At 44.5% G+C, this 72,089-nt stretch overlaps 2 protein-coding genes across 2 annotated transcripts in view; both read right to left on the bottom strand.

Moving 5' to 3' along the window:
* Window positions 1–35,283: 35,283 nt before the first annotated feature.
* Window positions 35,284–43,649, bottom strand: AQP8 (aquaporin 8; the record flags this gene model as incomplete). The annotated part of the gene is made up of 5 exons (XM_080703920.1): window positions 35,284–35,431; window positions 36,843–36,977; window positions 38,153–38,367; window positions 40,176–40,302; window positions 43,408–43,649. 5 exons carry the CDS (start codon window positions 43,647–43,649, stop codon window positions 35,383–35,385), a joined length of 768 nt encoding a protein of 255 aa, XP_080560046.1. The 3' UTR covers window positions 35,284–35,382.
* A 21,668-nt stretch (window positions 43,650–65,317) lies between these two features.
* LCMT1 (leucine carboxyl methyltransferase 1) overlaps window positions 65,318–72,089 on the bottom strand; it is a gene marked incomplete at both ends in the record, with an annotated part of 49,488 nt that continues 42,716 nt past the window's right edge. Inside the window, 3 exons of the mRNA XM_080703921.1 lie at window positions 65,318–65,472; window positions 68,606–68,703; window positions 72,022–72,089. The exon at window positions 72,022–72,089 is cut by the window's right edge and continues 24 nt beyond it. Of these exons, the coding sequence (XP_080560047.1) occupies window positions 65,318–65,472; window positions 68,606–68,703; window positions 72,022–72,089 (321 nt within the window). The remainder of the gene's footprint in view (window positions 65,473–68,605; window positions 68,704–72,021) is intronic.

Below are 72,089 nucleotides of genomic sequence, written 5' to 3' on the forward strand. Positions count from 1 at the left end.
TCTTTACTCTTGACTTTTCCTTTGGTGTATACCCAACCATCTGACACTCATATATCTAGTAGGGATGCCAAAACTATTGTGTTTAAAACAAAACTAAGCTGGGTGTGGTGGTGCACGCTTGTAATACCAGCATTCAGGAGACTGAGACCAGAGGATCACAGTTCACAGACAGCCTCAGCTACTTAGTGAGGCCCTCCGCAACTTTGTGAGATCCTGTTCCAAAATAAAAAATAAAAATAATAGGGCAGGGTGTGTAGCTTGGAGGTCAAATGCCCCTGGGTTCCATCCCCAGACCTGCAAAAATAAATAAATAAATAAGTAAATAAATAAATAAATATTAATGATTTTCCCCACCACCAATCCACTCCAACTTCACAAACAGGCCCCTACCAGTTCTCCTTGAATCAAAACTGTGGTGCCATTGATCCAGCTGCTCAAATGGAAATCTAGGACTGATTCCTAATTTCTCCCTTTTTCTTATGCCCCTTCACCAAAACTGCACAAGTCCTAACAGTTCTATATCAAAACATACAGAATACATCCATTCCTCTCCAATTCTACATCCAAGCTGTCGTGTCTGGCTCTAAAATTCACTCTGCTCCATCTCTCCCCCAGCCCACTATGCTCCAGCTATGATGTTCTTTCAGTCTGTAGAACACTTCACATTGTTTCCCAATTTGAGACATTTGTGGACACTTGTTTTTTTCCCTCCCAGAAATGCTCTTCCATAAACTCTGCGTCTATAGAGACTCCTTCAGAGTCCAGCTCAAATATCAAACCTTAGGAAAAAAATTTCCTGATCACATTTCCCTGCCCAGTTTCTAAATCTATCATCAGCCTGTTTATTTTCTTAGCATTTACAGCGCGCGCGCGTGTGTGTGTGTGTGTGTTACTGGGGGTGGAACCCAGGGGCCTTCTACCTCTAGGCTATACTCCCAGACCTATTTTATATTTTATTTGAAAACAGTGTCTCACTAAGTTGCTTAGAGCCTAAGTAGCTGAGGCTGGCTTCAAACTCGTGCATTCCTCCTGTTTCAGCCTCCCAAGTACTGGGATTACAAGCATGAACCACTACTCCCAGCTAGCATTTACAATTTTAATTTATCCTGTTTACATGAGAGTATGTTTTGTATATTATTGGCCTCCTTCTCCAGTCTTTACTAGAGTGTAAGTTTTTAAGGGAAGGAATATGACCTGTCTCACCACTATGTCTACAGAACTCAATACTTTAACTGAAACATAATAAGCATTTATATATGTGTAGAAAGGGTGAATGAGTGAAAAATCAATAGAACCTAGAAACCATCTTACTTAGATTACCACATTCATTCTAATACATGACAATTCTAATTTTCCTCCATTTTACTGGTAATTCTTTTGAGTAAGTTATGTGTCATGTATCTACGTATCCCAATAGTGACTAGCATGGTACTTTATTATTATATTTATTTGTTTATTTATTTTGGTACCAGAAATTGTACTTGGGGGCAGTCTACCTCAAAGGTACACATCCAGCCCTTTTTTTATTTTGAAACAGGGCTTTACTAAGCAGCTGAGGTTGACATTGAACCTGCAATCCTCCTGTCTCAGCCTCCCAAGTACCAGGATTACAGGCATCCAACATAACACTTGGCTAGTATGGTGCCTTATGAAGAGGTATATGGCAAAAATCACTGGGTTCTATGTAGACATACTGAGAAATAATTGAGGGTTGGGGATACAGTTCAATGGTGCTGGGGATGGAACCCAGGTGCATTCTACTTTCAGGCTACACTCTTGCCCTATTATTTTTTATTTGAAACAGGGTCTCACTGAGTTGCTGAAAGCCTTGCAAAGTTACAGACGCTGGCTTTGAACCTGCAATCCTCCTGTCTCAGCTTCCCAAGTACCATGCACCACCATGCCCAGCCCATTTTTCATTCTTAATGAAATGGATTGAATTTTCAGGATATAAAAGAAATAAGAAAAAACTAGTATTACTAGAAATTTTTCCAGCTTTTCTTTAACTTAAAAAGATATGAATAGCACCTCTCGAAAATACTTGATGCATATTTAATGTTCACGTTTAATTTTTATTGTAACCGTACATGATAGTGAGATTAATACTAATACATTCACTATGCATCTAACATTAGTTAATCTTCATTTTTAAGGTAACTCGACATTAAATTCCACTGGCCAACACCAAGTTATAGTTCTTTGGGTTTCGTCACGGCGAAATGGCTGGCATGTCAGCACCATGGACAGAGGAACATGGGCAGTTGTAACTCAAAGGCTGCTGGTAAAATGATAGCTGTGACAACAGATATTTTACCAAGGAAACATTAGTATGAGTGCTCTTCTTGGATCGTGGGAAGAGAGTGCCTCTGGGTTTCAATCAACTCAGAGGAGAGAGGTCTTGAGAAAAATAACCACTCCCCTAAGATGTCTCTGAGTAGTATAACCTGCTTCATTTATTGACCTATATTGATTCACTCCTTTTTCAACAATCTGCTCTTCTGTTCCCAAGGCACAATGTTCATGCTGAACTAAATGTAAACATCTAATTAGCAAATGTGGAGGACATCTGTTCTTTTTACCTGCCCAGCATCTATGAACCTTTTTTCTTTGCAAACCACCCTTCAAACAAATAAGGTGCATTTTTAGGCAGGTGTGGTGGCACACAATTGTTAATCCCAGCATTTGGGAGGCTGAGACAGGAGGATCGTGGTTCACGGACAGCCTCAGCTACTACTTAGTGAAGCCCTTTGCAACTCAGTGAGACCCTGTTTCAAAGTAAAGAATTAAAAATAGGGCTGGGGGTGTCACTCAGAAGTAGAATGCCCCTGGGTTCCATCTCCAGTACCACAAAAATAAATAAATAAATAAATAAATAAATAAATAAATAAATATATAAATAAATAAATAAGGTGTTTTTGTAAATAGCCTTAAGGAGCAGGGCATGGTTGTACAATTGTAATTGAAGTACTTGGGAGGCTGAGACAAGAGGATAATCAAGGATAGCCTCAGCAATGTAGTGAGACCCTCAGCAACCTAATGAGACTGTTTCAAATTATTTGACAAAAACGGGGGGGGGGGGGAGGCTGAGGGTGTAGCTTGGAGGTAAAATTCCCCTTGGTCCAATCCCTAGTACATCAATCAATCAATCAATCAATGGCACTAAGAGGTTACTGATGCAATTGTAAAGGGTTTGTGGCATTGAAGTTATATTTAAGAAGTAATTTCCTAGCCTGATGTGGTGGCGTATGCTTGTAATCTCAGTACTTGAGAGGCTGAGATAGGATGATTATAAGTTCATGGTCAGACTCAGCAATTTAGCGAGTCTGCAACTTAGCACAACCTTATTTCAATATAAAAAAATAAAATAGGGCTGGGAATGTAACTCAGAAGTAGAACAGCCCAGGGTTCAATCTCCAGCACCTAAAAAAAAAAAAAAAAAAAAAAAAAAAATGATGGGGGGGGATTCCTGTCCTTTGGCAGTAGAGTCTGATAGTTACGAGTAAAATAGATGTTTCAGGATTTGTTTTAAAGTAATTCAGTTTTAGGGGAGGAGGTGGAGGTTTAGGGACAAGACTATGATTTGCTAAGTGTTAAACCTGGAGGACAGGAACAAGAATTAGCTCCACTTTTTAAATGCTTGAAATTTCCCAGTAAAAATATACTTAGACATGAGTGTGTGCTACTGAGAGGCCACCAAAACATAACAATAATTTCTGAAGCCCTAACCTAGTCTTTCTGGAGCAAGATAGTTCAGGAAACCAGAAGGGTTATGATAGCAGGTTCAAAGCCAGCCTCTTGAGCCGGGCGTGGTGGCGCACGCTGGTAATCCCCGCGCTCGGGAGGCTGAGACAGGAAGATCACACAGGTTCAAAGCCAGCCTCAGCTACTTAGTGAGGCTCTCAGCAACTTAGTGAGACCCTGTTTCCAAATAAAATATGAAATAGGTCTGGGAGTATAGCCTGGAGGTAGAAAGCCTCTGGGTTCCACCCCCAGTACCACCAAAAAAAAAAAAAAAAAAAAAAAAAAAAACAAAGCCAGCCTCTCACAACTTAGTGAGACCCTGTTTCAAAATAATAAATATAATATGATTGGAGGTGTAGCTCAGAGGTAAAATGCCCCTCAGTTCAACTCCGTGTGTGTGTATGTGTGTATATGTATATGAATATAATATACATGTATATATATTATAATACATATAAAGAGATAGAAGTAGAAGGACTCAAGATACAATGTGAAGCACACTGTGATAAAGAGGAACTAAAATATAAAAGGGTGAAAAGGTATAACAGGAAGACACGCTTAAGTTTTCTTTGGGGGATCCTCCTAGGGGCTTTTCATCCAACGGCCATGCTGGAAGCAAATAAGTAGACAGTGGAGAGACTAGTGGAAAAAAAATAACTGAATGTAAAAGTGCTTTCAAAACTGAAACTGCTGGGCGTGGTGGCGCACACTTGTAATTCCAGCATTCTGGAGGCTAAGACCAGAGGATCGGGGTTCGCAGACAGCCTCAGCTACTTAGTGAGGCCCTCTTCAAGTTAGTGAGACCCTGTTTCCAAAATAAAAGAATAAAAAATAAGGCAGAGGGTGTAGCTTGGAGATTGAATGCCTCTGGGTTCCATCCTCAGACCCGAAAAAAAAAAAAAAAAAAAAAAAAAAAAAAAAAACCTGAAACTGAAGCTAGGCGTGTTGGCACACACTTGTAATCCCAGTACTTGGGAGGCTGAGACAGGAGGATTGCAGGTTCGCAGCCAGCCTCAGCTTCTTAGTGAGGCCCTTTGCAACTCAGTAAGAACCTGTTTCAAAATAAAGAATAAAAAAATAGGGCTGGGGGTATAGCTCAAAGGTAGAATATCCCTGGGTTCTATCCCTAATACCACACACACACACACACACAAAAAAAAAAAAAAAAACCTGAAACTGTATGGCTGGGAAGAAAGGCTCAGCAGAGAAGGCTGGTTAAGTGCCTGCTAAGTGTAAGGCACAGTTCTAAGCTCCTGGCACAGGAGCTTAAAAAAAAATTAATATTCTAACCAGGTGTGGTGGTTCTCACATGTAATCCCAATACTTAGGAGGCTGAGACAAGGATCCAAGGTTCAAAGCCAAATTCAGCAACTTCAGCCCTCAGCAGCAATAGGGCTGGGGACATAGCTCAGAGGTAAAACACCCTTTGGTTCAATCCCCAGTAACTAACACACACATACATACATACACACACACACACACACACACACACACACACACACACACACCATGAATATTCTAGTGAGGCAAACAGATAAATGCATTTTCCTGTCATTTAAAACACTGCCTGTTTCTTTCAAAGTCAGAAGATGTGACAAGGCTTGGTCAGTATTCTCACATAGGAGCAAGAAGTTGGAACTAATGGCTGCTTCCTTCAGTCAGGAAAGGAGAACTCCTCCACCCCCCACCCCCACCCCCACCCCCACCCTTCGCAACAATCCGCATCATTTCTTACTGTCTTGCACTCTGCCTACCTCACTCAGTTCATGTTACCTGCCTGAGCCAGGCAGGTTTCTGAGTCTGTGGTCCTTGTCCCTTAATGTCCTTGAGCTGCTATGATACTCCCTCTCCTAAAACCACCAAATGACCTAAAGAACATAAAAACAAAAAAAGATCCTGTTCTTACTGAAACCTAAATCCTTGGCTACCACTTAACCCGAAGTACCCCTGGGCTGTTATATCACCTTGCTGAGGTCTCACTACCCCCAACTCTCAAGATAGAAGGGATTGCATCTATTCTCTTGGATTTCTGTGGGGACTAGGCTTTGCCTAATTAGCTCTTTGGATCTCATCCCTAGCAATACCTCAAGGAAACGTCTCCAGACCTTCTGACTAGACCAAACCCCTCTGTGTTTCTCTTCTTAGTAGTATCCACCACAGTTAACACTGCACATCAGTTTGTGGTTTGGTTAATTAGCCTGTCTCTTCCATCAATCAGAAAACTTAATAATGGCAGGGAATCCGGTTTTGCTTACCAACTAGCACCAATGTCAGGCACAAAGTAAGTGCTCAATAAATATTATTGAAAAAAGACACAAGAATGAAGTAGAAGCTGTACAATGACTCTGAAACAACCCCTGATACAACTAGGTGCCCAACTAGGATTCTCTGACCCTGTATCTGTTATGTAAATGGAACTCAGCCTTCGGGCTGATAGAAGTTACACATCAAATCCTAACTACAACTTTCTCAGCAATAAAGGTCACTAAGTTGTTTTCTAACAGGCTACCTACCCCCTAGTACTGTTTTGCCCACTGCTACATGCCAAAGGCCTAAAACACTACCTGGAATATAGTAGGTGCTTAGTAAACAAGGACAGAAGGAAGAACAGAAATGGTTCTTCCGAAAGTGGACTACTGGTGTTAAGTACACACCTATGCCCTTGAAGCACCGGGGAAAGGGAAACTGAGGCCTGGTCCTATGGACTTTGTCCCAGAGATCCCTTCTAGTGCGCACACCTGTAACCCCAGTACTTGGATGAGGCAGGAGGATCACGGGTTAGTGAGACCCTGTTTCAAAACAATAAAAATTAAAACGGCTGGAGGTATAGCTCAAAGGTTGAATGCCCCTAGCTTCAGTCCCAAATACCATCAAAAATATAAAAATTATCTTTTGATCTTGCCCAGCCAGGCTGACTTCTCCAATGGCCGGGCAATAGGAATGCCCCGGGCAATAGGAATGCCCCAAAATGAAAGGAGACGCCTCACTCGGCCACAGAGATGGACAGGGGGGCTCAGTCCTTCCAAAGAGAAGCCTCTGTGCCGCCCTGCACCCCATGGGCAGGGAAGGTCCTGCACTGACTCCCTGGCTCCGTGCCCGGTGGCCAATGACCACGCAGGAGGCGGAGAACACAGGCCCGCCATCTCTCAGCAAGACAAAGGAGTCCCCGCTCCCCGCGGCCTCCCGCTGAGCAAGGGACTTTACGAGGCCTTCGCTGTCCTGCCCCTCCGCCTGGGGGCTGTCCCCGCTGCCCAGATCTGCACCCGGGGCAGGACTCTCACTCCCCTTCCCCTCCCTGTTTCACGGCCTCTGAGTAATGACGGCCCGGGCTCCCCACTGTGTCCCTCCGCGGCCGCCTGAGCATCCCTCTCACTGCCCGAGCCCCTCGCGGCGAGTCACCGCGCGGCGCGCTCTCGCGAGACTCGCGCGCGGGTCCCCCCCCACCCCGCCCAGCCCCGCGCCCGCGAGGAAGCCTCGGCGCGGCCCCCAGCGGCGCATGCGCGGCCGCGACTCCCAGCGCCCCCCGCGCTCTCCGCGGGCCGAGCGGACGCGCCCGAGGGCCGAGCGGCGGTCGCAGCGCCCGGGAGGCCTTAGTTCATCCAGCGGCTTTTCTGTTCCTCCGGGGCGGAGCCGCCTTTGGGCTTTTTCTCGTCTGCGGACGTTGTCCAAGAACAGCCGGGCCGGAAGAGCCTGGCGCTGCCCTCGGGCACGGCCGGTCGCGACCACTGGCCACCTGCAGCGGCCTGGGCTCGCCGCGGGGACCCGAGCCCCGAACCTGGGGCCGGGCGGGGCCCGCAGGCCGGCCCCACCCGCGCGGGCCTCGCCTGCCTGCCGAGGAGCCCGAGCCAGGCGGAGGTGGCTGACACACCCCCTCCAGGCCCGCCGCCCGCTCCTGCCCGTGCCTTTCCCCAGTCCGCTCGGCTTCCTACTACCCTCCAGTCTCGCCCCCGTTTCCGACATTGCACTAAACGGGATGCACCCTGGAAACCCACATTGCGGGACACATCTCGCTTGGCGAAGAGGCCGGGTTTTTGGACTTTGGGGTACACATTTACCTTTTCAAGGGCCTGGCGACGATTTGATTAATCAACCTGGCGTCCCCAGTTCCTGCTGACACTGCCGTTTTTGGTGGTTTTTTTTTTTTTTTTTTTTAACCTTCCCACACTTCTAAGAGCATTAAGCGGGGAGCTCTTGGGGGCCGCTTGGGGCCCCCTCTTAGAGCTAGACGTGAGGTTGATTCCCAGGGCGGAGGAGCATGGCTGCAGTCCTGGATGCTCAGATCGGCATGCCCCTGGAGGTGGAGGGGTGCCTAATAATGAAGGTAGAAAAGGACCCCGAGTGGGCATCGGAGCCCATTCTGGAAGGATCGGAGAGCACTGAGTGTGAGACCTTTCGCAAATGCTTCAGGCAGTTCTCTTATGAGGATGTGACTGGACCCCATGAAGCTTTCAGTAAACTCTGGGAACTTTGCTGCCGGTGGTTGAAGCCAGAAATACGTTCCAAGGAGCGGATCCTTGAGCTACTGGTGATTGAGCAGTTTTTCACCATTTTACCCGAGAAGATTCGGGTTTGGGCACAGAAGCAGTATCCGGAAAGCGGAGAGGAGGCGGTGGCCCTGGTAGCACATTTGGAGAAAGAGACTGGCAGACTGAGACAGCAGGTGAGAAAGGGTTTTCCAAAAATTTTGGTAGTTTAGGAAGAAGGGGTTGGGAAAGGTAGGTGGTCAAGGAGAATTGCTTTGCCGGAAGAAGTGCTTATAGAAAGATAATTGATACCAGTAATGAGACCCTTAAAATGTTTCCATTTAAGTGGGGATCCGAATTTTATACTAAATAAAAAGATAAATTTGGGGTTGGAATCCCCTTGCACATGAAAGTAAACATTGCACATAAATGTTTGTTTTAATCTTTAGCATAATATTTCTGGCAAAATTACACAAGAGAACAATACAGTTACGTTTCTCAGGGTTTGACTTTTGGCAGCTTGATCCTAAAGAGTAATTTTTATGCAAAAAAAGTTCATTGATTATCCTCAAGTCTTCCCTAATCCTTTAATATTGCAGGCACTGTCTATTCAAAAGTGCCCTCAGTGCCAGGATCCTGTCGGTCTTTTTTAAACTGCCAGATCTTCATTTCTCATGGCTTTGCTTGCTCTTCTAGTTTTTCTTTTTCAACACCATCTCATTAACCCAGTAATCGTACCAGCAATAAGACCCTTAACGTGATTCCACTTTAAATCCTGCAGTATCTGCCAGGTGTGCAGTTTCATCTTGCACAGAATCTGTGCTGTGTAAATATCTGTCAGCAAGTTGCTCTGCTGGTCAGGAATAGACAAATCAGTGTGGGGGATTGATAAGTTTTCAGCTCACTAGTGAGTTCTGAAAGCTTCTCCGTGAACCTAATAGATGTAAGGATCCAAATAGTGTCTCTTCTAGTAATGAGGATACTTGTAGTCCACTCCTGAGGGAATTCCCCCTCTCTGTGGCATGAGATGAAACTTTCACTCCTTCTCTTATCTTTTATCCTTTAGTATCTTTCTTGGTGGAATTTGGCCCTGATTTGGACTTCTTTTCCTCCCCTTTCACATTATAGTATTGACTTTTTTCCCAGGTCAGCAGTCCTATACGGTCGGAGAAGCAACCCCCACGTGGAACAGTATGGGAAGTAGCCGATTTTCCACCCGAGCAGGTGGAGACCCAACCCAGATTAGTGTCCCGGGAGGAATCTGGAAGCCTCCACTCAGGACACCAGGAACAGCCAAACCGAAAGAGAGAGCATCGGCCCTTACCCAAGAATGGTAAGAAGGACTCAGAGCACACCCAGAGCAGACCATGGCAGACTTATATGCTATTCCTAACACTCTGACTTGCTTCTTGTGGGATCCCCTCAATACATATTTGAAAGTAAGTTGAATATTTAGGAAGACTTCATTAATCTCAAGAGTTGATCATATGTGCAACTTAAATAATAAGAAACTAGGAAAGTTTAGGTTGCCCCGGCCAGTCTTGAGTCTTGTAGTGTTATTTTTAAATCTCCATTCTGTGATCAGCTGGTTTTTAGTCCTACTATCTGTGCTCTTGACTGACTGTAGCAACTTTAAAAATTGTTTGGAAGCTGGATGTGGTGACTCACACTTGTAATTCCAGTACTTGGAAGGCTAAGACAGGAGGATCAACAGGTTCTCAGCCATTGCAACCAGCCTCAGCTACTTGGTGAGGCTCTCAGCAACTTAGACTTTGTTTTAAAATAAAGAATAAAAAATAGGACTAGGGGTGTAGCTCAGAGATAGAATGTCCCTGGGTTAAATTCCCCAGTACCACACACACAAAAAAAAAAAAAAAAACCTGTTTGTAATGGTGTGAGATGGAGCCACAGCTTCTTGTTCTTAGCTAATTTTAGAAAAAAATAGCCAGAACTCTGCTGCTGCAAGCTTAAGCAGTTTTTATTTTTACAAAGGTACAAAGAAGGGACAGAGAATTATAAAGCACTACATCAGAGGAATGTAGTGGAGTACCTTGAAAATAAGACACTGAAGTTTAATATAGAACAGTTTTTATACAGATTTATTATCTCCCATCTTTGCTTAACCAATAGTCTTCCTGACCCAACTAGATGTTGGCCCACCTTTTATCTCCGTGCAAGCCCAAGCCTTTGTTACAACCAAGAAGTGTTGCTTAGTTAACAAAGTCAGGGGTCACATGATATCTGCCTTCTTTAAGGAAGGCCTGTACCGTCCTCTCATGTCTTGAGGAGTTTTAGCCTATCTAGAAGTTATTTATTATGTGAACTTGTCTTTAAAATATAAAGGTCCTGGACTACAACTCTTTTGTATACTGGACTTTGCACTGTAACAGCTGCTTCCCCTCCCTGCCTGAGTGCCTGCACAGCACCCAGGCTCTGACTACTTTTTACATTCGAAATTAATACCAAAGCTATTTTCCAATACATTTTTTTCCAATACATTTTGAAATTAGTACCAAAGCCATTTCCCAATACTGGCCCATTCCCTATCAGAAACAAGATATTGGTGTTCCAAAATTGACTCTCAACTTAAAGTATCATAGAATGGCACAGGAGAGTGAGATAAACAGTAGGGCTTCACAGAGAAGGGATGCTGGTGTTCATAGCTGCCCTAGACATGAATGAATCAAGTCAAATACAGAAAATGAACCACCCTGACCTTCCCCGTGCAGTATCTGCCCATCCCCTGAAGTGTGGCTTCATATCAGGATTAAAGAGAGGAGTAGAAAGATCACTGGACGTACACTCACAAGACTTTGATTACGTCTCTGCCCCTTCTCTGTGTGTGGTCTTGGGCAAGTAATAGGAAAAAGAGCATTAATGTACAATGGTTACAATCTTAGTCTCTAGAAGCAGACAGACCTGGGTTCAAAACCTAGCTCTCCAATTTTTTTTATTATTTATGTGGTCCTTACCCCTTACTGAACTTCTCAAACTTCCTCATGTAAAAAAGAAATAACAAGATCATTAATATAGATTTAATGAGGCAATGCAAAATGGCCAATATATAATAGTGCTCCATGAATGCTAGTTTCCCTTCTCTCAAAATGGCAAAATTATTCTTAAATTTCAGTTTTGTCTTATACAACCTTTCACCAAGAGGTAAAATTCACTACTACTCATTTTCTACTCCCCAAGTTCATATTATGCCAGTGTTGGTGGATTCTGAATTACTCTGAGTGTGTTCATTAGCATCAGAGATTTTTTTAATTTATTTTTATTGTTGCATTGTAATCATACATCACATTGGAATACAAGACTTGAGAGGATATACAAGCACACATCATCCAATTAGTCCTCATCCAGCCCCCATCCCATTCCCTCCCCCTCCCTCGATCCCATGCTTGTTTGTTGATTAACTTTGATACATATGTTTATGTACCTCCTGCAGTTTTAAAGAGGCTCCATCCTCCCCTATTCCATACCCTCTGATTGGTCACCTTAATTGCTTCACTATAGGGCCCTTCCTATAGCTCGACCACTTCCTGTTGCCCCTTTCCTCCTAGTTATTGCTGATTAGGGGAAGCATCTGTTTTTAATTTTCTGTGATATTTCTCTGTGCATGCCGCGTTGCAAATACTGATCCCACTCTTGACGGCCCCAGTTGTGGCCTGGCTACCCGGTGGACTGATCCAGACCTCGCTGGCTCAAGCAGCGGCCTTGCCTCATGGGAGGCCCCGGTTCTGGCCTCGCTGGCCCCGACACTAGCCTAACCCCTCAGCTGGCTCCGATCCCGGCCTCGGAGGCCCCAGCACCGGCCTTCCTCACGACAGGCTCCAATGTTAGCCGATGGACTCGGCATCGGCCTAATCCCTTGGCAGGCTCTGATCCAGGCCTCAGAGGCCTCAGTAGCGGCCTTGCTTCATGGAAGGCTCCGATGCCGGCCGCTGGCCCGGCACTGGCCTAAACCCTTGGCAGGCTCCGATCCCGGCCTCCGAGACCCCGGCACCGGCCTTGCCTCGCAGCAGGCTCCGATCCCAGCCTCGCTGACCCCAGCACCAGCCTAACACCTAGGCAGGCTCCGATCCCAGCCTCGGAGGCCTCAATAACGGCCTTGCCTCATGGCAGGCTCCGATCCCGACCACGCTGGCCCCGGCACTGGCCTGACCCCTCGGCAGACTCTGATCCCGGCCTCGGAGGCCCCAGCACCGGCCTTGCCTCACGGCAGGCACCGATCCTGGCCTCACTGGCCCCAGCACCAGCCTTGCCTCACGGCAGGCACCGATCCTGGCCTCACTGGCCCCAGCACCAGCCTAACCCCTCGGCAGGCTCCGATCCCGGCCTCAGAGGCCTCAATAGCGGCTTTGCCTCACAGAAGGCTCCGATGCCGGCCAGTGGCCCCAGCACCGGCCTAACCCCTCAGCAGGCTCGCATCAGAGATTTTTTAACCACATGGATTAGATGGCCTCAGTGATTTTATCTGATAAGTTAATTGAATAAATGCCTGTTTACAGTGTTTCTGGATTTTCTCATCCCAGGCTGATAAGGAGTTCCTGAAGTAGAAAAGTTGGTGTGTTTTGAGGTGCTGACTAGGTTATGTGCTGCAGGTCCAGCTCAGCTCTGGGTGGATCACCTGAGGGGAGAAGGTGGCAGAGGGAAAGAAAAGACTTCACATGGAAAAGCGGGATCAGGAGAAGGACTCTCAAGGGCCGACAACCCAGGAGAACAAGTTTACGTTCTCATTGCTCAGTTTTATACAGTAACAGGAGGAAATTTCAGCTGGAAATTCCCTAGCCATAGGCATATATAGCTATGAATGAACCCCACCACAGGCTTTGCACAACCAGAGAAAGCAACTATATCAGCACAAAACATCTGAGAACATGAATACATAAACACAGGTATTATTGGGTGTCACCATGACTCATCTGGGCCCTAGCAAACAGGGGCTTGCAGGAAAAGGCCACTATTCCTTGAACTTAAGCCCCAGGGCTACTACTGCCTTACTGATAGCCTCTGGCTCCCCACATTTATGAGAGGACAGACATTTTGAGGAATATCTCAGGTAAATTTGTTCTAAAGTAAAATGACTTCATATGTGTCAGGGAATATATTTCCCAAAAAATACTAGGACTTGCTTCTGTACAAAGTAATAGAGCACTAGCTTTTGAGTTCTTAATCACAAGTAATAGTTATTTTTTAAATTTTCCCTAGATAGTTTTATGAAGTTAGACCTTAGATGTTGCTATATAAAAGCTAATTTATCTTCCTTCCAGCCTTTAGGGTATATCTGCTTGTTTTGTCCATTACTGTGTATCAGCATTTGCTAAGTTCTTAAGACAATATTCATTCACAGGGACTTAACTTGTAGTAAAGATCCCAAGCTGATAACTTGTATGCCAAGTCAGATTTGTTTTGTTTCACCTACAAAGAGCTTTTAAGAATTTTGTGTTTGCTTTTTTAGTTCTCAAGGTTTGAGATTTGAGATTCCACAAAAGTAAAGATTTCTGGCTTCTCTTGAAAAAAGTTAAAAGTTTTGGCCCCACCAAGTTACACATCAAAGCATTGGCAAGAGCTGAACATGGGCTCTGACCTTCAAAGGGTATGTGCCCTCCTTCCACAGGATCCTAGCCTGGCCCCTTTCACCGGATGCTTTTCCCCTTACTCCCTGAGTAAACACTAGTGTTTACTAGCCCAACTTTAGAATGATATCGTCGCAGGCATTTCTTTGAACTCATTGAAAAAGTGATAAATTTCTATCTTCTTTAATACATGCTAATTTATTGTGTGTGTGGTACTGGGATGTGGTAGCCTTCTACCTCTGAGGTACACACCCAGCCCTAATTTTTTTATATATTTTATTTGGAAACAGGGTCTCTCACTAAGCTGCTGAGGCTAGCTCTGGACCTGAACGATCCTTCTGTCTCATCCTTCCAAGTACTGGAATTACAGTGCTCCACCATGCCTGGCATTAATACATGCTAATTTATTGAAAGGAGAAGAAGCAGGAATTAAAGGGCCAGAGCCCAGAATGCTAATTGTTTCTTTCTCTTTTCATAGCTCGGTCTTCTCCCTGGGTTTCTGCCCCTGCTGATGGATGGAATACCATAGATGAGGAAGTGACAGCTACACGTCTCCCTGCTAGGTCTCAGGTAAATTGTAGTTGAACTCTCTGGCCTTCTTCTTTCCTAGGGTGCTCATTCACAGTGATTTCTTGTGCTTTACTATTCTCAAATTTTAATACTTCCTCCAAGAAACTTTTTACCCTTTACTCCTTTTCTAGAAAAGATGCAACCCCAGTCTTTTGAGTAATGGAACTCCTTGCTGGATCATCTCTTTTACCTTCTCACATCATAATGACTCTTTATCTTCTGCTTCGCTTGGCACACACACCTGGCTCCCTAATCTGAGTTCTTCTTTAGGGCCTTTCTCCTCTTCATCTGTAATCATTCATCCTTCAAAGACCTGTGTGGTTCTCTTGGTGGTCATTGGTATTAGTGTTGTTACAGGAACCAATGAAAGATGTCCACATGACGAGAGGCTTTTCATACAAAAGGAGTATGCATCAGATTCCTGCTCACACAGACCTTTACCGGGATATCAGAAAGGAGAGTGTTGGGAACATGGTCTCCCTGGGTAAGAATTATTTCCTTTACAGATAAAAAAAAACTTGGGGATTTCTTTTATTCCTGCTGATGAAATAGACACATATAAATGTCAGCACTTAAATATTCTCCATGGGCTCTAGAATGATCAAATTAAGAAACTTCCCTGGCCAAAAAGTAAAGTAAGCAATATATCTAAAATTCAAATTTAAGATGTATTGTGCTCTTCAGTATTGTAAGGCAGGAAACTCAGTTTAGTTCCTTTTCTTACAGTTTTTTTTTTCCTGTTAACTTTGCCAGGAGCTCTCCAAAAGTTCTTTTTTGTTAGTTAATAAAATATTTTGGCCGGGCGTGGTGGCGCACGCTTGTAATCACAGCATTCGGGAGGCTGAGACCTGGAGGATCATGGTTCACAGACAGCCTCAGCTACTTAGTGAGGCCCTCTGCAACTCAATGAGACTTGGTTTCAAAATAAAGAATAAAAAATAGGGCAGGGGGTGTAGCTCGGAGGTAGAATGCCCCTGGGTTCCATCCCCAGACCCGCAAAAAAAAAAAAAAAAAAAAAAAAAAAAATATATATATATATATATATATATATATATATATATATTGTTTTCAGCATATATTTATAAAAACTGTTTTATCAATAATTTTAAAATGTGAGCTATACACAATAATACACACCTATGTCACAGTGCTTGGGAGGCTGAGACAAGATCACAGGTTCAAGAGCAGTGCACAGTAACTTAGCAAGACTCTGTTTCAAAATAAAAAAATTAAGATCTGAGGGTATAGCTTAGTGGTAAAACACCCCTGGGTTCAGGCTCCAGAACCATAAAATTAAATTAAAATTTGAAGTCACAGATTATTTTTTCTTTTCATATAATTGAAAGTGGATTTTGGACTCTTTTTGAAGAAAAATGCCTTTGTTGATGTATCTCAGACCATAAAGCTAAGTTAAGGCTTTTCTGCCCCACATCCTTAGCCTCTGTAAGCAAGACTTCACATTATTCCTTTGAAATACGTACTTGTGTGCTTCCATAACTCTTTTATTTGAAAATTAGGTTCCTCTGCCAAAGTTCTTACAGGTTTCCTTAGATTTAGTTGAAATGTAAAAGTATATGTAACTAAGATAAACAATTTGGTGATTATATATACATGTACATTGTGAAATAATTGCAATTAAATTCATTAACATCTATCACCTCACTATAATTAATGGTAAGGGGGACACTTAAAATCTCTTAGCAAATTGCAGGTGTTCAGTACAGTGTTACTTAACTATAATCACCATGTTGTGCATTAGATCTTAGAACTTATAACTCAGTTTGTGCCATTTGACCAGCATCTCTCTGTTTTTTCACCCCAGAGTCCCTGTTAGGCACCATTCTAATCTGTGAGTTCAGCTTTTCTAGATGCCACATGTGAGATTGTATTTGTCTTTGTCTGGCTTATTTCACTGGCATAATACCCTCCAGGTCTATCCAGGGTGTCACCGAAGGCAGGATTTCTTTCTTTTTAGTAGTTGAATAATGCTCTGTTGGATTGATCAGTTGGTTAGTGGATAGATTTTTTTTCCTTTACTCTCACATTTTCTGTATTCATACATTGACAGACATGACATAGGGGTCATTTCAGTGTCTTTGTCATGGTGAATAATGCTGCAGTGAGCATAAGGATAAAGGTAGTTCAAAATACTGATTTGGTTTCCTTCAAGTGTGGACCCAGATGTGGGATTGTTGGGTCACTGTGGTAGTTCTAGTTTTAACCCCCATACTGTTTTCCATAATGATGGGACCAGTTCACATTCCCACCAGTAGTGCACAGGGTTCCATTTTCTCCAACAACCTCTCCAATACTTGGTATATTTTTCTTATTTTTTTTAATCTTACGAAAATTACACAAAATGATGGGTTTCATTGTGACATGTTCATATAGACATAAAAACAAAATTTGGTTAGTTTCACTTTCCAGTACCTCTCCAGCCTACCCTTCCTCCCTCTCCCTAATCCCTTTTCTCTACCCTCAAAGTCTTCCTTCTACTTTGATGGCATCCCTTTTTTCCCATTTTTTTTCTCTCTAGAGAAAACATGATGCTTTTGTCCTCCAGTCTGACTTATTTCAGTCAAAACTGTGGTTTCCAGCTCCATCCATTTTCCTACAAATTACATATTTTGTTCTTATGGATGAATAAAACTCTACTGTGTATATGTATCACATTATTTTTAATCCATTCATCTGTTAATGAACAGCTAAGATGATTCCATAACTTGGTCATTGTGAATTGTGCTACAGTAGACATTATCTCTAAAGTATGATCTCTAAAGCATGATCTCTAAAGTGTGCTAACTTTAATTCTTTCATATACATACCAAGGAGTGGTATAGCTTGAGCATACAGTCTTTCCATTTTTTTTTTCTTGAGGAACCCTCATACTGATTCCCATAGTCGCTGTGATAATTTATGTTCCCACCAACAGCATGTAAGAGGTCCTTTCTCCTTCATTCTCATCAGCATTTATTGTTATTTGTATCACTGACTATTGCCATTCTAATTGGATTGAGGTAAAATCTCAGTGTAGTATTGATTTGCATTTCCCTGATGACTAAGGGTGTTGAACATTTTTTTCATATAATTGTTGGCCATTTGTTTTGATATTAGCCTTTCTAATAGATATGAGGTAATATCTTGTTGTGGTTTTTTATTTTCTTTTCCCTTTTGATTATTGAATATTGTGATGTTTGAATACTTTTTCATGATCTTTTGCCCATTTGTATATATTCTTTGGGAAAACCCCCATTTTTGTTGGATTTTTGTTGTTATTGTTACCAAGTTATATGATTCTTTATATATTGTAGATTTCAACCCCTTATTAGATTTTTTTCAAATATTTTCTCCCATACTGTAGGTTTTCTCCTCACTTTGTTGATTGTTTCCTTTGCTGTACAGAAGCCTTTTAGTTTAATATAGTCACACTAATTTATTTTTGTTTTGCTGCCTGTGCATTTGGTGTCTTACCAAAAGTCATTTCCAAGACCAGTATCAAGCAGCCTTTTCTGTATGCTTTCTTCTAGGAGTTTTATGGCTTTCAGGTCCAACTTATAATTTTTAATACATTTTGAGTTAATTTTATATGTAGTGTAAAATAGGCATCCAGTTTCACTCTTCTGCATGTAGATACTCATTTTCCCCAACCCTGTTTGTTCAACAGGCTACCTTTTCCCAATGGTGTGTTCCTTGCACCCTTGTCAATGATTACTTGACCATATATATGGATAGATTTATTTCTGGGTCCCCTGTTCTGTTCCACTGTCTCTGTTTTTATGTCAGTATCATACTGTTTTGATTACTCTAGCTTTTTAATATAGTTAGCCAGGCGTGGTGGCGCACGCTTGTAATCTCTGCGCTTGGGAGGCAGAGACAGGAGGATCGCACAGGTTCGAAGCCAGCCTCAGCTACTTAGTGAAGCTCTCAGCAACTTAGTGAGACCCTGTTTCCAAATAAAATAGAAAATGGGTCTGAGAGTATAGCCCGGAAGTAGAAAGCCTCTGGGTTTCCACCCTCAGTACTACCAAAAAAAAAAAAAAAAAGAAAAAAAAGAAAGAAAGAAAAAAAGAAAAAGATTCTTTAATTCTTATCTCTCATAGGCTCGGTGTATGTATGTATATGTGTGTATATATATAATGTGCATATGTTGAGGTGGACAAAGCAGATGTGGGTGCAGATATAAGAACAATGTATTTATAAGTGACAAATTCTTAACAAGGAGCATACTCTTAACCTTACATAATTTTGGCTACTGAGAGGGAATAATCAAAGGTAATAAAATATGTTTCCACTAGTAGGTTATTGTACCAAAGAAGCCATGCAAGAATAACTACGCCATGCATTGTTTTTGGGAAAAGTTTTGGTGGGAACAAGTCTTCCAGGAGAGCATGTTATAGCAGTCAAGGCATGTAGTAACAACATCTGTGCCTACCATGAATATGTTTTTCTTACTATAGGAAGTACAGTGTCTACATCTAACAAGATATCCCGATTGGAACAAAGAAAGGAGCCATGGCCTATCAGTCTCCATTCCTCAAATAAAAGGAATATCCTTCGAAGCAGCTACATCAAGGAAAAGTCTGTTCGTGCCATTCAGATCCCTGCGAGGAATGCGGGGAAAACATGGAGAGAGCAGCAGCAGTGGGGCTTAGAAGATGAAAAAATAGCAGGTGTGCACTGGAGCTATGAGGAAACTAAGACTTTCCTTGCAATTCTTAAGGAGTCTCGCTTCTATGAAACACTCCAGGCTTGCCCCAGAAATAGCCAGGTATACGGTGCTGTGGCTGAATGGCTGCGAGAATGCGGCTTCCTCCGAACACCAGAACAGTGTCGGACCAAGTTCAAAAGTCTCCAGAAAAGCTATCGGAAGGTGAGAAATGGCCACATGCTGGAACCCTGTGCCTTCTTTGAGGACATGGATGCTTTATTGAACCCTGCAGCCCATGCTTCATCCACTGAAAAGCCAAAGGAGATGATATCTCTCCCAAGACTAAAGAGAATTAATATCAGTGCTAAAGATCAGATCAGTTTGGTAGAGGAGGAGGAAGCCGAAGAAGAGTCTGATGGTGATGAAGTAGGCATTGAGTTTATCCACAGGTCTGAAATCCGTGGTGCCCCAGTCTTGTTTCAAAACCTCAGTGGTAAGAATTGTACTTTTTTCTTTGTATAAACACAGAAACACAGTCTTGTAGGAAGAAGTATAGAGGAGAATCCACCCAACTTGGAGAGTGCTGTCATACACACCCTGCTACTACCTTCATTGGGATGCTACCCCACAATCGACCCCATAATTGTGGTGTTTATTGCTGCCCCATTGCAGTCTGAGCAGTAGCACTGAGTAACCTGGAGGAGTCTTTCAACTTAAAGCAAACATGAATTTTGAGTATCTGAGGCCGTGTGGAAGAAAACAAATGGGTCTAAAGGATTATGAGGGTCTGATATTATCTGAGAATTGGAATAAAGCAATCAGTTATATTAGATTGTAATAAACCAAGGATGCATTATTATACTATCAAAGATAACCAGTAAGAGAATATGTAACAAGTTAAAACTGAGAAAACTAAATAAAAACATTTGCTTACTGTAAAAGAGGACAAAAAGAGACAGAAATATAACTCAGAATAAATGACTAAAATAGAAAACAGATGGTAGAAATAAATCCAAATATATCATTAATTATAAACTTAGAGGACTAAGATTGTCACATTTTTTTTAAAGCAGCTATATAGAGCTGGGCGTGGTGGCGCACACTTGTAATCCCCGCGCTTGGGAGGCAGAGACGGGATCACGCAAGTTCGAAGCCAGCCTCGCTGGCTTAAGAGACCCTGTTTCCAAATTTAAAAAAATATATAAAAATAGGTCTGGGAGTGTAGCCCGGAGGTAGAAGGGCTTCCAGGAACCCCAGTACCACCAAAAAAAAAAAAAAAACAACAACTATATATTGCCTACATAAGATGCATCTTAAAGGTAAGAACATAGAGACATTAAAACTGAAATGAGCTGGGTGTAGTGGTGCGCAGTTGTAATCTCAGTACTTGGGAGGCTGACACAGGAGGATTGCATGTTCACAGTCAGCCTCAGCAACTTAAGCCCTCTACAACTTAGATCTTATTTCAAAATTTAAAAAATAGGGCTGGGGCGTAGCTCAGAGGTAGAATGCCCCTGGTTTCAATTCCCAGTACTACCAAAAAGAAAAAAAGAAAAAAATTTAAATGTTAGAAGGAGACATCATGAAAAAGAAAGCCAGTGTTAAATGTTGGGAGACTGAGATATACGGAATTAAACTGCCAGTTAATAACTGTCTTACAGCAGATGAATCATGTAACTGTTCTTGGCTTCAGTTTTCTCATCTGTACTATATGACTAAGAGTACCTTACAAGGTTGTTATTAGTGTTCATGGGATATAGAGGTGAAGGCATTCTGAAAATATTAAAATACAGTATTGCCTGATAGCACTGTTGTTAGTAATGTCTTTTCTACTCCAGCTTATTAAAAGTTGATAAATACTTAGACTAGAAAAACAAATCAGGCTAGGAGAGTTAGGAGTACATTAATGACCACTCCTGTTTAAGATAAACAGATGTGCTGAAAAATGAGAAGTTGTAGTACATATATACAGGTGTTCACCAGCCTGAAAATCCATGTGAGGGGAAGGGCCGTGGGGTCACCTCAAATATGGAAACCCACTGAAAAACCTGGAAGAAACCACCTAGTAAAAATTGAGGATAGAAATCACTTTGACAAAATACACATTTAACAAATTATATTGAGGTGTCCTGAAAAGATGTTATTTGGTTAACAGCACAGAACATCTGCCCATGCAGGTGATGTCATCTCTCAAAGTAGAAAATTCAGTGAATTCTGAGAATTCAGAACTATTCTGGGCATAGTTCTCCTCAAGGAAGACTGGTTAAAGAAGTAATAGGAACTTTGCTAGGGAAGTTCCTATTGGGTATTCTGGTCCACAATTCTTAACCACTTGGAAAAAACACAGCTAAATTCTTTAGTTAGTATCGATAGCAATGGCATAGAGAATATACTTTTATTCTCCAAGTAAACTTTTAAAATCAATTTATCAGTTTCAGTAAAAAAAAAAAAACCCTGTTGGGATTTTAACTTTGAGAATTCACTTAAAAATTGATATCTGTAGGTATATTCATTTTGAGTCACCCCTCCATGCCAGTCTGGTATGGAGCTGTATTTTCTATTTTCTGTATTTCTATCTTTCTAATAAACTTCTTTAAATCTTCAAAAAAAATTGATATCTGTATAACTTGAGTCTTGCTATCCAAAAACATAGTGTTTCATTTTTTTCTACCTTTATGTTTTTCAATAAAATATTACAGATTTTTAAATATAGGCCTTCTTGTTTCTTAACAAAGCTTATTCCCAGTTCTATCTTATTTTCTATTGCTACTAAAAATGGGATTTTTAACCTTTATATTTTGTAATGTATATAATATAGAGGATCCTGATGCCTTTTTTTATATTTTTGAACATTATTTTTGAATCACAGGTGTGCATTGGGGCTATGAAGAAACCAAAACGTTTCTTGATATCCTTCATGAGACTCGATTTTATGAAGCACTTCAAGCCTGTCATCGGAAGAGCAAACTGTATGGGGCTGTGGCTGAACAACTTCGAGAGTGTGGCTTCCTCCGGACCCCAGAACAGTGCCGAACCAAATTCAAAAGCCTCCAGAAGAGTTACCGCAAAGTGAAGAATGGCCACGTGCTAGAGACCTGCGCATTCTACAAAGAGATGGACGCCCTCATTAACTCTCGGGCATCTGTCCCTTCCACCAGTACCCCAGAAGAAGTCCAGTCACCCTCAAGACAAGAAAGAGGGCAGATTGAGCCCCAGGGATCTACAGTCTGGGAACCTGAGGAGACCACACAGGAGACAGTAATAGAAGACTCTGGTAGTGAGAGAATGAGTGAGGAAGAAATTGTACAAGAGTCAGAATTCCAGGGACCACCAGGTCTTCTGCAAGGCCCAAATGGTAAGGATCGTCAGGAGGCTCTAGTCTAAAAAAGGAGAAAGTGTGTCTTACTGAGAAATTGGTAGGTCTGGCACAGAGCTCATGTATATTTATTTGTTCCGTAGACACCTGTGATCTATGTGCTATTCGAAGAACAGGGAATATAGCAATGAATAAAACAGGTCCTATACTCATGGTATTTAGTCAAAGAAGTACTCATCTGCTCACATTCTAGCAACTCAGTCTGGGATCTCGGGCTTGGTTTTTGTTTGTATGGGTCAGACAATATATTGTGTCTCTTAGAAATATTATGGAGAAGAACTTGGAATTACATATGAGAAAAACCTTAAGTGACGGTGGGTGTGTCCGAAAGCTTAAATCAGAAACCTCTCACTTACATATGTGGTACATGAGAAAGAAACAGAGACATAGTGAGAGACAGAGACTGTTCTGGTTCTGAGCTCCACAAGCGTATTTCCTGCTGACTGCCTGACGCCCTCATGGGCATCTCACTAGTAGTTCAGACTTAAGATATTCAGAAGTAAAACCACATCTCTCTTGCCACACCATGGCTCTCCCTGTGCTCTCCCACAGCTCATCCTGACTTGGAGTTATAGACGTGATTCTAATGCCTCCTCGTCATTGTGTCACCTGTTACAGACTGTCACATCTGTCTGATCCCTCTCTAGTTGCCTTAGCCACTACCCTAGTTCACTCTGTTTCTGTTTCTTACATAGATTGTTGTGAAAGTCTGAAAATCATATTTTTTATCCACACTGTTAAGGTTCCCCAGCCATCCTTAATCTGAACTCATTCTAGCCTTACATGTTAGTGTTTCTTCTTACACTCTATACTTATTCGAAACAAAACCACTTGCTATTTCCTACACACTGCTTAAATGTGTAGGAAAGCATTGTGTACACACTGCTTTCTCATATCCAAATATTACTCACAATGTTCTCTCTTCTTGAATGTCCCTGGCTCTGTATATCCCCATGTCCAAATTCTCTCTCAACCCCCATACTTTTACCCTGTTACAGCACCAAACACTTTGAATGTCTTAAGACCTCTCAGTAAATGATGAGCTCCCTTAGGATGGGATCTCTGTCTTTAAGTAGCCCCAGGATACATCAGGATATACCAGGTAGTGCAAAGACTGATTTTATGAAGCAAACAGCTCTAGTTTGCCAGAACTGATGGAGGAACTGAGGTCCAGCAAAAGAAAGTGATATCCAGTTACATTAGAGAAAGGAGTCCATAATGTGCTTAGTAGAATTTATATGAGAAATTATGGCATAAAGGTTAAGTCCCATACAATTATGGTTTTGATAACCTTGAAAACGGAGATTGTAAATCTTGACCTCCAGTCCTATCATCAATTTATCAGATTCTAAGTCAACTACTAGGAAGAATTTCTTCAAATCCCAAAACAATATTGGTTCCAATGAGAAATCTTCAAAAGAACTGCTAAATGAAAGTGGCATTGATAGGGGGCTTGCTTAAGTTACTGAGTCATAGATGGCTCCAGCCCCTCGCTGCTCCATGCCACAGTGCCCCACTTGGGACTGAGAGTTACCAGCGGTTACACCTGAACATGTGAAAGAACAATAATGCTGCATCTCGCAGGTAGAAGCAAGGCAATATGGCACATGCTTAAGAACAAAGAACCTGGCCTGGGCCTAAGCTGTCCAGCTGCAAAATGTCCACAGTGGTGTCATGTGTCTTCTAGAATCTGTATCCACATCATCTGGGTAGAAGGAGCAAAAAGGGTGAGACTAGGGATGAGACAGGATTAACTATGAATAGATCGTTATTAAACATAGGTAAGGGCTCCATGGAGTTCAGTATACATACTGTACTTTCTTGTATGTTTGAATTTCTCATGATAAAAAGTTAATAGAAAAAAATCACACAATAAGTAGCCAAGGTGGGATGAGAACCAGAGCTGTGTGATTCTAAAGTGTGTATGCTTTTATTGTGTCATGGTCTCTGTCTAGAAAACTTCATGGAAACACTGGACATAAAATGTACTTTGTAGTGGAGATGGGATGTAGATGAAAGAGGAAGGAGGGATAAGTCCACTTTTAGAAACAGTGAGAAGCCGGGCGTGGTGGCACACACTTGTAATCCCTGCGCTTGGGAGGCGGAGACAGGAGGATCGCGCAGGTTCGAAGCCAGCCGCGCTGGCTTAAGAAACCCTGTTTCCAAATTTTAAAAAGTATAAAAATAGGTCTGGGAGTGTAGCCCAGAGGTAGAAGGGTTTCCAGGAACCCCAGTACCACCAAAAAAAAAAAAAAGAAACAGTGAGAACTAAGATTTGAGCCAGTATGGCCTGTGGGATGGCCAGAAAAAGAACACCTGAGAAGAAAGTAGTGCTCCTGAGTTGGACACCATTAGCTGTTGATGGATTTAGAAGCCTTGAGGAGCTTGGACTTAGTCACTGAATACTGCTAAGGACAAGTATAATGTAGCATATTTTAGTACAGATGTGAAATAATGAAAACAGGATGAATTAGAGTAGAATTTCAGGGAACTAAGCTCGATTGCTTCTGGATTTGGATGGGGAATAATGGCTTGGATTATAATTCAGTTCCAAAATTTGTGAAACTGAGAACACAGTAGAATGAACCAGGGAAGTCACAGGATATGAGGCCCATGAAGTATAGAGTAACCCTATGCTGAACCTAGCAGGCCAGGTTGTTTATTTTAACATAAGACTTGTAGGAAATACCTGAAATACCTATTGTATTTTTTTTTTCAGATTTTGAAGTTGAAAGTGGCATCAAGGACGACCCAACACAGGTAATATACAAGGACACAGAACCGCATAGGGCATTAATAGAAAAGTCTAAAAGGATGGTTTCCCAGAATATTGATCCCAGTAAATACCGAAAAAGAGAATGCATTTCAGGAAGACAATGGGAAAACCTTCAAGGAGTCAGACAGGGAAGGCTGATGTCTCAGCCTCGAGAGGTAGGGAGAGCTCTAGTGCATCAGAGACCTTTCATGGGGAAGAGACCCTACAGACTTCTCAGATACGGAGAAAGCTTTGGAAGGAGTACTCGCCTTCTGTGCCGGATGACCCACCAGAAGGAGAATCCTTACAAGTGTAGTGTCTGTGGGAAGTGCTTTGGTAGAAGCAGAAGCCTCATCAGACACCAGCGGATCCACACAGGAGAAAAGCCGTTCAAGTGTCTAGACTGTGGGAAAAGCTTTAATGATTCCTCAAATTTTGGAGCCCACCAGAGAATCCACACAGGAGAGAAACCGTACAGATGTGGAGAGTGTGGCAAGTGCTTCAGTCAGAGCTCCAGTCTTATCATCCACCAGAGAACCCACACTGGGGAGAAGCCCTATCAGTGTGCAGAGTGTGGGAAGAGCTTTACCAACAGCTCTCATTTCAGTGCCCACCGCAGAGTCCACACTGGAGAGAATCCCTATAAATGTGTGGACTGCGAGAAAAGTTTTAATAATTGCACAAGATTCCGGGAACACCGGAGAGTACACACTGGAGAGAAGCCCTATGGATGTGCCCAGTGTGGCAAACGTTTCAGTAAGAGTTCTGTTCTCACCAAACATCGGGAAGTTCATGGCAGAGAAAAGCCTTTGTTGCACCCTCCCTCTGTGTATTCCCCAGAGAACCTGCTGAAGGCGAAGTCCGATGAGTTCAGGAAAGCGTTTTGATGATGAGCTCTTCTGCTCCTTCATGCCCCTGTAGCCACCTCACCCCACTATCACTCTTGGAAGAAGTCTTTCCTTAGCTCTAAAATATAATTCCCAAGATAAAACTTAAGACTATGAATAAACCAGACTTGCATCCTGTTCTCACCTCTGCCTCTAACTTGATCAGCCTGTCTCCTATGTGTCTCAGCTCCTCCTTCAAAAAAGTGAAGAAGATGTAGTGTCTGAGTCCAAAATACAATCTTCTCCTGTATGTGGAGGCCATTGCTGTTGGATTGCTAAATTCAGCAACATTCAAGATCCTGTGTGGTTGAGTGTGCTTTTCAAGGACATAAACACTGAAAGGTTTTTGTTGTTGTACCTGTTACATGAGATCCTGGATGCTACTTGATACTAGATTTTCACATTTAGGCCAAACTTTGAGGAATCTGATCAGAACTACATCAGCTCCATCTCGGCTTTGAAGATAATCACAAAAGGAGAGTGAATATTTTATAGATTCCTTGAGAAGGCTGTAACAGTGTAACTTTTTGTGTCATCAAGTTGGTCCAGATAGTTGGTCCAGATAGCTGGATGTTATTAACTGAAGTCATGTTGCTGATGCCTTGCCTCCATCAAGAGGAGAAGCAGTCAACCACCATCATCCTTTTCTGAACCTGAAGGCTCAGATCCCTGTGGCTGCGGCTTCTGCAGCCTACAAGTAACCCCAGCTCCTTTCACTGTTATTTCATAAGTCCTCCACTTACCTCTTACTTGTTATGGGTGCTCGAATCTGACTGTTCTGAACTACCATGCCCTCTGCAGACTGAATAGGATGCATGCTTATGATGTGTCTTATTAAAGGAAGATTTCAGACACATCTAGTCCTACCCGATAACTTCTCTGGCTCTTATCTAGAATGTGACTGGTATATTGGCATAGTCTATACCTCCTACCCCCATACTTCAATATAATGTTATATGATAATGTCTCTAAAATCCTAAGGGAATAGGGAAGAAGTGAGGTAGAGACATGAAACATTTAATATTTCTAAGACCAGTAGGTCTCCTCAGGCCCTCTTTAGATGAGAGAGCCACCTCAGTACAGACCAGCACTTCCAGGCTGGCTCTAAGACATGCAGGCGTCTAGTCCCTGTTCATAGGCCAATAAGCCTAACTGTGGAGCCCTGAATAATCATACGACTTTACAGCTCACTGAGTGAAAGTGGAAACATTTATAGAAACTCCCAGTCCAGAACACCATTTTTGTTTTTCTCATTTACTTGTTTGTCTGAAAAATCTCTTTGATAATCCCCTAGCCCTAGCCCAAGAAATACTGGCAGAGAGCCAGGCATCGTGGCACACACTTGTGATCTCAGCATTTGATAGGCTGAGACAGGAGTATCATGATTTGCTGATAACCTCAGCTACTTAGGCCCTTTGTTACTCAGTGAGACCCTGTTTCAAAATAAAGAATAAAAACTAGCGCTGGGAGTGTAGCTCAGAGGTAGAATGTCCCTGGGTTCCATCCCCAGTACAAAAAAAAAAAAGTATTGGCAGAAAGGTCCAAAGAAGGGGATAGTTAATTCACATAGTAATTACAGATGAAACCCAGGTTTTTTATCTTCCAAAGCCAGTTGCTTCAGGATGAGGCCAGTGACATTTATACCCTTAATGCATAAGCAGCCCAGTGTGGCTTTGCTTGGAGGAAGAAGTCACAAGTTTAGTGGAAAGATGACCAGTCAGAGCTATGTAGAGATTTATCTTTGCTCTAATCTCTCCCTTCCTTTATTAAATGCTTCTATTTGAAGGCATCTAGAAATAATTCCTTTGAGTAATTTTGAATCTTTTAAGATCTATTTAGCAAAGTACCAAGGAGGGTAGACACTGTAGAAAGAATTCCAACTTAAGGTGCCAGAATAGGGTTTGGCCAGTTGGAAGACAAGTGACTCAGGTAAACACTGATAAATGTTTCTAATTTATATTTGTTGGAAATGTTATGACTGTTCACATCTCAATAGTTGATTTCCTCTGTGTTGTTTGAATTATAGACTTCTAATGGTGTGTGCAGTTTTATGTTGGTATTGTGCCTAGCACAGTAAGAAGTGTGTGGTGCTTGTGGGTTTGTGCTTAAAATGTAGATGTTCTGGAATTTCAATTCTAAAGAAAATGCACATTAATATAAATCACCACTTAGTAATATGTATACACAGGATTAATAATTATATGGAAGCATGATTCAGGAAAGTAGATAACTTATTCATAAATATTTACTAAGCACTGTTATATATGTAAGACCATGTTGTAGCTACAGTGAGGGACACAAAAATGAAAAAGGGACGTAGTGCCTATATTCAAGAAACTTAGGATAGAGGAAGTATTGCAGCAAAAGGTAATGCCAGTTACATCCATGTCGATTACAAAAGGTCAGTAACCATCAGGATTATCTCTAAATTACAAACATGAAATTGCATTTGGTACTTCTGTCTCTTAGACTTTCCCAGTGGCAGGAAAGCCTGTTCCATCTTCAGTGGGAAAACTGATTCTCATATGTCTGGGATCAAGCCGAGGTGGAATTTGGGTTCCCCTACTATACTCCTAATTGTAAATGGGCTATTTGGGCCTATCTTAATTCAGTGAGCCTGTCTCTGTTCTGAAGATACAGAAGATATTACCTACCATTTTAGACCAAGGCTACTTGTTTCTCTGCATTTTATCTTTTTTCAGCTGAGGTATGAAATTTAAAATGAATAAATGTGTTCTGAGTAATATGTCTTTTATATCACATAGCATTGCCTTTATGAAGATCCATAGGAAAAGTTTTTTTCTAGGTCTCAGTACCAGAGAATGTGCTGATCCTAAGCAAAAACAAAACAGGTTTTTATCTTAGAAACACTGTGATTTTTGTAACTTACTGCTTTTCCCTCTTTGTCCTGGCTGCTAGAAGTCTCAACAAAACAATTCACCTCAAGCAACTACCTAAACCTGTATTTATTTAATTCTGTCTTTTTTCTTTGGAAATTGTCTCAAATCCTATTTTTGAAAAGTGATATTTTATTCTCTTACATCTTACCCAAGGCATTTAGAAACTGGGCTCGTATTTCCTAGGTTTGCATTAACTTCCACAAATACCTCAAATTATTGCTGATGGTTTTATTACACATTTGACCAATTCGTTCATATGGAAAGAACCCTTCATTTTTTTAAAGAGGAAAACTTCACACATATAGTCTTAACAGCTCAGGGCAGACTGTCGCTGCAGAATGAGCATTAGACCAGAAGCCAAAAGAAACAAGTTTGTAGAGATGAGGAAGAAGTTATACCACTGCAGGGAGCCTCTGGGCCACACTAAATATACTTCATACTGCAGGGAAGGGGTGCTGTGACAGCAAAGCCCACCACGGAGCTTGCTCAGTGAGCAGGCAGCCCCCACGATCCCTGAGAGCCACAGGCAGGTAGCCAAAGTGAAGAAAGTCTGTTCCATGCGGTCTGGTGCCCAGTGACAGACAAGACTCAATCATGAGGGAGCTGAGGAAGGCCCAGATGAAAAGAGTGTCGGAGTAACGTATAACTATAAGCCTTTGCCTCTGTCTGAATGCCTTCTGAGACCAAGTATAAATGGATGTCTGTTCATTGTTTTGTATTAATGTTCACTTAGGTGTCCTCTTGAAAACTTATTGAATAAATGTCTACAATAAATGGCTGCCTTTGATTTATGCCATAATTTGAAGGATGTCTTTCTGCTAAGAGAAAAGAATGTTTAAGAAGTTAAATCTGATCCTAGTAACTAAGTGAAAAGAGAATTTCAATCTCAGCTTCATTCCAGTTCACAGTGGTTCCCCACAGCATGGCCACCACCTGATATATGTCACTGCCATTGTCCCAGATGATGCTGGCTCTAATGCTAGGGTAGAATTGGCATTGGATACACCTGCTGCATGTGTTTCTGGTGAGACATTTGCCCCAGCTGAATGGTGGAAGAAATCTTGACAGTTTCCCTCCGCTGACACAGTTGTATGGGAGACAAACTACTTCTCTCATGATCTCCATCTGGACCTGAGAGTTAAATTAAGACAAAACATTGACAGGAGAAAAGTATACAGGTGTGTGTGTATGTACATGGGCATTTCCATAAGAGATGACCTGAAAAGTATCAAAACCCCAGTGCTTATATACCAGGCTGGACAGAGGAGCAGCTATGGAAAAGGAACTAAAATACATTGGATGCCCAAAGGACAGCAGACAATGAGAGATACTTTACAAAGTTCTCACGGAATTATCTCAGCCTCAACTCTCCGTCTCGTGATGAGAATGTTTCTTTCCTGCTGGTATAGGGAAGGCATCTTTCACATGGGGGTGTCATCACCCCCTTTCAGAAAGAAAGGGGAATCAGAGCACCCTCTCAATACAGTACCTAATATTTTTCAGGTGCCTTTAGCACAAAATATGGTAATGCCAAAAGGGGCATATTTACGGATGGTGTATTTTGTCGTGCTTCACAATGTTGGGTTTGGTTGTTGTTGTTGTTGTTTTCAGTACTGGGGATGGAACCCGGGGGCATTTTACCTCTGAGCTACACCCCCAGCCCTATTTTTTATTTTGAAACAAGTTCTCACTGAGTTGCAAAGGGCCTCACTAAGTAGCTGAGGCTGGCTATAAACCACAGTCCTCCTGTCTCAGCCTCCCAAATGCTGGGATTACAAGCATGTGCCACCGTGCCCGGCAGCACAATGTTGATTTTGATCCACTATTTTGGCATAAAGGGAGAGCTTCAGCTACTTCCACATGGCCCTTTTTTTTTTTTTTTTTTGCAGTACTGGGGGTACTTTTTTTTTTTTTTTCAGTACCAGGGGTATTCTACCTCCAAGCTACATCCTCAGCCCTAATTTTTATTCTTTAATTTGAAACAGAATCTCACTAGGTTGCAGAGGGTCTCACTAAGTAGATGAGGCTGGGCACAAACCTGAAATCCTCCTGTCTCAGCCTCAGAAGCACTGGGGTTACAAGCATGCGCCACCATGCCTGGCTTCCTTATGTCCCTTCTTACCATAACTGTCCCAACTTCATGGGCTATAGTCAGCATAGATATTTCATCATTTGCTAAGGATATGTTCTCAGCCCAGCTCAGGAAGAAAACTGTAGGGAGAACTACAGGATGAGTTCAGAAAACAAGTTCCAGGTAAGATGTTTCTATCACATGGATTTGTAAGGTTCTGCTTTATACAGTGGCATCCAAAAGCCTCAAGAATGCTAACTGCTTGGGATTACTATCTAGACTGTAAGTATCTAGATGTGTTTTCTGTAATATTTCTCTATTTTCTTTGAGTAAATGGCTATAAGCCTTTGGGGGAAAGCTAATATTCATGTGCAGGGTTCCATCACCATTCTTCCACAAGTTATCTGATCTCCCTGGTCTTCACAGTTAAGTCTGAGAAATTACTCAAGTCTGGCAATCAGACAAGAGGCTTTATTAATTTTTTTTGTGTGTGTGTGTGGTAGTGGAGTTCCTGGAAACCCTCCTACCTCCGGGCTACACTCCCAGACCTATTTGTATACTTTTTTTTTTTTAATTTGGAAACAGGGTCTCTTAAGCCAGCGAGGCTGACTTCAAACCTGCGCGATCCTCCTGTCTCCGCCTCCCAAGTGTGGGGATTACAAGCGTGCACCACCACGCCCGGCAGCTTTAAACCTTTAAGGGGGAAAAAGTCAAGTTTTCAGGTCATAAACCAGTTGAGGCATCTAGACTTTAAGGAAGGAGAATGAATACTCCGCACTTCAAGCAGGTAAAGGAATATAGCTAATCCTAACCCCATCATTCCACTGGGGTTCCAAGATAGATTCTTAAACCTTCTCTGAGGCAGTAGAACTCTGGAGGAGGATGCTGTTGTGTGTGTAAAGGTCTGGGGCCAGAGGTCAAGGAGAGAAGAGAGACCTAAATGGCTTTAAAGATTGCTTGGGTACAGGAGCATACAGCCAGTAGAGCATGTAGGTGTGCTTGGCATGGAGGTTGTGAAATTATCAGTAAAGAAGCCAACTTTCAAGAAATCACTCTATCCTGGACCAGTGTGGCCTAGCTAAAACCACTCCCAACACCAGGGAGGGGAACGGCAACACCTGCAGGTACAAGACAAGAGTTAACGCACCAGCAGGGCGTGGTGGCACACGCTTGTAATCCCCGCACTTGGGAGGCGGAGACAGGAGGATCATGCAGGTTCTAAGCCAGGCGCTCTGGCTTCAGAGACCCTGTTTCCAAAAATTAAAAAGTATAAAATAGGTCTGAGAGTGTATCTCGGAGGTAGAAGGGCTTCCAGGAACCCCAGTACCACCAAAAAAAAAAAAAAAATAGAGTTAACACACTTCAAGGGAGAGTAGAAGATTGGCAGGCTTCCCTTTCAGTTACCTAAACCCACAGAGCTCCTGTACAGTGTAATGAGGGGGAGACTCAGGAGTGTAATACTAAGCTGGAGGTGGTGGCACATGCTTGTAATCCCAGTACTTGGGAGGCTGAGATAGGAGGATAGCAGATTTGCAGCCAGCCTCAGCTACTTAGGCCCTCCACAACTTAGTGTAACCCTCTTTCAAAATAGAGAATAAAATCAGGCTGAGGCTGTAGCTCAAAGGTAGAATGCTTCTGGGTTCCATTCCAGTACTGGGGGGAAAAAAGCATAATAGTAGGCTTCCTAACAACAATACCTGTGAGGGTTAACAAATGAGTCTGTACTTGGACCCAAGGGTCTCCAGCAGGATGTAGCTGGCTATTGCAGTAGAAAGACCCTGGATTGTGTGTCCAAAATCCTCGATTCTAATTAGACTCTGCCATTCAATAATAGTCAAAATATTTGGCCTCTCTGGGTTTTGGAATTGGATGAGTGGTTCCCAACCTTTTCCCCAAAAGAGGCCTAAAGATCCTTACTGAGAAGAGCTGACTGAGAAAATATATTGGTGCCAAGTCCATTTATAAACTTCTTGCCAAAACTACCCTTTTGCCATGATTCTGATACTTGCATGTTGCCAAACCTTTGATTTGAAAATAGCAATACATGTAAGTGCCAACACATGGGGCACTTGCCAGGTCCTAGGCATTGTGCTGATGCTTTGTGAGTACTGTTGGTTAATCCTCGCAAGCATCCTAAGGCCGTATTTCCATTTAAAAACTAAGAAGCTGAAGCTGAGAGCTATTAAGTGGCTTCTTCAAGCACATATAGCAAAAAGTGACAGTTCTGAAGTTTAAACTTAGATCTTTCTCAGATTCCCAATTTGTAGCCACCATATTTTACTACTACAATAGTATCTCCAGTTCTAACATCCTAAGTCTGTAACCTTATTGACGAGAAGAAGGCAGGAGGGGCAGAAGGGAACTTAGGTGATGCGAGTCCATTTTGGATTCTTCTCTGTGGGGTGAGAAGGAATTTGGGAGTCACTAGGACCAGGCTCTGCCATTCTTTCAGTCAGTGGGTCCTTCCTGAGTCCCTTAGTACAGTAAACACCAAATCACATGCTGCGGAGTTAAGAGATGTATCTGAATCCATCTTCTTGAGGGCTTATAGTCTAGAAATTGAGGTGAAGACCAGATCTTGAAATCCAGTTGCAGCTTAGAAGCAAGAATTTATGATCCATGTATTTCTGTCCCTTTCTTAATAGGGGTGTGACAGACAAGGTAGAAGACATAATGTTGTCCCTCACATAGGAACAGTAATGCTTGAAGACAAAGATCACTGACCCTGCAGCCAAACATCCCTGATCTTACATATTGGCTCTATCAACAGATGTAACTGTGGGTAATGTCATCAGAAGTTACATTCAATACTCTAGAAAATGAGAATAAGAGTGTCTGCCTGTATTTCCTGGGGCTACTATAACAAATTATCACCAACTTGGTGGCTAAAACTAACAGATTTATTCCCAGTTCTGGAAGCCAGAGGTTAGAAATCAAGGTTTCAGCCAGGTGTGATGGCACATGTTTGTAATCCCAGCACTTGGGAGGCTGAGACAGAAGGATTGTGTAGGTTCGAAGCCAGCCTCAGCTACTTAGTGAGGCCCTCAGCAACTCAGGGTCTCAGTGAGACCCTGTTTCCAAATAAAGTATAAAAAATAGGTCTGGGAGTATAGCCCGGAGGTAGAAAAAAAAAAAACCTGGGTTCCACCCCCCAGTACCACAAAAATAAAGGAAGAAAGAAAGAAGAAAGAATGAAAGAAAGAAAGAGAGAAAGAAAGAGGAGGTGAAAAAAGAAATCATGGTGTCATCAGGGACACACTTCCTCTCAAGGCTCTACAGGAAGGCCTTCTTGCCTCTTCCAGCCCCTGGTGGCTCTTGGTGTAGACTTGTGAAAGTATAAAACAATCGCTGCCTCCGTTTTAGCATTCTCTAGAATGCTGTGTCTGTGAGTGCCATTGACTGTTTCTTGTTAAGGACCCTGCCATTGGATTCAGGCCACCTTAATTCTGTCTGATCTCACCTTGACACTTAATCACAGTTACAAAGACTATTTTTTAAATTAAGGTCACATTCTGAGCATCATGGTGGTGCACACTTGTAATACCAGCATTTGGGAGGCTGAGACAGGAGGATCGTGGTTCACGGATAGCCTCAGCTACTACTTAGTGAGGCCCTCTACAACTTAGTGAGACCCTGTTTCAAAAGATGGGTTGGGCCAAGTGAAACAGGCTCTGGGTGGGCTCTGCTAAGCTTAGCCAGACTCTGGACAGCAAAGACCCCACCCCAGACTTTGAATCCCCCACCCCAAGCAGTGCCCATTTCTTAAAATGAAAAGCAAGCCAGTGGACATGTCGAAGAAAATACTAGACTATTTATTGCAAAGTTACATTGATGGTTTGGGAGGCAAGTGGTCAGGCTCCAGAGAGCCTGTCTGTAACAGGAATCAAAGAACAATAGAAGGAAAGAAAAAGGGGGTGTGAAGGACTAGGGATGTAGTTCAATGGTAGAACACTTGCATAGCATACAGAGGCCTTGGGTTCTATTCCAAGGAAGGAAGGAGAGAAGGAAGGAAGGAAGGAAGGAAGGAAGGAAGGAAGGAAGGAAGGAAGGAAGGAAGGAGCTGGTGTTCATAAACAGCCATTTATTCCAACTATTCTTCTGCTCCTGGGCCCTTCCCTCGCAAGGAAAGCACTTTTACTGTGTGATTCTCATCTCTTTTGGGGCAGTGCTTGCAATGCCTTCCCTAGGCTGAGATCTCAGATGAACACAAAGGAATTTCAGGCACCTAGAGCATCTCCAGCACTTGGCAGAAGTCTATCTGTATGAGAAGCCAGGCCCAAGCTGGAGATCAGGTCAGTCCCTCCTCTGGGCCAGGAAGTACAGACCTGTCCTTTCAGCCCAGCATGGGGCAGCTGAGGGCAGAGGGGCAGTGCGAATTCTAGCAGCTCTGCTTCACCGTCCCTTTAGGATTAGCCGGGTTTTTCCATCTCCAATGAGGAACCTACAAAAAAAAAAAAAATTATGCTGTGAAGTCTCTGAGCTCCTGGAGGAAAGACCCAGTCTTTCATTATAAGTCTCCAAGCCCCAGGTCCTCAGGGAGTCAACATCCTCAGCTCGCCCAGCCTTAGTAGAGCCATGGGCAGGGGGAGATGTCATCTCCTCTTTGTTTCTAGCCCTTTTCCTGGAGATGCTCATCACTGCCACTCTTAAAGCAGCAGACAGCTGAACCACAGGTGGGGTCCTGAGGCCCCTGGATGCAAAGAAGTGTGGTGTGAGCAGTCTAGATCAGTCCCTCTCAGAGAGTGCAAGGCGGGCCCAACTCCTACCAAATCCAGGTGGTGATCCCTGCTCCTGGAGCCAAAAAACAGGAGGTAAGAAGAGAGCCCAAGGGAAAAAAGTCAAGTAGGACAGAGGGGACCTTCACTTTTTCTGCCTGGAATCCACTTGGCCTGATAGTATCAACCTTTTAACTGCTCTGTTCACACCATTTGGTGCAAATGCCATCTCCTGGCATGCATCTCCTAAGGGGGCCATTACATGGTCTTCCTATGTAGATGGGGCCCCCTGGGTTCACATGCTACCCCCAGGGGAACTGCTTCTTCTCACTCTTGCCCTACTGGCAGTTGTTCAGGTAAGCTGGCCTTGGCCCCACACCAAGGGACACACACTCAGCCAATGAGTTCTGATACCTCAGCTACGGTGACTGATTCAAGCTGGACACATGACCCAGGCTGGGCCAGTCCAAACCAATGAACATCAGACACAGGACTTTTGCTAGAGCTGTGTTCTTCTTCCTCTGGAGTTAACAAGCTGCTTGGATATCAGCATAGAATGCCCAGTGGGCAGCTGTGCCTCTGTTGGAGAGTCCATCTGGGCATGGAGCCCACACAGAGCCTGTGAGAAGGCCAGGTCCTAAGGCCCTTGGCTGAGCACCACCTGGATCCAGTGCTAGCTGTGACCTCCTCAGTCATGGGAGCCGATGAATCCCCCAGAGACTTGCAGCCAAAGGTCCTAGATAAAGACATATTCTTTCCCCTAAGAAGATCCCATCCTTCTTTCTCTCAACCCAAGTGACAGAGCCGGGCGTTGGTGGTACATGCTTGTAATCCCAGCATTTGGGAGGCTGAGACAGGAGGATCATGGTTCGTGGACAGCCTCAGCTACTTAGGCCCTTTGCTACTCAGTAAGACCCTGTTTCAAAACAAAGAATAAAAAATAGGACTGGGGGTATAGCTCAGATGAAAATGCCCCTGGATTCCATCCCTAGTACCACAAAAATAAATAAATAAATAAATAAATAAATAAATAAATAAATAAACCCAAGTGACAGCCCAGTCATCTAGCCTGGGCCTCTATGGTGCTGTCACCAAGGGCCCATTAGAGGGGCCAGTGGCCCTGGGCCGCACTCTTACCTAACAAGCAGTCCCACCAGCAGGCCAGCCAGCAGTGGGCCGATCCAGTAGACCCAGTGGAAGTCCCAGTGGTTGGCCATCACAGCAGGCCCAAAGGCACGAGCGGGGTTCATGCAGGCTCCAGAAATAGTACCTCTGCGAACACACGGCCACAGTCACCAGGGTCCCAGAGAGGCCATTAGCACTAGACAGCCAAAGCATGGCTCCTCCCTGGACACTTGGCCTGCCACTCCCCACACACCCTTCTGGAAGAGCAGCCTGCACGGAGTGCCTGCTGGGTGATGTCAGGAAGGCAAAGTCCACAAGGCGATGTCAGTCCACTGTTGGCCTGGAGCCACCCGCCCTAGATTCAAACCCCAGCCCAGCTAGCTCTCACCCCGTGGCCTTTGCTTAACTCTGTGCTTCCACTGGAATGAATAAGACAATGGTACAGAGCTCGTGCCTCACACATAGTTAATGTACAACGAGCATTAACCGTAATCTAGCTGGCCCAGTTGATGCCCTCGTTGCACCACAAACTTGGGGCCCAGAATCTTCTGGATGGAGACCATCCCCTGGGTGCAGCTTTCAAGTTCTGGTATCTGTATCCTTACCCCACGCACTCGGGCTGGGATCCTGCCGACCTGTCCCACCCTGTGTCCAAGTCACAGGATGGTAGATTCCATAGGCTTGTCAATGGAGCCAAGGCCACTAGGGGGCAGCAAAGCATCGCCACCACTTCATAGACACATTTTCCCCAAATGGCCCTTGACAGGCTACACCTCCCAGACTCCCAAAGTGAGACCTGACCCGGGAGAGAGGCTAGAGTTGGTTCTGTGCCCAAAAGGGAAGAATTGGGCCTTAGGACACCCCCCCCACCCTCGTCAGCAGAATGGGCTCTGGTCCCATATCTGTGTTTGACTTGCCCATGACCTTAATTAAGTCACTCCATCCTTCCAGAGCCTCAGGAAATAATCCCTGACCCAACCTCAAAATACCCAGTGGGTGGGGATGCTCTTCATAAGCCTAAAGCTACAGCCTGCAGGGATATTTTTGTTTACACCACAAAAACTGGGAAACTAGGCATAAAAAATCCAGATTTCTTACTTGCCCTGAATGAAATTATAAGGGCCACCCCAAACTTGGGATCTCACACAGTCATAATTGATTAGAGCCTCCGAATCAGCACAGCCCGCTCCCCCATCTGCAGCACCTTCCTGGCTGGCCCCGGCTGGCTGTTGAGTCTGTGAACCCCAGGCCTGCCCTCCAGAGCTGAGACCACCCAAATCTACACAGTAGCGGTAGCCCCTCACCCACCCAGGGACACTCACCCTGCCAGGATATCCACAGTGACGGACAGGCCGATGCAGAACGGAGCCAGGGGCCCCTTGGTCCTCTGGTTGATGGCGCCCATGCACACAGCCAGGACCAGCAGGGTCGTCAGGATGAGCTCCGCCCCCAGCGCCCTGGCCACCTGCCCCTGCTCCTGCACGGTCACAAATGCAGCTCCAGATGCATTCCAGAACTTCTCCTCAGGACTCACTGCCTGCAGAGAGAAGAGGCTCCCAGCGTGGAGGCCTAAAAATGCATGCAGGCCTGCCCCCTTGAGATCAAGAGCCAGTCCGTTTGGGATACAGCAGGTCCATCTCCCAGCTCTACAGGGTTTTTTGTTTGTTTTGCTCTGGAGACATTTGAACCCAGAGACATTTTTACCTCCAAGCTACATCCCCACATCCCCAGCCCTTTTCATTTTTAAAAAGTATTTATTTATTTATTTTTGAGATATTGGAGATTGAACCCAGGGGCACTCTACCTCCAAGATATACTCCTAGCCCTATTTTTTTTTTTTTTTTTTTTTTTTTAGTTCTTTACTTTGAAACAGGATCTCACTAAGTTGCAGAGGGCCTCTCTAAGTAACTGAGGCTGGCTGCAAACCTGGGATCCTCCTGTCTCAGCTTCCCAAGTACCAGGATTACAAGCGTGCGCCACCACACTCAGCTTCATTTATTTTTTATTTTGAAACAAGGTCTCACTAAGTTGCTGAGGCCAACCTTGAACCTGCAATCCTCCTGTCTTAGCTTCCCATGGGATTGCAATTGTATACCACCATGCCCAGCTATAAAGCCCACATCTTTAAGGATCTCTGGGTTGAACTAAGACTTAAGGGCAAAAGACGAGGAAGAATTGGGGTAGAGAAAGACAAAAGAAGGGAGGAAAAAGGAAGGAGGGAAGGAGTCATCCAAGGAGATATATTAGAGCTATAAGAATGCTGCGACTCAGGGCTAGGGATGTAGCTCAGTGTTAGAGCACCTGCTTAGGATGCTCGAGGCCCCGGGTTCTATCCCTAGGGCCAATAAATAAATAAATAATAAATAAATAAACATGTATGTGCAACTAAGAAAAGGAGCCAGCTTTCTTGATTAAATGGGGGGATTTCAAATGTAAATTGTGTATCAACTCCAATCAAAGATAACTGAATTTAAAGATAGGCAAACTTCTGGGAGTGATAGTGCACACCTGGAATCCCAGTACTTGGGAAGCTGAGGAGGAGAATTTCGGGTTCAAAGCCAGCCTCAGAAAATTAGTTGAAACCCTCTGCAACTTAGCAAGACCCTGGTTTAAAATAAAAATAGAGCCAGGCGTGGTGGCGGCACGCTTGTAATCCCCGCACTTGGGAGGCGGAGACAGGAGGATCATGCAGGTTCGAAGCCAGCCTCGCTGTCTTAAGAGACCCTGTTTCCAAATTTAAAAAATTTATAAAATAGGTCTGGGAGTGTAGCCCAGAGGTAGAAGGGTTTCCAGGAACCCCAGTACCACCAAAAAAATTTAAAAATAAATAAAATAAATAAAAATAGAAAGGGCTAGGGATGAAGCTCAGAGGTGGAATGCCCCTGGGTTCCATTCCCAATACCACAAGAATGAATGAATGAATGGCAAACTGGAAAACACACAGAGGCATCTGCTCAGTTTTTCAAGAATAACTATCTGATAACCTCAGATATTTACAGGAGGGATTAACAGTGAATGAATGAACGAATGAGCAAATAAAAACATAGCAGGACTATCCAAATTTATTCCAAAGCAAAATATGGGCTTGAGAAGAGAAATGCCAAGCTGTGAATTGCTTCCTGGTCTGTCCAGGAAATAGCTGTGCCCAAATATGGACAGAACAGGGTAGGTTGGGAGGGAACCAAAGGCCCTTTGAGTGGCCCCTGCCCAGCAGAAAAGGGCCACCCAATTCCACTGGCGGAAAGAGCAAAGAGTTGGACATTTCCCCTCTCCCCTGCCCCTCTGCACTCCCAGCAGCCCCATCATAGCCGAAACCACCAGCCCAGCCCCCTTGGGGTCACCCACCTTGGCAAAGGCAGCGCCGATCAGACCCCCGCACAGCTGGGAAATCCAGTAGGGAAGGAGCATCATCACGTTGAGGCCTCCGACGAGCAAGGCCGCCAGCGACACCGCAGGGTTAAAGTGTCCACCGCTATAGCCCGCAAGAGCAGAAGACAGCCGTGAGCCCAGGCCAGGGCTGACCACCAGCTGTCCCCTGAAAGAACACCCTGAGAAGTAGCCAGGTCCCAAATAAGAGATCCTAATTAGTTGAGCTGCTCAGCCATTAAATTCCAATTTTTTATCTGCAAAGGTGATGCGTGTACAATTGAGAGTAAAGGTTCCGGCTGGGAATGGCCCTGGGAATCTGGGGTGAAGCAGGAGGTTCCGGAGCAGGTTAGGTCGGGAGAGAGATTTGGGGTTGGGGATGCGGAGGGGAATTAGACAAGTCAGAACCTAGGGTCAGAGGGCAAGTCAAGCTGGCAGCCCCTCGGCTGATCCAAGCCCCAGAGCCAGGCAGACCCTGTTACCGCATCAGGATCCCATCTTGTCCCACTCTGATGAAGGAATTATTCCCAGAGGCTGGCCTGTTAACTCCCTCAGGTCCCCAGGAATGGCTACCCTCATAAGAGGAAAAGTGATCCCAAGACACCTCATGTCACACAAGAACAAAAGTGCCCCTCGGATGTTAAGAGCTCACTAATGGGCCCGGCTTCTCCCCTCACCACTCATGCACGCACATGTGCACGTGTACACACACACAGACACACACACCTCAAGACCAGCCACCCCCAGCTCCTCTGGGCCAGCTCACCCGTCTGTGTGAGCTTCAGATTTCAAAGCACCAGCCAACATAAGGCAGGAAGGGAGGTGGCCTGGCCCCTGTGGCTTCAGGAGAGGAGGTGGGGTGGGCAGTTCTCTAGGAAGAGCCAGACTCCTCCCAGACCACTGGCTTCTCCTTTCTCTTCACACCTGCTCTAAGCAGGGACTGTTACCCAGGGCAGGGCTCCAACAGGAGAGGGCTGGGTGCCAGAAAACCACACGTGTTCTAGACCAATTCCACACTTCCTAACAGCAAAACCATCATGACGCCTTCTAAGTTTGCCCATTCCGTGTTCACTCCGCAAATATTTACTGAACACTAACTACGTGTCAGGTGCCATACACGGTGTCTTACACACCTTATCCCAAACCCATTCAACAACCTCGAAGTCAATGCCTGGTATGCAGTAGGTGCTAAATAAGTACTAGGTGGGAAGGCCAATGATTGAATGAAAAGTTGATGTCTCAAAAGAGACAGTGCTGCTGGAGGGATAGTCTCCCAGTCTGTTCAGCCAGCCTGGCCTGGGTTTCCAACCAGCTCTGCTGAATAGCTATGTGGCCTGGAGCAAGTTACATAACCTCTCAGTGTCTCCTTCATCTCTATCCTGTTGCACAGATGAAGTGAATCAGTGCATGCACAGCACATAGTACCCTCTGTATACTCAGCACTCAAATAGTACTGTCTGTATACACCGCACCCCCAAAATTTCAGCTATTATGATTACCCACATTCACACCCCTGCACACAGAGAGGCTCCATGTCTGAGAAGAAACAAAGGCTGCATTCAGTCCCAGGCTCATCTGAACAGAAGATCATGGGCTTTTCATTCCACTCACAGCCTCCCTTGGTCACTTAAAGAGATGTTAAGGGCTGGAGATGTAGCTCAGAGGTAGAGCACTTACCTAGCATGCATGAGGCCCTGACTTCAATCCCTAGTACCACAAGAAAGGAGGAGGAAGAGAAGACAGAGGAAGAAGAAGAGGAGAAGAAGGAAGAGGAGGAAGAAGAGGAGAAGGAGGAGGAGGAACAGGAGGAGGAAGATGATAAGAAAAAAAATATATATATATGCATATATATGCAGAATGGTGGCACATCCCTCTAATCCCAGTTCTTGGGAGGCTGAGACCAAAGGATTGCACATTCAAGGACAGCCTCAGCCACTTAGCGAGGTCCTCAGCAATTTAGCAAGACCCTGCTTCAAAATTTTAAAAATACAATAGGGCTGGGGGTGTGGCTTGGAGTAAAACTCCCCTGGATTAAATTCCCAGTCACACACACACACACACACACACACACACACACACACACACACACGAGATGCTAAAGTTCTCTTTCTGTTCTTGTTTTTCTAAGCAGTATTTCAATTTCCTCACTCAGATCCCTCTCTTTCTTTTTTCCTTTCTACTGGGGATTGAACCCAGGGGTGTTCTACCTGAGCTACACCCCCAGCCCTTTTTATTTTTTATTTTGAAAGAGTCACACTAAGTTGCTGAGGGTCTGGCTAAGTTGCTGAGGCTGGCTTTGAACCTATGATCCTCCCATCTCAGTCTCCCAAGTACAGGTGTGCACCACCACATCTGGCTCAGATCTATTTTTTGAAGTGAAATTAAACACAGATCAGTCATGCTTCCAATCAATCTGCCTGGTGGCCCAGGCAAGATATCCATCATTATGATTGGCTCTCCTGGGAACACCCCCCCACCAACCACCCCACAGTCCTCCCCATGGCACACCCATCCAGATGAGGACCAAGCAGGAAGGATGTCTCCCACCTCTGCCCTCTTCTCTGGGCACCTCTTGGCAGGCAGCCGGCACCCGTATATGCAAGTGGGAAGACAACTCATGGGTCAGTTCTCCAAAACATCTCTGCTTTCTCTAAACCACCTCCAGATGTCACAGGAACACAGCGATGAGCGCCTACGGAGCCCCTGATACGTGCGTAGCATTTCACAGCACTTAATCCTAACGTACCCTGATGAGGCCCTTGGGTCTAGACGCTGGAGCCACACAGATTGCACTTGACTCGGGCTCCACCAACTTCTAGCCCCATAACCTTGGACAGACGATCTGGCCTTTTTCTTTTATCAATATAAAATGGAGACAACAGGACCCACCCCAGTGGTAGACATCTGAAACTTGCTTGTAGTGCCTGAACACGGTTAACATTATATCCATATTGACTTCGGGGGGGAGGGCATTATAACAGCATGTTGGTCCCATTTTATAGGTGGGGAACTTTGGGTTTAGAAAACCACTTACACAAAGCCACAGACAGAGCTGGTGGGCTGCAGAGCTCAGAGATGGCCACGGGCAGGCTGGCCTCTCACCCCACACTGCCATTCTGAGTGTGCGCCCAGGGGTGCCTGCTGATGGCTTTGCACCCCACCCCCAGACCTCGGAGTCGGCACCGCGCTGAAGGCTCAGGGCAGGTCTCACCTGATATTCCCCAGCGTGGCGATGATGAGTCCCAGGGCCAGCCCGTGGGCCAGGGCGGGCTGCAGCAGCCCAGTGTCCGGACTGTTCTCAATGACCGACAGGCACCCGATGAAAATGAAGAGGGCAGAGCCCAGCAGCTCCACCAGGCAGGGCTGCGCGAACCGCTCGAACCAGCTCACAGGGCTCCCACCAGCCATGCTCGGCTCCCTGGCTTTGCAGTTGTGGGACTCAGCGTCACACATAGGAACCTGCCGTAATGGGAAGGAGAGAGGAGAGACGGGTGGTCCCCGGCCCCCAGCCTCAAATGCACACCCAGCCAGCCGTCGCCCTGCCAGGCTGCAGCGGAAGATGGGGCAGTGGGCTCACCTCTCCAGACATCGGGGCGCGCAGGCTCAAGGCCTGGGCTTCTGCCAGAGCCACCGGGAAACCCGACCGGCTGTCCTGCACGCGCTAATCTCGGAGCCGAGGACCACTGATCCCGCTACAGGCTCTGCCCCTTTTAAAGGGCAGCAGAAGCACATTGAAGGTGTCTAGAAAGCAATAAAGCTGAGTGGGAGGTGGCCCTGAGGCCCAGAAAAGGAAACTTTTTGTTTTTAATCTCAGCAGGACTGGGTGGGGGTGGGGGGTCAAGGTTTGCCGGGCTTTCTGCCAACCAGTGAAAAGGTGCTGGCTGCTTGCATCATCCTAGGAAGAGATGGAAGGCCCAGCTCCCCGCGGTCCAAAGGCGACCAGCATAAGTATGAGGAGAGCCCCACAGGGTGGGGACTACACGGGTTAAGTAAAAGCAAACTCTTCTCCAATTACTTTCTCACAATGTCCATGGACGCCTACCACCTGTGACCTTGACGCCTGTGCTCAACCTGAGAGCCTGATCCGGGACCAAGTGTGTAGCCATGACCCCCCCCCACTCCGTGACCATTGGCATAGGCGGTGAGAGGTTGTCTTTGGAAACAGGCTACTGGGGCTCTTCCCCCTGGGAGCTGGGAATGGAGCGCAGGGCTCTCCGCCTCTAGCCCCAGCCCAGGCTGCCTGGACTCAAGTCTCGGCTCTGCGGGGAACCAGCATGTCACTGAGCCTGTAACTGAACTGTTTCATCTCTTTGCACCTTCATTTTCTCATCTGTGAATGACAGAAATCAAGCCAGTCATAAAGTCTTAATGAGGTTCAAATTACTTAGTATATAGAAAGTGTTCGCAACAGTTTCAGGCACGCGATACATACAATACCAGCATCCACTCACTTGAAATATGCTAATAAAATGGCACCTAAGTACTAGTGTTCATTAATTTAGAATATACAAGTAGGTGTGTGTGTGTGTGTGTGTGTGTGTGTGTGTGTGTGTGTGTTGCTGGGGATTAAATATAGGGGTATTCTACCACTGAGCTACCCTTTCAACCCTTTTTATTTTTTTATTATTATTTTTTATTTTTTTGTGGTACTGGGGTTCCTGGAAGCCCTTCTACCTCTGGGCTACACTCCCAGACCTATTTTTACATTTTTATTTGGAAACAGGGGCTCCTAAGCCAGCGCGCGGCTAGCTTCGAACCTATGCGATCCTCCTGTCTCTGCCTCCCAAGCGCGGGGATTACAAGCGTGCGCCACCACGCCCGACAACGCTTTTTATTTTTTATTTTGAAGCATAATCTTGCTAAGTAACTGAGGGTCTCATTAAGTTCCTCAGACTAACCTCAAACCCGTGATCCTCCTGTCTCAGACTCCCGAGTACTGGGATTACAGGTGTGTGTACGCCCGGCTGGGTATCACTACTATTTATTAATCACTCTCTAGGTGCCAGACACTAGAGTAAGGGCCTTGAATGTATTATCTCATTTTAACCTCACAATAGCTCCATAAAGGACGTACTATATTTTACAGCTCGTTTACAGGTGAAAAATGAAGTTTGGGGAAGGCTGACTTTTCCAGGATCGCACAGCTTATAAATTCACGAGCTGTCACAACAGGCGCTGTGATTCCACTTTTATAGGGTACATAGTGAGCCAAATTTATATAAGAGTAGAATGATGGTTTCTAGAGGAGAGGGAGGATGGGGAGCTGCCGGGTGTTTTGTGTTGTTTTGTATTTGCTGGCTGGCTGGTTGGTTGGTATTGGGGATCGAACCCAGGAGCGTTCTCCCACCAAGCTACACCCCAGCCCTTTTAATTTTTTAAAGAGTCTCACTAAGTTGCTGATGTTCTAACAAAGTTCCTGAGACTGGTTTCGAATCCACAATCCCTCTATCTTGGCCTCCGGAGTACTGGAATTGCAGGTATGCCCCACTGTGTCCAGCTGGGAGCTGGTGTTTAACAGGAACTGGGTTTCTGTTTGGGAAGATGAAAATGTTCTGGATGCAAAACAATGTGATTGTACCTGATGCCACTACACTGTCCACTTAAAATGGCCAAAATGGTGAATTTCATGTTATGTATATTTTACTGCTGTTGGAAGAAAATATATTTGGAGGCCAAGGCAGTACACTCTGCTACCTTTCTAAAATGGAGAGTTGGATAGATGGATAGAGGTAGGGAGGGATGAGTGGATGGTTGGATGGATGGATGGATGGATGGATGGATGGATGGACAGGTCGATGTAAGAAAGAAGCAGAGATAAGAAACAAGGTAAGATGGAGTTCCTTATTCATTCATCCAACTGATATTGAAAGAAATCATTGTGAGTCTGTTGCCATTCTGAGTTAGCTGGAAACGCAGCAGGAAAGAAGAGAGGCGAGGACACTGCCTGTGCCCCTGTCACCCGAGTGTCTGTATGTATGGAGACAGATACAGAAATTATGTTAGACACAGAGAGTTTTAATAGTCATCTCTACCATTTGCTGACAGCTGGCTGCATAGCCAGCCCCACACGAGGCACTCTGTCTGTTCACTCGAACCCCGTGAGATGAGCCCCAACACTCATTATCCCATCTTCAGATGATAAAACTGAGACACAATGAAGTTAAAGAACTTGCCCAGTGGTTGTATAGATTAAGAGTATCTGCTCCAGGACAGAAGTGGAGATATCTGGACAAGAGTTTGACAGTGTGCTGACTGCCCTGTCAGCCAGAGGCCTCAGGAACACGGCACCTCCCAGGAACATCTACACATCTTAGAAGTTTTAGGACCTGCTTTATTGCCGATAATCTTTAGCTCTGTTCTCTTCTTCCTCCTATCTCACAGAACACTGTACGAGATGTTCTTATATTCTCTTTCCATGTCCCTGTAAACAGCAACACCCAAACCTCCACGTTCCCAGCTCCAATCTTTGCCCAAACCCTCCCAGGGAAGGCTTCCAGAACAACTCTCTCTTGTCTTCATCCAGGCCCTCCTCACTCCTTGGTTTAAAACAAAACAAACTAACATTCGTTCTAGACCTGGCCAAGGCCAGACCCTAGACATGCTGGCCTAGGATTCATTCTCTTAACCAGTATGTACAAGAAACTGCTATTTTCCCCATTTCATGGGAAGGAAATGCCAATGGATTTTGCTATCATGCCTTACGGAGTCTCCTTGCCTCACACAATTTGTTTCATACTGGGAACAAGCAGGACACCATTTAGCATTTAGCATTCAAGTCCAGATTTGGGAGTCAGAATATTCTGCCCTTCACCCATTGCCTGCTCTCTCAGCCTGTTTCCTCTTCTATAATAGTAGGGTAAGTGTAGACCCATCTCTTTGAGGTTTGTTGTATGCATGAACTAAGACAGTGTACTTAGAGTAGGGCCCAATTCAGAGCAAGAATCCAATATGTAGTAGCCATCATTGTAGTTTGTATTAGAGCAGACTAACTGCTATAACAAATAGCTCTCAACATTTCAATGTGTTCACATAATAAAAATTGACTCGTTGCTCACATACAGTCTATAGGAGGCCCTCCACCAAATGGTGACTCAGGGAACCAGGCTACTTCCATCTTGGAGATTTATCATCAAGGTTCTGGGATCACTGGGCATGGGGGCACATGCTTGTAATACCAGTACTTGGGAAATTGAGACAGGAGAATCCCAGGTTCATGGCAGTCTTCAGCAACTTAGCAAGACCCTCAGCAACTTAGACCCTGTTTAAAAATAAAAATAGAGCTAAGGGTGTAGCTCAGAGGCAAAATGCCCTTGGGTTCAATCCCCAGTAGCAAAGGAAATAGGTACTCCGATCTTCTCCAGCACATGGGGAAAGAGAGTATGGAGGGTCATGTAGGAGATTCCCATGGGCTAGGCCTAGAAATGGCTAATACCCTTTCCAGCCATATGTGACAGGCTAGAATGTGGTCACATGGCTTTAACTGACTGCAAAACAGTCTAGGAAGGTAGCCCAGCACACCAGCTTATGTAGTATTATTATTGTGTGTGTGTGTGTGTGTGTGTGTGTGTGTGTGTGTACGTGTGTGTGTGTGATACTAGGGATGGAATCCAGGGACCTTCTATCTCCAAGCTATACTCCCAGCCCTATTTTATATTTTATTTGTAAACAAAGTCTCACTAAGTGCTGAGAACCTCACTAAGCTGCTAAGGCTGGCTTTGAGTCTGCAATCCTCCTGTCTCAGCCTCCCAAGTACTGGGATTACAAGCATGAGCCACCATGTCCGGCTGTGTATTATTTTTTCAATATACATTTTTTTCAAACAGCTATGAAGATGTTAGCACATAAAATCTTATTAAGTTTTCTGAACTGAACTGAACAACTTAAGAAGAACTGATAGCTAGCCTTTTGACCTGGGCACAGAGTGAAAAAAGTTTAGAAGCCTCTGAAATAATGTCTATGCTCCTATTTTTGTGTGTGTGTGGTACTAAGGGTGGAACCCAGGGGCTTTTCTACCTCTGGGCTATACTCCCAGACCTGTTTTATATTTTATTTGGAAAAAAGGTCTCACTAAGTTGCTGAGAGCCTCACTAAGTAGCAGAGGCTGGCTTCGAACCTGTGGCAATCCCTCTGTCTCAGCCTCCTTCCAGGGAAAAACATTTCTAGTTGTTCTATTATCCTCTATATTCCAGAGCTTCTGGGCTTTTGGTTCAATGATTTCTTCTTGAAATTTACCACCATTTTTTAAAAATTTATTTTTGTGTGTGTGTTGTGTTGCGTGTATGTGTGTTTTACTGAGAATACCTCTGACCTGCACCCCCAGTCATTTTGATTTTTAAATTTGAAACCGGGTCCCACTAAGTTTTTGAGGGCTTCACTAAGTTGCTGAGGCTGACCTCAAACCTGTGATCCTCCTGTCTCAGCCTCCCGAGCACAATTACAGGTGTGCTTCACCACGCCCGGCTTTTAGCACCATTTATAATGCAGGCGCATGGTAGCTGAAATGTGTACTCTGTGGACAATCACAGAAACTTACAGAGAGCATTTCACGCTCTTCTGAAAGTGTGGCTGGATCTCCACGGAAATTGGTCTGCGATGATTTTCAGCAAGTGATCTCGTGGAGCCCCCAAGCAATGTGGCTGTAGGAAATGAGTCTAGTTTTCATGTTTCTGTCCACTTCAATTGCAGGATTCCTTTGAGCCTGGAAATTTTATTTCCTTCCTCCTAAACGTCTCCAGCACCTTCTCAGCTCCCCTGCAGTGTCTAGTGGTAAAATGTAGAGTTTCTTCCCAGTCACCAATTACCAGACATGTTGGCTATTTCAGAACTCTTTACAGCCAGGAAACTCTTAAACTTGTGGAAGCAGCCTGCTAAGTCTTATCAGCAAAGAGCCATCTCTCACCAGATGCATGTCCTGAACAACCACAATAATGATAGTTTTTTTAAAAAAAAAAACATGGCTACTATTTGCTGGCTGGGTGGTGTATGTCTCAGTACCTGGGAGGCTTAGGTGGGAGGATCGCAGGTTGGAGTCCAGCTTCAGCAACTTAAGGAGACCCTATTTCTAAATAAAAAATAAAATAAAAAGCACTGGGGGTGTAGCTCAGAGACAGAATGCTCCTGGGTTCAATCTCCAGTACCAAAAATAACACAAAAACAAAACCACAAATGACTGCCATTTGCTGAGGAGTACCTGGGAGCGTGGCACTGTGGAACTATTTTATATGAATAATCATATATTCCCACATCTCTTTTTTCTTTCTCTTTTATTCTTTTCTCTACTACCCGAATCCAATAGCTTAGACCAAAAAAAAAGAAATTTAGAATTGGGTGTGTAGCTCTGTAGTAGAGCACTTGCCAAGCATGTGTGAGGCCCTGGGTTCTATCCCAAGAACCACAACGAGAGAGAGAGAGAGAGAGAGAGAGAGAGAGAGAGAGAGAGAGAGAATGAGAATGACTAATAAGAAAATATGCTTAATCTCTTTAAAAGCCAAGAATATTTCAAATTAAAACAACAAAAGATTGTGGTGTGTGTGTGTGTGTGTGTGTGTGTGTGTGTGTGTGTGTGTGTGTGTGTTTTAGAATCCAGGGGCATTCTACTTCCAAAGCACACACTCAGATCTATATTTTATTTTTTTGTTTTGAAACAGGGTCTCACTAAGTTGCTGAAGGTCTTCCTAAATTGCTGAGGCTGGCCTGAGCTGCAATCCTCCTGTCTCAGCCACCCAAGAACTACAGTTGCAGGCATGTGCTGCCACCATGCCCAGCCAAAAACAAAACCTTTTTTCGATGAAATTGGTAGGAAAAAAATTGTAAGTGATTAGCACCCAATGCTGAAACAGAGGGAGGAAACAGGCTCAGACACTGGTGGTAGACGTGGGAATGCCTACAATATTTTACAACATGAGCTTGTAAAATTTATTATTTACATCCACATAGCCCTAGACCCAGCAAGCCTCAAATTAGAAATCTAGTCTATAGAAATAAAAGTTCTTGTAGGTTTAGAGGATATGTTCAGGAACATTGATTTCATCATTTCTTTTTCTTTTTCTTTTTCTTTTTTTTTTTTTTTTTTTTTTTTTTTTTGGTACTGGGGATGGAACCCAGGGGCGTTCTACCTCCGAGCTACACCCCCAGCCCTCTTTTTTATTCTTTGTTTGGAAACAGGGTCTCAATGAGTTGCAAAGGGACTCACTAAGTAGCTGAGGCTGGCCACCAACCTGTGATCCTCCATCTCAGAGCCTCCCGAATGCTGGGATTACAAGCGTGCACCACCACGCCTGGCTTCATGGTTTCTTATAGAAACAAAAACTGAGAACAATGGGAATGGTTATAATTTTAAAAAACACAGCTGTACAAGATAAGGGACATCTACTCCAGATATACATCTGTTCTCTGTGTCCCCAACATCCCACAGTTCCACTCACCGTTCAAGTCTTTGGACAGTCTGTTTCTTTCATCCAATCTACTCCCTAATTCTGGCATAATCCTACTCATTCTTCAAACCTCAACTAAGATCTAATTTTTTTGGGGGGAGGGCAGTATGTGGGGATGGAACCTAGGGGCATTCTACCTCCGAGCTACACCCCCAGCCCTATTTTGCATTCTTTATTTTGAAACAGGGTCTCACTAAATTGTAATGGGCCTCACTAAGTAGCTGAGGCTGTCTGTGAACCTGGGATCCTCCTGTCTCAGCCTCCCAAGTGCTGGAATTACGAGTGTGCTCCACCAGGACCAGCAAGATCGGATCATATGTAACAGCATAATTAGTAGACTGCACTGAAGATACGATCATGAATTACAGGGAGTAAGAAAGAAACATCATGGGAAAAATACTTCCCGTGTGCTGGTTGGCAACTGGATGACTCTCATGAACATGAAACACAAGAAGCCAGACTCGGGAGAACACGCACTGTGGGCTCTCGAGTTCAGAAAGAAGCAAAGCCCGGCCTGCGCTCAGCGCTGGGGCGGGGCCTGGCCAGGCACGGACACCTGCGCTACTGTCCTCTCCGTCCTCGGGTAGATGCTACGTGGGTGTGTTCACTTTGGGATTACCCATGGAGCTGTTACAACTTATGTGCTTCATAAAAAAGAGTTAAAAATAAAACCAATCTGTTCTCGGAAAAGGATTGTCTGTGTCCTGGATCTGTTCTTCTAGACATAGGAGGAAATCTATAGGTGATTTTTTTAAATCTTTTTTTCTTTTTGTGGTACTGAGGATTGAAGCCAAGGGCATTTTACCTCTGAGCTCTACCCCCCCCCCAGCCCTATTTTATTTTTATTTTGAAACAGGGTCTCACTAGGTTGATGAGTCTCGCTACTTGCTGAAGCTGTCCCACACCCGTGATCCTCCTCTCTTAACTTCCCAAGTACTGAGGTTATAAGCATGAACCACCACACCTGGCGTATAAGTAAACTTTTGACACCTAAGAAGAGAAAACACCGAATTCCATCTGGAAGCTGTCCACTCTAACAATTTATCGCCATAAAATCCAAATGCGAAATATGCAGCTAGGAATTCCTTTATAAATCAGAAAGCTTTACCATGTCCTTTATTAGTCCAATCATTGAAATTGTCACCTACACCAATAAAAGTGAGCGACCAGTGACCAGTCCGTCTTAATCCAGGCCACATACCGAGCATTTAATGAACAGTGCCTTGTTTACACCGCAGGACAATCCTGTGAGGCTGATATTACGAGGTGATCGGCGTGACCCAAGAGACTCGAGACCCCTGAGGTTGTTCCAATTGGGGAAAATGTATTGCAGGCAGAGTGAAGCTGGCGGGCTGTCTCTTGCGGGAGAGCAACAGTGCTTAGAGGAAGCGAAAAGTAGCACGGAAGGGGGTAGTGCCTGGTTTGGGGAACAGCCGGCCCGGTTGTCACAGGTGGTGGGGGCTGAGCTTCATGGCCAAGGTTGGAATGTTCCTCCTTGTGACTGTTTTTGATAACTGCTCCCTAGACTGGGTCAGACTGTCCTTTGTTATCACGGTGCAGCCGTGCTTGCGAGACCCACGTAGCTATGGTTGAGAGGCCCACTGGGCTCCACGCACCCTCTGGCCTAACAGGTATCATTACCGTTCTACAGATAGGAAAAACTGACGTTCAAAGGCCTGGCAACCCAGTAAAGGTCTGCAACTGCAGTCTGAATGAGTCTTCTAACTCTCCAGCACTATGCTGCTTTTTTTTTTTTTTTTTGGCATTAAATCTAGAGGAATTCTGAGCTATACTCCAAGCCCTTCTATTTTTTTTATTTTGAAACAGGATCTAAGTTTCTGAAGATCTTACTAAATTGTTGAGGCTGGCCTCAAACCTGTGATTCTCCTGTGTCAGCCTCCCAAGTACTGGTATTACAGACGTGCGCCATCAAGCCCTATGGTTCACACCTTTAACAGGTAAAATATCTTAATGTGAGGTAAACTGTCTAAAAACAGAAACCAGTAATATTTTTTGGCAGATTCATTTGGTTCTACAGGAGTTTCTCCCAATCTGTTTTTTCAATTAACCACAGTCAATCCCAGTCTATTAAATGGAAAATTCCAGAAATAATTTATGTTTCAAATAACTTTTACTAGAGTAGGTTTTGTAATTGATCTATTATTACTTATTAATCTCCATGTCTGATTTATTAACTAAACTTACTGTAGATAAGTATGTATAGCCCAGCGATAGCTCTCCTGGGCATCTTTCCAAAGGAATTGAAGTCAGAGTGTTGTAGCGACACTTGCATGCCCGTGGTCATAGCAGTACAGTTCACTGTAGTCAAATCATGGAACCAGCCTAGATGTCCATCCACAGATGAGTGAGTCACAAAACTATGGCATGTACACACAATGGAATTTACTCAGCTATAAAAAAGAATAAAATCAAGTCATTTGCAGAAAAATGACAGAACTTGAGACTATTATACTGAGCAAGATAAACCAGTCCCCCAAAATGAAAAGATGTATGCTTTCCCTTATATGTGGAAGCTAGAGAGAGGTTCAGAAATCAGGGTAACATCAGATGGAAGCGAGAGACGTCAATGGCATGGCTGTAGGGGTTAGGGAAGGGAAGAGGGGCAGGACAGAAAGAGTGTAGCAGTTAAAATAATTTATTTTAGCCAGGCGTGGTGGTGCACGCTTGTAATCCCAAACCCTTCTCCACCACCTCCAGAAAGTCTGTTCAGTGTGTCAGACTCAACTGGCTGATTTACAGCTGTCTGTTGGGGTGGCACCGGCTCCTGGGGCCCTGCTGGAAAGGAGAGTGTTTAGGTCCGTGTTTGTGCATCCTAACGCCCCTCTCCTCCTCCTGACACCTGTGTCTTACCTGCTATGCAGAACTCCAGCCACAGGATTAAATCTGAAACACATTTATTGCACGGCCCTTTGCTTTAAAGGATATTGCACAGAAGCTAATTTTAGAAGTGTGCTTTTGTGCTGTAAACTTGTGATTCACTGAGAATTAACAAAGACCAGTAAAGTCTTTACCTTTACCTACAAGGGTATAGGTGAGGGTGTAAGTGCCATTGTGTATGTGTGTGTACATGTGTGAGTGTGTGTATGAGCCCTTGGATGTGTAAGAGGACTTCCCCGGCTGGCTCAACCCAGCACTATTGACAGTAAGGACCAGATAACTCTCTGATGTGGGGACCACCCTGGAGATATGGGTTTTTCAGCTGCATCTCTGGCTTCTATTTATAAGATGCCAGTACACCACACACACACACACACACACACACACACACACAGAGTCTACATGCCTGATGTCCTCTGTGGGACAAAGTTGGTTGAGAACATACGGGATTTGAACTCAAGGGAAACCTCTCCTCTTTTCTTTTTCTTTCTCTCTCTCTCTCTTTTTTTTTTTTTTTTTTTTTTTGCGGGTCTGGGGATGGAACCCAGGGGCATTCGACCTATGAGCTACACCCCCTGCCCTATTTTTTATTCTTTATTTTGAAACCGGGTCTCACTGAGTTGCAGAGGGCCTCACTAAGTAGCTGAGGCTGTCCCTGAACCGCGATCCTCCGGTCTCAGCCTCCCGAATGCTGGGATAACAAGCGTGCGCCACCACGCCCGGCTTGAACCCTCCTCTTTTCAACATCCCATGCCGAGTGAGGTCCGAGCCTCCGTAAGATAGCACTAGCTCCGTGCACAGGTTCAAACATTCAGGCTGTGGCCTGGCATTTTGGAGACCATGATCCCAGTGTTTGATCAGAAAATATTTCTGCTTTTGCGATGGACCAGCATATCTCAAGTTGCTTGACTGATATATCCAGCAAATTCTGTGTGTGTGTGTGTGTGTGTGTGTGTGTGTGTGTGTGTGTGTGTGTGTTTGCAGTACTAGGGATTGAACCCAGGGGCATTCTATCTCCGAGCTACACCCCCAGCTCTATTTTTTATTCTTTATTTTGAAACAGGGTCTCACTGAATTGCAGAGGGCCTAAGTAGCTGAGGCCACAAACCGCGATCCTCCTGTCTTAGCCTCCCAAATGCTGGGATTATAAGCGTGCGCCACCACACCCGGCTTCCAGCAAATTCTTATTGACCCCTTCTGTTCACAGAACAATGTGCTAGGAAAGTGCAAGACGTGAGTATTTTCAAGAGGCATGGGGCACAAAGGGTTGCTTCCTCCCAGAACCAGTTATAATCACCGTCCTTCCTTCCTTTCTTCTTTTCTTCCTTCCCCCTTTCTTCTTTCGTGACACTGGGGCTTACACCCAAAGGCATTCCACCACTGAACTAGCTACATCAAGCATGTGATACTGCTGTCCTTCCTTCCTTCCTTCCTTCCTTCCTTCCTTCCTTCCTTCCTTCCTTCCTTCCTTCCTTGGGCTCACATGCTGTCCCTCCCAGCCACCATCCAACTTTCCACCCTATCTTCTCTACCCCTTCAAAGCTAGAGCAGCCAGCGGCCAGAGCTCCCAACCCCAGGCCAGGCTGATGGGCTCAGAGGTAGGCACATGGTCCAAGTTGGGACGTTGACAGGCAGGTCTGGGAATTTCCCCAGAGACTTCTGGAGTGAGAAGTGGAGAAATGCCCTCTCTGTGGGGTTGCTGAGGGCGAGGATGTAGACTTGGAGCTGCCGGCAGCCAAGTTTACCACCATGAGGGATGAACCTGAGAAAGGAGCCACGCAGAGGAACATAGAGCCCGGATGGAGAGCAAGAGTGATGAATCTGCGTCGTATCATGCCTTGGGTTCAGCTATGCTATTCCTAACCTTCTTGGATCTTTGGGGGGTGTTTTGTACTAGGGATTGAATCCAGGGGCATTCTACCTCCCAGTTATACCTCCCAGCCACACCCCCACTTTTTTGCGTTACTGAGGATGGAGCCCAGTACCTCCAAGCTACAACCCCAGCCCTATTTTTTAGTCTTTTTATTTTTGAAACAGAGTCTCACTGAATTGCAAAGGGCCTCGCTAGGTAGCTGAGGCTGTTCACGAACAGCGATCCTCCAGTCTGAGCCTTCCAAATGCTGGGATTACAAGCATGTGCCATCATGCTCAGCCCCCCCCCCACACACACACACCTTTTAACTTAAATTTTGAAACAAGGTCTTGCTAAGTTGGTGAAAGCCTCACTAAGTTGTCAAGGCTGGCCTCCAACCTGTACTCCATCTGTCTCAGTCTCCCAAGTACTGGGATTGCAAATGTGTGCCACTGCACCTGGCTCAGGTCTCTTCCTTTAAGTCAGCTGGAGCTGGGGTTTTGTCTCTTACAAAAAATAAATAGAGACAGAGAATCCTCTCGCTTTCTTCTGCAGCTACCATTTTCCCTTCAGATTTCAGAGTTTCTGGGAGACACTGGACCAAACACCTTCTCAATGGAGGCACCTATCTGCTCATAGGCAGAGGGCAAGGCAACACTTCGTCACACCTATGTATCCAGGATAGAGGTGAGTAATAGATCGCTTCTCAGGAGCTTTATGGTCAACACGGTCAACATAAACAACTGTAATAGAGACTGAAGGTGAGGGCAAAACCCACATGCAGATAAACAGCCCTGTAGTTTATGGCTGCCATACACAGCCTGACCCCAGGGCAACAGCTAAGCTGTACACCCCTTTTGTCACAATACCAGAAATTCTGAGAGCGTGAGGAGGCACCCGCCTTCCCAATCATCATCTTCAGGAATGCAAATGTTGCAGTGAGAACGAGGTGTTAGTAATAATCCACATGGCCACCGAGGGCTTCGGGACCTGCTAGGATTTGGCTCTTGAACGCCTCCAGAAGCTCACGTGTTAAAGGCGTGGTCCCCTGTGCAGCAAGTTCAGAGCTGGGTTCTTGAGGGGGTGTTGGATCATGAGAGGTCTAATCACATCAATGAATTAATAATTCCTTGTCGGATTCAGAGCTGAAGGAGCTCTTAGGAGGTGGTGGGACTTTAGGAGTTGGGTGGGGGTAGTTGGTGGAAGTAGGTCACTGGGAGTATGCCACTGAGGGGCACATTTGTCCCAAGCCCCCCTCTTCCCCTCTTTCTCTGCTCTCCCTCTACTTCCTGGCCACCATGTGCTGAGCAGCTTTGCTCGACCACACTCCCTGCCATGATGTCTTGTCTTTGCATGGGTCCAGAGCAATGAGCCAGCCAACCGTGGACCGAAACTCTGAGTCATGAGCCAAAATTAAATCAATTTTCTCAGGCTTGATGTTGTTGTTGTTGTACTGGGGATTGAACCCAGGGGCACCTCTACCTCTGAGCTACACCCCAAACCCTTTTTTATTGTTTTTTTTTTATTTTTTGCAGCACTGGGGATTGAACTCAGGGACATTCTACCTCTGAGCTACACTCCCAGCCTTACTTTCAACTCTTTATTTTGAAACAGGATCTCACTAAGTTGTGGAGGGCCTCAGTAAGTAGCTGAGGCTGGCCGAGAATCTGCAATCCTCTTATCTCAGCCTCCCAAGTACTGGGATTACAAGTGTGTGCCACCGTGCCTTTTTTTTAAATTATTTTTTATTTTGCAACAGGATCTTGCTAAATTACTGAAGCTGCCCTGAAACCTGCTGATCCATTTGTCTCAGCCTCCCACAAACTGAATTGACAGGCGTGTGCCACCACACCCAGCTCTGATTTTCTCAGGAATTTTGTCACAGCGATGGACAGCTGATTGCCATAGGCTACGAGGAAGTGGAAGGCAGCATACCAAGTGGGAGCCCAGCCAGCAGCCCAATGGACAGGGCTCCGGAGGCGTGGTAACCTCTGGCCACAGCTCTGAGCTCTCACCCAGGAGTGGGCCAGGACTGTCCAGCTGGAGCAAGAATGGGAGTCAAGTGACACTGGGGTGCCATGGGAGCAGGTCTCCAGGCATGATTAGGGTGGAGGTGTCAGCCACAGGGGTCAAGGGTCAAGGGCCCAGCTAAGCATGCTGGCTGGCCTTACAGAGCTGGCTTGTTAAACAGAAATAAAAACCAAGTAGAGGTGTCCATGTGAGATGGGGTGGGGCGTTTCTACTAATACCATAGGTCCAGGGCCACGAGGGTGTCATCTGACCCCAGACACAGTGGACTGTGGTGTCACTGAGCTCACCTTATCAACTGTGTGAGGCAGGTTTTATGATTATCTTCATTTTACAGGTGAAGCAGCAGAGGCCCAGAGAGGTAAAGTATCATCCAGAGAGGTAAAGGATCATCCTTGTACCAAAACCACAATCTATGAGCAGCGGGGCTAGAAGTGAGTCAGGGCCGCCTTCAAAGCCCGTGCTTCTTTTCCTTTTTGTTCTTCAAAGTTGGTCAAATGTCACCTTACAGCCTTTTTCTTTTTTCTCCCTTAGGTTTGGCAACAGACTCTGCAAACGTTCGATTTCCATAATCACGGCTGTGCGTATATACAGATGGAGTAAAAATGTGCGGTGTTAGCGTAGTTATATTTCTCGGTACTAAGTAATTTTATCCTTCTGTCCAAAGGAAACACAAACAATCCTATCAACCTGAAATAAAAATGTTATCTTTGATATACAAATTGCTATCAGGTAAAACAGCTTTCAGTTAAAGATAAGGCATGCTTGGCATTTCAAGGAATTCTTCATTTAAGGCTGGGAGTGCAGACTGCAAGCATCAAAATACTTATTTCCTTGATAGTAGGTAGGGTTTATTTATTTTATTTTATTTTTAGATTATATATAATATATAATATATTTTATTTATATATTTTATTTTTATTTGCAGTACTGGGGATGGGACTCAGGGGCATTCTATCTCTGAGCTACACCCCAGCCCTATTTTTTATTCTTTATTTTGAAACAGGGTCTCACAGGGTTGCAAAGGGCCTCACTAAGTAGCTGAGATGATTCGCGAACCACAATCCTCCTGTCTCAGCCTCCTGAATGCTGGGATTGCAAGCGTGCGCCACCACACCCGGTCTTATTTTATTTATATATAATTATAATTTGTGTATTTTACTATGCTCAGCTTGGAACTGCATATTTTAATGAGAAGAATAGAGCTGGCTCCACAAATCTATTTAATTAATTTACAAATCCCAATATGACCATAAGTTATTTATACAATGACACAGGACTCAGCATTGATTCGATGTTCACTCTTCATTTTTTATAGAAGTAGGCATGGAGGGAGAGTTTTCACTAAAATAAGTGGAAAATGATTGTGAGATGTCTTCTATAGCAATGCTGCTCATGCCTTTGAATTATATGACAAAAATAACCTAGTGTCTATAAACAAATCGATCAGGTTGATAACTCTATCATAGTCTCCTTCAATTTTGTTGAAAGTTAAGAATCCTTCTTAAATCTAAAAAAGGGGGCTTGATACTTGGTCATTATTGTAATTCACATTTGCGATGTCATTCATACTGGTCTTTCTTCTTCTTTCTTTCTCTTTCTTCTTTTTTTGTTTGTGTGTGGTACTGGGATTGAACCCAGAGGCACTCTACACCCCAGCCCTTTTCCTTCCTTCCTTCCTTCCTTCCTTCCTTCCTTCCTTCCTTCCTTCCTTCCTTCCTTCTTGGTACTAGGAATTGAATCCAGGAGTATTCTACTTCCAAGCCACATCCCTAACCCTTTTTATTTATTTTTAATTTGAAAACTCTTGCTAAATTGTTGAGGACCTTGCTAAATTGCTCAGGCTGGCCTCAAGCCTGTGATCCTCCTGTCTCCGCCTCTCGAGTGTTGGGATTAGAGGAGTGCACCACCATGCCCAGCTATATTTTTAAATTTCGACACAGGGTCTTGCTTAATTGCCGAGGCTAGCCTTGAATTGCGATCTTCCTGTCTTGGCCTCCCAAGTACTCTACATTAGTGTTTTTAATTGTCCCTTGCTCCATTTTTACCCAGGGCAAAACACTACAGTGAGTGAGAATGGCCCCGTTTTAAACTGGGAATGTAACAGGGACCGAGAGAGGCTGCTTCGCTCTGAAGTGCTGAGAATTACCTTGGGCCTGCAGATGCCCAATGGGTACTGGCCGCAAGATAAAGCTTGGCATTTCTACCTTCGTTTTTGTATCAATCTCTTTTATTCCCTGAACCTTTCTGACCTGCTCAGCTCTGCACATAGGTCTGTTAATCATTTAAGAAGTGTTCATCTAAAAATTGGCAGGGCAAGCCGGGCATGGTGGAGCATGCTTGTAATCCCCGCACTTGGGAGGCGGAGACAGGAGGATCGCACAGGTTCGAAGCCAGCCCCGCTGGCTTAAGAGACCAAATAAAAATATTAAAATAAGTCTGGGAGTGTAGCCCGGATGTAGAAGGATTTCCAGGAGCCCCAGTATCACCAAAATAAACAAATAAATAAATAAATAAATAAATAAATAAATGGCAGGGCAAGCCGGGCATGGTGGTGCACACTTGTAATCCCAGTACTTGGAAGGCTGAGACAGGAGGATCGCAGGTTCGAAGCCAGCCTCGATAACTTAGTGAGGCTTTGTGCAACTTAGTGAGACCCTATTTTCAAATCAGATATAAAATCGGCCTGGGGGTTTAGCTCAGAGGTAAAATGCCTCTAGGTTCAACCCCTAGTGCCACCTAAATAAATAAATAAATAAATAAATAAATATTGGCAAAGTTTATGAGCCCAAAATTTACCTCACCTGGCTCATTCTCCTTCAAGACTAAGACAAGATTGGCAGGGATGTCTGACTGTCAGCCTCGACAGCAAAGCAGACTATCTCTGACCATTGGGTGATGCCTAGAAATCTCCATTCATTCCCCCTGGAGCAGCAGGAGCCTTGTAGGCAGGTCACTCCATGATGAGACTGCCCCTCCCCAGCAGAGCCTTGTGGGAACTGAACCCCATGGCCACAGGCAGCGTCTCCTCTCTAGCAGCAAGGACTTCTCTGTAGTCACCTTGTAGAACCAGAACTGAAATAATGACCAACCAGCCACAGTTTGACCAAGACGGCTTCATGATGCGCACCTCGGCCCTGGCCATAGTTCTTCTATTGCAACCAAGACAGGGCTGGGATGCTGGACCTCACTTCGCCTCCCCAGTGTGCCCGTCGTAAGCCAAGTTCTCTTCTTCCTTTTCACCATTACATTTCCTGCTTTGGTTTTGGGGGCAACTGGCTGAACCTGGAGTCTCTGGATAAAGGAGGCGCGGTGCAGGAGGCAAAGACCTGGAACTGGGGTCCCTTTCAAGCAGTGATTCGCAGCTGGTATGGTGACGCACTGTGGTCCCAGTCCAGGAGGATCGCACGGTCAAGGCCAGTCTCAGAAAATTACTGAGACCCTGTTTCTTCTGTTTTTTATATTTTCATTGGTGTGTTGTATTCTCACATCAAGATGTAGTTCACAGCGATAGTGACATACACACACACAGCACTCAGTGGGCTCTCTCCTGAGACCCTGTTTCTAAATAAAAAGGGCTGGGGATGTAACTCAGAGGTAGAATGACTTCCGAGTTTAATCCCCAGTATAGAAGAAAAAGGAGGAGGAGGAAGAGGAGGAGGAGGAGGAGGAGAAAGAGGAGGAAGAGGAAGAGGAGGAGGAGGAGGAATTCTCAACTTTTTAAAAATTTTCCCTCTAAGAAGAGTTTTTAGATATTTTTCCCAATTGCCCATTAAGTTTGGGAATGTGTAGGGCAGTGGGTATTGGGGATTGAACGCAGGGGCAGAGGCATTCTGCCTCTGAGTTTCACTCCCAGTCCTTATTTTTTGTTTTGTTTTGCTGTTGGGTCCTTACCTAACACCACAGACAAAACCCAAGTGTTGAATGGAGGCAGAGTTTCAGTTCGCGGAGATGAAAACGTCCTGCAGATGAATGGTGAGGACGGTTGTACAAAAACATGAATGCCACTTAGCTGTAAACTTTAAGATGGTAAATTCATTATATGTATTTCCTTGCAATAAAAACTCAAAAAAAAAAACAAAACAAAAACAAAAAAAACCAAACAAGACGATAGTGATCTATGAAGACCAGGCCTGGAGGAGGCAATGCTGGGATGGAGAGGGGCAGAGGCAGACACAGGCGGGAGGGGATCCAGCAGCCACGGGAAGGGTCTGCCAGATCTCCGGGAGAGGGATGGTGGCCCATGTCACCTAATGCCGAGCTGAGGCGGCGAAGGACGGAGAAAGGGGAACCAGATGTGGTGGTTTCAACATCAGGATGCTGTTCCAAAGACTAGGTTCCATGAAATAGTGTGTGCGTGTTGTTACTTGGGGTTAGAGGAGTGGTTGGACAACAAGAGACCGTGAAAGGCAGTAACTCAGAGTTTCAAGTTCCAGTTTGAAATGTTAAGTGTATTTTTTACTTTTTTTTTTTTTTGTGGTACTGGGGATGGAACCCAGGGGCCTTCTACCTCTGAGTGACACCCCCAGCCCTATTTTTTATTTTTATTTTTTTTGCGGGTCTGGGGATGGAACCCAGGGGCATTCGACCTCCGAGCTACACCCCCGGCCCTATTTTTTATTCTTTATTTTGAAACCGGGTCTCACTGAGTTGCAGAGGGCCTCACTAAGTAGCTGAGGCTGTCCGCGAACTGCGATCCTCCGGTCTCAGCCTTCCGAATGCTGGGATTACAAGTGTGCGCCACCACGCCCGGCTATCTATTTTTTATTCTTTATTTTGAAACAGGGTCTGAGTTGCAAAGGGCCTAAGTAGTAGCTGAGGCTGTCCTCGAACTGCGATGCTCCTGTCTCAGCCTCCCAAATGCTGGGATTTCAAGTGTGCACCACCACGCCCGGCCCTAAGCAAACCTTGAGATCCATGTTCCAGTTGGTTGTGAGTCTTGGCAGAGAGGACAGACATGATCTAAGCCTTGGCCACCCGTCACTTACACGAGTGGTGCTCCTCAACTTCACCATTTCCAAATTTTTTCAACACCCTTTTGATGCCTCTATTGTTCTTTTCCTCTAATTTTTTTCTTATTTGTATATATGTGTATGGGTGAGTGGGTAGTACTGAGGACTGAACTCGGGGGCATTCTACCTATGAGCTATAAGTCCCAGCCCTGTTTTATTTTTTTGTGGTAATGGGGACTGGACCCAGGGGCATTCTGCCTCTGAGCTACACCCCCAGCCCTATTTTTTTATTCTTTATTTTGAAACAGGGTCTCATTAAGTTGCTGAGGGCCTCAGTAAGTGGTTGAGGTTGGCCTCGAATCTGCAATTCTCAACCTCCCAAGTACTGGGACTACAGGCATGCGCCATCACTCCTGGCTTGTTTTATTTTGAAACAGGTTCTAAGTTGCAGAGGGCCTCACTGAATTGCTGGCCACAGATCTGCAGTTCTCCTATCTCCCAAGATGGGATTTCAAGAGTACACCACAATGCCTATTATTTCCTCAATAACTGTCTTTAAATGGGCACATTTAAAAAACAAACTGATGAGTTTTGGTTTTGCAATGCTGGAGATGGAACCCAGGGCCTTGGCTTGCTAGACAAGCTCAAATTGATGGGGGATTTTTTTATTGTTGATTTTTGTGGTACTGGGGATGGAACCCAGGAACATTCTATCTCTGATCTACACCCCCAACCCTATTTTCTTCTTTTATTTTGAAATAGGATCTAAGTTGTAAAGAGTCTCAATAAATTGCTAGGGCTGGCCTTGAACCTGCAATCCTCCTGTTTTAGCTTCCCAAGTACTGAAATTACCTTAATGTGCCACCATACCCAGTTAAATTGAGGATATTTTGAAGGCTATTTTATAACATAGCCATCAATCAAAAAAGAGTATTAGCCGGGCATGGTGGCGCACGCTTGTAATCCTCACGCTTGGGAGGCGGAAACAGGAGGATCGCGCAGGTTCGCAGGTTCGAAGCCAGCCTCGCTGGCTTAAGAGACCCTGTTTCCAAATTAAAAAGTATAAAAATGTGTCTGGGAGTGTAGCCCGGAGGTAGAACGGTTTCCAAGAACCCCAGTACCACCAAAAAACAAAACAAAAAACAATAAAACAGTATTATTTCCCATAAGCAGAGAGTAACCCATAAAAACAAATACAAAGGCAACAAAGAAATATAATTAATGCAATGTAAGGTTTTAATTTTTTTTTTTTTTTTTTTAGCTAGCCAGGTGTGGTGGTGTACACTTGTAATCCCAGCATTCATGAGGCTCAGACCGGAGGATCGTGGTTCGCGGACAGCCTCAGCTATTTAGTGAGGCCCTCCACAACTTAGTGAGACCCTGTTTCAAAATAAAGAATAAAAAATAGGGCAGGGGTGTAGGTCGGAGGTCAAATGCCCCTAGGTTCCATCCCCAGACCCACAAAATAAATTTTTTTCTTAGCTAGATATTGTTGCTATCCTCAGTTGGTGAAGCGCTATAATAGTCTGACTTATGGTAAAACATTATTTTTCCTACTCACAAAGTATATTAATACACACATGAAAATAAAGTTTCAAAAAACAACCCTTCCCTTTACTATAGGTAATGTGCTAGGATTTTATTATTTAATTTTGTATCTTTTATTCGTTGTGGTGGTGCTGGGGATTGGATCCAGGGCCATTCTACCTCCAAGCTATACTCCCAGCCCTCTTTTACTTTTTATTTGGAAAAGGTTCTCACTAAGTTGCTGAGGCTGGACTTGAACCTGTGATCCACTTGTCTCAGCCTCCCAAGTACTGGGATTACAGGCCTATGCCACTGCACTTGATTTCCAGATCTTTTTTAATGGATGAACTCAATTTACTAAATTGACTTACCACCCACAGACCACTGCAAGGTTTCAAAAAGATTGGATGGGTAGTATACAGAAATGTTGGAGACATGACACTACTAGCCCATGGTCTGCTCCTTAAAATGAGACATGGAAAGTCATCAGAAAGGAACTGTTTTGACCTGCTGATTCACTTTTATTTCAGGCTATATCAGTGCACTACCTCCCATCCACAGACATGCCCTAGGGTGTGCAGCCCATACTCCGAGAATACCGAGCTGAGGATTCTGAATGGTGTCAGGAGTGTGCTGGGGGCTTCCTCACCATCCTTCCTGAACATGCAGGTTCAAGTTCAGGGCCTCTACTCATAACCAAATAGCTCATCAAGTATGGAGAAGCTGTACATTTCTGAACTGTGAGGTCTTCACTCTGGGGGCCTCCTACTCAGCATTATACGTGTGTATTAGGTTCTGACTGCTGCTTTAACAGACTACCACAAACTCAGTGACTTAAAAGCACCACAGATTTATTCTATTAGAGTTCCAGAGGTCAAAAATCAGCAACCAGTTTCTCTAGGCTAAGGCCAAGATGTAAGCAGGGCTGGTTACATCTGAGGCTCTGAGGAGGGAATCTACTTTCTTGCCTTTTTTTTTTTTTTTTTGGTGGTACTGGGGGTGGAACCCAGGGGCATTCTACCTCTAAGCCCTATTTTTTATTCTTTATTTTCAAACAGGGTCTCATTGAGTTGCAATGAAAAAGAATAGCTAAGTAGCTGAGTAGCTGGGGCTGGCTTCGAACCTGCCCAATCCTCCTGTCTCAGCCTCTGGAATGCTGGGATTACAAGCATGCGCCACCACACCCAGCTCTTTCTTGCCCTTTCTGATTGCTAGAAGCTGCCTACAGTCTTTTTCTCCTGGTGCCGTCCTCCTCCATCTTTGAGGCAGGCCATTCCGTGGCCTCTGACATGGGTTGGGATGGCATCAGGTCATCTCAGATAAACCAGATCAAACTCCTGTCAAGACCCTGACCTTAACCACACTGTCAAGGCCCCTTCTGCCGCAGAAGGTCATGTACTCGCAGGCTCCAAGAATTGGGATGTGGACACATTAGGGGCCATTATTCAGCGGGAACAATAACCAGGATGAAGACTCAATGGGCGGGCCGGCCTGGCAAGGGCAGACAGGAGCCAGGTCAGAGCTCAGCACCTGGAGCAGGCCAAGGGCCGAGGTGCTAGGCACGTGAGGTGCCAGAATAAAGAACTCTTGGAGTCAAGGTTGTAAAGTGACTGACTCACAGGGAGCAGGCGGAGGTCAGAGTAGGGTTCCGGAGCCTTGGCTGTAGCTGCCATAGGTGTGAACCCTGGTCCACCTGTGGCCATAGGATGGCGTCACACAACCAGCAGAGGCTGGGCACACTGGCGATTGGCAAGTGAGATTTATTTAAACAACAACAAGTCAACAGAAACAGGAACTGGTGTGACCACCTTCACAAGGCAGGCTTCTCAGAGTGTGGGAGGAGACTTGCAGACGAGGCTTCCCTCTGGTCCCTCAGGAAGCTCCGTGCATCTCCAGGAACACAGGAGGCTTCTGTCTCAGCAGGAGCCTTCAACAGGTTAACAAGTTATCTCCTTCAGACCTGAGGGGAGGAGACATACAGATGCTGTTCAGAGCAACAGGCAGGGCTGGGAGGGCGCACCACAACTGTGGCTCCGCTCTCCTGCTACATGAAGGGAGGCTGCACAAGGAAGCAGGTGGTTGGGCAAGATTCTGTTTAGAGACGGTTTAAAAGGAATTAAGAAAGCATTATAACAATTTATGAGCTTTCTGCAGTAAACGTCCAAGATCTACCTTTGAACTACTGAACTTTGAGTGAATGCAGAGGTGGTATTCCACCACGCACGTACAAATACTGATAGCCCTGGACAGAAAAGAAGTCCCTTAGGTGGAGTTGTTCAATGTATTGTTTCTTTGTAAGAATTTCTTTCATTCTTTCTTTCTTTCTTTTCTTTTCTTTTATTTTTCTTTTCTTTTTTTGCGGGTCTGGGGATGGGACCCAGAGGCATTTGACCTCCGAGCTATACCCTTTGCCCTATTTTTACCTCCTACTCTACCTCCAAGCTACATTCCCAGCCCTCTTTTACTTTTTATTTGGAAAAGGTTCTCACTAAGTTTTATTCTTTATTTTTAAACAGGGTCTCACTGAGTTGCAAAGGACCTCACTAAGTAGCTGAGGCTGTCCGTGAACCGCGATTATCTGGTCTCAGCCTCCCGAATGCTGGGATTACAAGTGTGCACCACTACGCCCGGCTTCTTTGTAAGAATTAGAGTTAGGTTAAGGGCCTTGCCCAGTGGCAGAGCACTTGTCCACATGAAAGGCCCAGGGTTCCAAGCCCAGCACCACAAAAAAAAAAAAAAAGAAAGAAAGAAAGAAAGAAAGAAAATATGTAAATAAATGAAAAGGCACTAGAATTAACTTAAAACTATTAGAAATAATTGACATTTCCCAAAGCATGGGAAAGTTAAGTATTTTCAGACATAGTTATGTGACAGAATGTAATAAAGCATTAGAATTATGCTTATTGTGAGTTTGTACAGTAAGGGAAAAATGTTGATGTTATCATATTTGTGTGGGAGGTGGGACTGGGGATTGAACTCAGGGACAGTCTACCTCTGAGCTACACCCCAGCCTATTTATTTATTTATTTTTATTGTTGTTGTACTGAAATGGGGTCTTGCTAGGTTGCTAAGAGTCTCACAATGTTGTTGGGACTGTCTTTGAAACTGTGATCCTCCTGTCTCAGCCTTGCAAGTACTGGAATTACAGGTATGCACCACCATGCCTGGCTTGTTACCATATCAGGTTAAAAAAAAATCAGAAGTCACAGTTACATAAATGTATAAATTCAACTCTGTTAAAATAAGACAATGTCACCAGGCATGGTGGTGCAGGTATGTAATCCCAGCATTCAGGAGGCTGAGACCAGAGTATCGCAATTCGCAGACAGCCTCAGCTACTTAGTGAGGCGCTTTGTAACTCAGTGAGACCCTGTCTCAAAATAAAGAATAAAAAATAGGACTAGGGGTGTAGCTCGGAGGCAGAAGGCCCCTAGGTTCCATCCCCAGTACCACACACACACAAAAAAAAAAAAAAAAAAAAAAGGAAAAAGAAACAGACCATGTCTAGAAAAAAAAGGACAGCAAGAAAACATCCCCAAGGTTATTATTCTGGGTAGGTTCTCTTTCCTTTTCCATAGTTTTTAGAAGTTTCTAAGCAAACTATACTGTTTTGTATTTGGGGAGAGCATAATAGAAAAATATGTCAATAAATGATTTTAAGTTAAACAAATCTGAAAGGGCTCTGAGGCTAAAGTGCCCAGCGGTAAATTCATAGACACACAGAGTGATGAGCCAGGCAGGCGGCCATCACCAGCCTCAGGTCGTCCTGGCGTTTTCACACAAGGACAGTCCTTTGCTCCACCAGCTGCCTGTCTGAGGCCACAGGTCATGAGAGTCACATCTGTAGGACGCCTGAAGGGCAGCTGTCCCACAGGCCTGGGGCGTAGCATGGTCTCCACAGGGCTAGAGACCTGGGATTACTACCAGGGAAGCAGGAGCAGCCTGGGGCAGGCGTAGAGGAGGGGCTGGATCAAAACCAGAACAATAAGAAGCTGAGACAGGGACCCGCGCCTGCTCCCTGGGGCCTGCTCTACCACAGCCAGGAAACCGCACTTTAATCACAGAGAGGAGGGGGAAATTCACCACCGCTGCATGGGCTTGTGAGGGAGATGGAATGAACTGTATGCTTAACCCAGTAAACCTGGTTAACAAGCAGATGAAAAGACAAACACCTGGGTACTTTTACTAAGATTATCACTTTAAACCTTTCAGGTTTTTTTTTTTTTTTGCACAGGTCTGGGAATGGAACCCAGAGGCATTTGACCTCCGAGCTACACCCACTGACCAATTTTTTATTCTTTATTTTGAAACAGGGTCTCACTAAGTTGCAGAGGGCCTCACTAAGTAGCTGAGGCGGTCCACAAACCGCGATCCTCCATCTCAGCCTCCCGAATGCCGGGATTACAAGGGTGCGCCACCATGCCCGGCTTTAAACCTTTCAGGTTTTTAACCTTCTAACTGCAGAAATTCCACGGCAGACATCTTTAAACCTTTGAGGTTTTTGAGGTTTTTAACCTTCTAACTGCAGAAATTTCACAGCAGACCTGTCTTGGGCTGGCTGGTTTGGTGTTTGTAGCTTATTTAAAGAGGTCTCCTGACTGCTCTTCTAGAAGAACCCACGAGGCGTGACCGTGAAAACTCGGGCTAGTTCTTCTGGAGCCTGAGGGTCCAGGCATGCTTTCCACACTCAGGTGAAAGGGGCACAGTCGGGCTGCCTACCGAGTTCCTGTCCTCCCCTGGTTCCCCAGCACAGGCAATAATGCTGCATGAGCTGTTCCAGAAGCTCCATTTCGTCCAAGAATTCAAGGGATTCTATCCTGCGGAGAATCCAAACAGGAAAATTAAAAACCAAGGTGATAATCCGTCATTACCAAGAGGGAGAGATGTTTTGAACACATTAAGGGAAAAGGAAATAGTTACAAAACGGTGTGTATGGTGTGCTTCCATTTTAACTTATTTTTATTAAAAAGAAGAAAAAGTCAGGCGTGGTGGTGAACACCTGGAATCCCAGCACTTTGGGAGGATGAGTCAGGAGGATCGCGGGTTCGAGGACTGGGGGTGTAGCCCAAAGGTAGAATGTCCCTGGGTCCAATCTCCAGAAACAAAACAAAAAAGAAGAGGAAAGGGGGCGGGGGGATAACATAAACAAGGTCCAAAGGACTGATCTTACTTTATAAATAACTATTTATTTATTTATTTATTTTGGTGGTACTGGGGTTCCTGGAAGCCCTTCTACCTCCGGGCTACACTCCAGGACCTATTTTTATACTTTTTTTATTTGGAAACAGGGTCTGTTAAGCCAGCGAGGCTGGCTTCGAACCTGCGCGATCCTCCTGTCTCCGCCTCCCGAGTGCGGGGATTACAAGCGTGCACCACCACGCCCGGCTATAAAGAACTATTAAACTTCAATAAGAAAAGCTTTCAAAATTCATTTAAAAGATAGGAAGCTAGCCGGGAGTGGTGACACACGCTTATAATTCCGGCATTCGGGAGGCTGAAACAGGAAGATCACAAGTTTGAGGCCAGTCTAAGCAACTTGTGAGACCCTGCCTCAACATAAAAAAGGGGCTGGGAATGTAGCTCGGTGGCAGATCACTCCTGGGTTCAATCCTCGTATCAAACACACATACAAAAAAGGGGGGAAGACTATTTCACTGAAAGAAAGATCTTCAATCTCACTTCTGAGAAAAGAAATCTAAATGAAATGAAAATACAAGAGATTTTTTTTTTTCAACTATCAGGTAGACAAGCTTGATATACATGTTAGCAAGTACACAGAAAAAAGGTACTCTCAGAAATACCGACAGGGTTACAAAACAGTACAACCTCTCTGGAGAGCAATTTGGTCATCTCTATCAATGTTTAAAATGTGTATCTTTTGACTCAGAAATTCTGTCTTTAAGAGTTTACCATATATATGGGGAGAAAGAGAGGGAGAGGAGGGGGACAGAGAGGGAGAGGGAGATGGAGAGGGAGGGGGAGAGAGGGAGAGAGACGGAGATAGGGATAAAAGATGGATGGGCATGCTTGAGAGCATTCACTACGGCATCATAGCTTCAAAGTCGTAACAAGCAAAAGCCTAAACTAGAAAAGACAAGCATTCACAGAGTGGGACACTATGGGGCCATCATGAGTAGCAACAACCTCTAAGACATCACAGAATTTCAAAAAGTTGTACAGCAAAAAATGTTCCACCTACAGTATTATCTATGTAAAGAAAACATGGGGACACGTATGTTGGTATAGGCATAGAATAATTCTGGAAAATACAGAAGAAACAAGACAATGTGTAGTTGTCTCCTGAAAGAGAAATTGGTAGACTGGTAATAAGGACTGGGGAGGAAAAAAGGTTTTCTTTCCATTTTTTTTGGCAGGGGGGTGATACTGGGGGTGGAACCCAGAGGCTTTCTACCACCGGGCTATACTAACAGACCTATTTTATACTTTGTTTGGAAACAGGGTCTCGCTAATTTGCTGAGAGCCTCACTAAGTAGCAGAGGCTGGCTTCGAACCTGTGTGATCCTCCTGTCTCAGCCTCCCAAGCACGGGGATTACAATCATGTGCCACCACACCCTGCTTCTCGTTTTTTATTCTGTATTTTATTTATTCTTTACTCTGTTATTTTAAAGATTACATGAATGTATGGTTTTTACAAAAAAATGTTTTATGTGAAACTGTTAAATATACATACACAGAGAAAAACATGTACAAACATATGAAAGTAGCTTTTTAAAAAGCTTTAAATTGCCAGGCGTGGTGGCGCACACTTGTAATTCCAGCATTTGGGAAGCTGAGACTGGAGGATTGCAATTTGTGGACAGCCTCAGCTACTTAGTGAGGCCCTTTGCAACTCAGTGAGACCTTGTTTCAAAAATAAAGAATTTTAAGCCGGGCGTGGTGGCGCATGCTTGTAGCCCCAGTGCTTGGGAGGCTGAGACAGGAGGATCACACAGATTCAAAGCCAGCCTCAGCTACTTAGTGAGGCTCTCAGCAACTTAGTGAGACCCTGTTTCCAAATAAGGTATAAAACAGGTCTGGGAGTATAGCCTGGAGGTAGAAAAGGCCCTGGGTTCCACCCCAGTACCACAAAACAAAAAACAAATAAAACAAATAAAAAAAAAACAAGAAAGAAAAAAAAAATTTTAAATAGGACCGGGGGTATCTCTCGGAGGTAGAATGCCCCTGGGTTCTATCCCCAGTACTGAAAAAATAAATAAATAAATAAAAAGCTTTCCATTGAAATATGTGCACATGGGGGGAAATTTAAGCATTACCATGGTAACCCTCGATGTTTTAATATAGAAATATGATCTACTTTTAGGTTTAAAAAAAAAATAAGGGGAACTTCCAGACCAATAGATGTAGGAAAACCCACCACTAAAAAAACAGAAATCTATGTATCAATAAATACGAGGTACAGAAGGATATGCCCAACTTGCTAACAAGAGCTGTCTCTGCAAGAGTAGAGCAGTAGTTTACCCTTCATCCACTGTGCACTGCTTCAAACTGTTTTTAGAACAATGAACATTTATTTCTTTTATAATAAAGGGGAAGATCCATTTAAAACTTGGCCATCAGGAGCTGGGTGTGGTGGTGCACACTTGTAATCCCAGCATTCGGGAGGCTGAGACCTGAGGATCGTAGTTCACAGACAGCCTCGTCTTAACTTAGTGAGGCCCTCGGCAACTTAGCAAGACCCTGTTTCAAAATAAAGAATAAAAAAAAGGGCAGGGGGTGTAGCTCGGAGGTCGAATGCCCCTGGGTTCCATCCCCAGACCCGCAAAAAAAAAAAAAAAAAAAAAAAAACTTGGCCATCAGGGATCTTTTTATCCCTTAGAATATCTTAAACAATGTTGTTTCCCTCCTTCTCCAAAACATAAGATTGTGCAAAATTTTCACAGCAGAGGTTGCTCTGGAAACTTCCCAGGTATAACTGCTTCTTTTGATTAAAATATTATTTTGGCACAAGCTCTATCTCAGCTCACGAGTTACTCTCAGGCTGCTACGAATGTTTAACTTATTTCAGAGTAAGTCTGGTTAAGATTCTGTTTTGTGGTTCACATTAAAAACTGCAGACAATCATGCCTTTGATTTCCAGTCGGCCCTGACAGACCCCGGCAGGCCAGTCTCATACCTGTTCACCTCCTCTCGCGGGAGCCTGGTGTACAACTCCATCATGTTGACGGCTGATGCGGTTTCCCA

This window comes from Muscardinus avellanarius (genome assembly GCF_963383645.1).
Source record: "Muscardinus avellanarius genome assembly, chromosome: 10".
NCBI lineage: Eukaryota > Metazoa > Chordata > Mammalia > Rodentia > Gliridae > Muscardinus > Muscardinus avellanarius.